Source organism: Rhinoderma darwinii, chromosome 3, assembly GCF_050947455.1.
Source record: "Rhinoderma darwinii isolate aRhiDar2 chromosome 3, aRhiDar2.hap1, whole genome shotgun sequence".
Taxonomy (NCBI): Eukaryota; Metazoa; Chordata; class Amphibia; order Anura; family Rhinodermatidae; genus Rhinoderma; species Rhinoderma darwinii.
In genome coordinates this window covers 169,466,882-169,538,970 of record NC_134689.1, presented here as the reverse complement: position 1 = coordinate 169,538,970, position 72,089 = coordinate 169,466,882, and the positions used below count along the sequence as shown (strand labels likewise).

Below are 72,089 nucleotides of genomic sequence, written 5' to 3'. Positions count from 1 at the left end.
AGGCACATCATGTTAGCAAACTACACGTTTTTTTTAAATGTAAAAACGGAAACAACCAAAGCTTATTGGTTGTCAAAAGTGTGAAAAAGTATGCTAGAAATGTGTCTAAAAACTATACATTGCAAACATATCCAAAATATGGGCTATGTAAGTCCTCGTTCACAGCTTTCCGTCAGAACGGGACCCTGAACAGACACAAACTGACAGGTTTCCGTTTTCATCACCATTGATTTCAATGGTGACGGATCCGGTGCCCATGGATTCTGTTTGTCTATGTTGTGCACCGGATCCGTCGTTTTGCCTGAAGCAATAGTGTAGTCGACTACGCTACTGTTTCCGGCAAAATGACGGGTCCAGTGCACAACATAGACAAATGGAATTACAGCGTGATCTCGCGAGATTACACTTGCTACCTTAAAGAAGGGAAACAGTCTTTTAGTTGATTTGATTTATAACTGCATAAAATAATTTGGGATTTCTGCAAAAGCTGTTGTTGTTTTAGATTGTACACAAACGTTTCTTGTCCAAACTTATCAAACACAAGAGGTTCCCCCATAAACTTAAATGGGTCCAGGGTTAGAAAACATGGCTTCTTTCTTCCAGAAACACCAATCCATGGGTTGTGTCTGGGATTGCAGCTAAGATCCGTTTAAAGGGGTTTTCCCATCAGACACATTTATGTAATATCCACAGGATATGTCATAAATGTCAGATAGATGCGGGTCCCACCTATGCAGAAAGCAACAGAGGGTGAGTCTTATTTATTCCGAAAACACTTAAAGGGGTTTTCCCATGAGAAACATTTATGACCTATCCACAGTATAGGTCATAAATGTCAGATATACGTGTGTCTAACCTCTGGGACACGCACCTATCTCTAGAACGGGGCCCCCTAAACCCTGTTCTAGCTTTGTCTGATCTCGCTGACTCCTGGCCACTTCCTGGTTTTATGGTCGGGCGTTACGAAGAAAACACTGTTTTGGTATCTCTTTTTCATGGTCGGAATTCACCTCATTCGGCCACAACACAGAACGGCTGAACAGGGTTTAGGGGCCCCGTTCTAGAGATAGGTGCGTGTCCCAGAGGTTAGACACACGTATATCTGACATTTATGACCTATACTGTGGATAGGTCATAAATGTTTCTCATGGGAAAACCCCTTTAAGTGTTTTCGGAATAAATAAGACTCACCCTCTGTTGCTTTCTAATAATGCAATAAAAAGCAAAAGAATCCTGGACAATCCCTTTAGGGCATGCCCACACGTGGCGGATTTCCTCCGCAACTGTCCGCATCAATGCCGCACAGAATCTGCGTTGCAGATTCTGCGGCGGATCTGCCCTAAATGTGCAGTAAATTGATGCGGACTAGCTGCTGCGGACTGCGGTAAAAGTGCTTCCCTTCTCTCTCTCAGTGCAGGATAGAGAGAAGGGACAGCACTTTCCCTAGTGAAAGTAAAAGAATTTCATACTTACCGGCCATTGTCATGGTGACGCGTCCCTCTTTCGGCATCCAGCCCGACCTCCCTGGATGACGCGGCAGTCCATGTGACCGCTGCAGCCTGTGATTGGCTGCAGCCGTCACTTAGACTGAAACGTCATCCTGGGAAGCCGGACTGGAGACAGAAGCAGGGAGTTCTCGGTAAGTATGAACTTCTATTTTTTTACAGGTTGCTGTATATTGGGATCGGTAGTCACTGTCCATGGTGCAGAAACAGTTACTGCCGATCGCTTAACTCTTTCAGCACCCTGGACAGTGACTATTTACTGACGTCTCCTAGCAACGCTCCCGTAATTACGGGAGCCCCATTGACTTCCTCAGTCTGGCTATAGACCTAGAAATACATAGGTCCAGCCAGAATGAAGAAATGTCATGTCAAAAAAGCAAGACGCATCCGCAGCACACATAACATGTGCATGACAGCTGCGGACTTCATTGCGGAAATTAGAATCTCCATTGAAGTCAATGGAGAAATTCCGCCATGAGTCCGCAACCAGTCCGCCACAACTCCGCAACATCCATTGCATGCTGCGGACACCAAATTCCGCACCGCAGCCTATGCTCCCCAGCGGAATTTTCCGCTTCGTCTAAACGAACCCTACTAAATAGAAGTGGAAGTCAATGGAGAAACGGCTCCGCTGCGGATTAACGCTGCGGAGTGTCCGCAGCGGAATTCAAGAGCAATTCCGCCACGTGTGGCTTTGCCCTTAAGGGGAAGGCTACACTGGGACTTTTAATATCTCTACTTCAAATATCGCTGTCCATCAAGTCATTTGAAAATCAATGCAGTCAAATAAATTGTTATGTTTTTTTTATCACTACTTGCGGGAACTTCTAAAGATTGGTTTCCACTGTGTGTTTTTGTTGCATTTTTCAGGATTTTTCTTGCAGTTTTGCAGTTCTTATGTGCTTTTAATTGCTTTGAAAATGCATTTTTGAAAGCCGCATGTGAAATGCTTTTTTTTCAAAGCAATTAAGAAGCACATAAAAACCACAACAAAACCGCAATAAAAATACTTAAAAAGCACAAGAAAAACGCTCTGTGTAAACTCAACCCAAGGCTGTGTTCGCATGCGTCATTTTTTTTTGCCATGAACCGCATAAAAGTCACACCATTTTAACATGATTTTGTAAAAATCGCTGAAAAATTGCGCGGTTTTGGCTTAGTTCGGGGTAAAAAGTGCAAAGTGTAAAAGATTTTAAAAAGTCACAACTTTTTTCCTCTTAATATGAAAATCACTTAAAAACTTCTTTCACAAACCCCCAACAATCGGAACATTTCCTGGTATGTACTATAGATTGGGAAAATTGTCTATAATGGGTAAACCCCGTTGGGTGAGAACACATGGAGGAGTAGACTCACGCAGACAAAACCACTCCCACATGTGGGGGCGAATTTGCACACCATTTTGCTGTAATACCACGGTTTTACCGGAAAAATCATGCAGCTATTTGCCAGCGCATATGAGAGTGGTTTCAGCCGCGTGCAGTGAACTAACAATAAATCTAAATAAATGCTCTTTCCATAAAGACATTTATTACTTCAAACATGTTTTGTTCGGTGTATATGTAGAAATCATAATATTATGTCGACTGTGGAAGCACAACTTTGAACCTAACTTTTTTGTCAGTGAAATTGTTTTGACTTCTCAGTTGAAATATTCATTGAGAAACTACAGTAACTTCCTATTTCCATGGAAAATATAATGTAAACACAGGGTGTGGATTCCTTACACTCCCCGCACGTCACAACTGTGTGCAGAATCAGGCATTGTACATGCAGCATGGAAAAAATAAATATTTGCAAAAGCAGCATACATATTCGACTGCATGCAAATAACTACATGGACCTTTGGCCAGGAGCCTTTCTTTGCACTTGAGAAGCACTGAAGCTGCTTTTGTTCAGATCAGGGGCATTTCTGGGGTCTTTAAAGATCAGGGGCACAAGCCCCAAGACATATGCCCCCCCCAAAAAAACATTTGGACGTATACTGTATGCACAGACGACTCACATTATTATGACCACCAGCTAACATCCAGAGTAACCGCCGTGTGCAGCACAGACAGCAGCTAGACGGGCTGGGAATGACTCAATAAGGTGCTGGTGGGTTGTCTCAGGTATCTGGAGCCATGCTGGCTGCAGTTCATCCCACATTTGCGGCCGGTGCGTAGGGGAGGATCCATAGAGCGAACAAGACGATCGAGGTGGTCCGACAACTGCTCAATTGGGTGTAAGTCTGGAGATTTACGGGGCCAGGAAAGTATTTGGAAGTCTATATCCCGCTCTTCCAACCACTTTCTAGCTGAGTTGCATTGCCTTGCTGGAAGATTCCATCTGCCCCAGGGAATACAAACAGCATGTATGAGTGGACATGATCTGCATCGATGGATTCATACGCAAATCGGTTCAGAGTGCCTTCCACATGGATAAGTGGGCCCAGAGAATGCCATGAAAAAATTCCCCAGACCATAACACTGCAGCCACCAGCTTGTGTTATGCCAGCAATGGTTGCAGCGTGTTTGTTCTCTGATGTTTTTCGCCCGACATGCCAACGTCCATCGTTTGATGAAGCTGAAAACATGACTCAACGGAGAACTTTTGCCAATCATCGGTGATCCAATTCCAATAATACCGTGCAAATTTAAGCAGTTTTTTCCGATGCACTTTTGTTAACATAGGAGCAGTGACCATCCATCTGCTTCAGAGCCCCATACGCAGTATGGTTCACTGAACTTCTGATTTAGACACATGTCTGTTAGCCCCCTGGTGGATGTTCACGGTGACCTGCTTCACTGTAGCGTGCCGTTCGGCCCTCGCGCACCTTCGTTGTCGACGTTTACTTCTCACAACAATGGCACGTGGTGTTCCGCAGTTTCCACGTCGGTTATTCCAAATGGTGCCATTTGTCCACTCATGATACACTTTCACCACAGCAGCATGTGAACAGTTCACAAACTGGGCTGTTTAAGAAATACTGCCACCCTTGGCACGAAAGCCAATAATCATTCCTTTTTAAAACTCTGATAAATCGCCCCTTTTACCCATGGCAACAACGAGTGATATGTGTTTATACAGCCTATCGCACACCTCATATACCCACCAAGCCAACCCAGGACACATCAATTCCTTCATAGGCTAGGCACTGCTGACTTCGACAGCTAATATGATTAAATACCTGTGGTAGACATGATGGCAGATGGAGATGTTAGTACACCTGTGGAAACATCTCAACACGCATTTCGCAGCCTTCGTCAATGTAATGCGGAGCTGTTAGTGTAACTGAAATAAAAAGTAGAGGGGTCCGGCTACCATACAATATGCAACCCCACACCATAACCCCGGGAGTAGGACCGGTGTGACATTCCCTTGTGAAGGCCTCTTCATGGCGTTGCCCACGTGGCTCCAGACCAATCTTCGGCTATTATTGAGTCCTAGGCAAAAGTGGGACTCATCGCTGAAGAGGATAGACCTCCATTCCAGCCTCCAATGCTGTCTTGTTGTGCACCATGATAGCCTTTGAGAGCGGTGGGATTTGTTCAATGGAACACCTGTTGCTGGATGACTGGCTCGTAGAGCAATGTTGTGCAAATGCCTTTTGATGGTTTGTGTCAACACTGGTTGCCGCCCTAAGCTAAGGATGTGATGTCCAATTTCACTTGCAGTACAGAATGGATCAAAATGTGCCATTATTCCAATCAGACGATCTCTCCGTGCAGAGGTTCGCCTCCGCGCACCTCTTGCTGTCATTCCCATTCGTCGTTGTTCTCCCAACCTCCGGGACATGCAACGTTGAACAGTGCTGACATCTCGGCCGAGGCGCGTAGCGATCTGCCGAAGTGATATACCAAGGTCTCTGAGTTCAAGGATCCTGTCCCTCTCAGTATGCGATAACTTGCGATAACTGGCACAGTAGCAAACAGGAGGCATCTCACAATCATCCCATATCACTTGATCTGATTTTTGAGGTTTCATGTGTCTAATCTGGCTTTTATGCCCCTCCCACTTGCCACAGATTGAAAATGTGATAATTTGCAGATCTTAGTGACACCTGCTACGTTTTCGATTTGCATAACCTTACAGCTTGCCCTATTTGGTGCTGCAATTTCAATGTTGAAGAGTATATATATATATATATATATATATATATATATATATATATATATATATATATATATATTGGTCCTTCTCAATGAATTATAATATCATCAAAGAGTTAATTTATTTCAGTAATTCAATTCAAAAAGTGAAACTCATATATTATATAGATTCATTACACACAGAGTGATCTTTATCCAGCATTTTTTTCTTCTAATGTTGATGAGTATAGCGAACAGTTAATGACAACCCAAAATTTTGTGTCTCAGAAAATTAGTATATTATATAAGCCCAATTTCAAAAATTATTTTTAATACCAAAATGTAGGCCTACTGAAAAGTATGTACAGTATGCACTCAATACTTGATCGGGGCTCCTTTTGCATGAATTACTGCATAAATGCGGCGTGGCATGGAGGTGATCAGCCTGTGGCACTGCTAAGGTGTTATGGAAGCCCAGGTTGCTTTGATAGCGGCCTTTAGCTCATCTGCATTGTTAGGTCTGGTGTCTCTCATCTTCCTCTTGACATAGATTCTCTATGGGGTTTTAGGTCAGGTTTGCTGGCCAAACAAGCACAGTGATACTGTGGTTATTAAACCAGGTATTGGTACATTTGGCAGTGTGGGCATGTGCCAAGTCCTGCAGGAAAATGAAATCAGCATCTCCATGAAGCTTGTCAGCAGAGGGAAGCATGAAGTGCTCTAAAATTTCCTGGTAGACGGCTGCGTTGACTTTGCACTTGATATAACAAGTAGTCGAATGCGGTATTGATTCCGTCATAACGACGGAACACTTGCACAACTGAAACAAACGGAAACCATTGGCACTGGATCCAGGGCCGGCTCCAGGTTTATGTGGGCCCTTGGGCGACACAGACTTAGTAGGCCCCTTCGAGGTGGAACTCACGGTGGCAGTAAAATGGCAGAAAACTTCACTTTGTGCCCCCATATAGACGTTAGGCCCTGTTTATGCCCCCATATAGAAGTTAGGCCCCCAGTTTGTACCCCCATAAATTTAGTGCCCTCTGTAAATAGTGCCACAAAGCCACCCTCCCATGTAGTGCCACACAGCACCCTCCCAGGAATTGCCATACTGCCCCCCTCCCTGGTAGCGCCACACAGCCCACTCCCTGGCAGTGCCAGACAGTCACCCTCCCTAGTAGTGCCACACAGCCCACCTCCCTGTAGGCAGCGACTTTGGGGTTGCCTCTAGGAGTGGAATCCCCAGCCAGGGCATTGTCGACGCTCTGGCTGGGGATTCTGCTTCAGGAGAAGTCCCTGACGTCACTGTCCACATATGGACAGCGTTGTCAGGGGCAACCCCAGAGCCATAGTCCCGGGCAGCCCACTGCTAGCACACTGCCTGGGGCGAGGGGCGTAGCTAAAGTCTCATGGGCCCTGGTGCAAGAATTCAGCTTGAGCCCCCCTACCCGTCCCCAACACCACCAGACCCCTGCGCACGCCTATGCCCAGCTGCCTTGCCCGACAGACCCCATGAATGCCCCCACAGTATAATGCCATTCATAGCTGTCCCCACAGTATAATGCCACCACACAATATAATGCCCCCCATAGCTGACCACCACAGTTATAAATACTTAACTACCCTGATTCCCACGACGGGTGCAGGAGATCCTTCTCCTCCTCTGCACTGTGCTGTTAGTGACTCGGCGCAGACACTTCACTGCATCGCTCCTGCCTGCGCCGAGCTGACCGCAGCACAGTGAATGCTGAAGCAAGGCTCCAGCATTGAACCCAACTGAATGTGCGTTCTGCGGACCTCCCAGGCTTAGGGGCCCGGTTTCAGTTGCGACCCCTATACCTACGCCACTGGGACACTGCTCTGCTCCTGACAACACCGCTAGTGCTCTGCCTGGGACTCCTTCTCTCCTCCTTACATCACTGTCCATATATGGACAGTGATGCCGTGACGACTGCAGCGTTAGCGCCCGGCGGCCGAGTGGGCCCCCCCAAGTGTAGTGGGCCCCGGGTGCTGACGCCGGCCCTGACCGGATCCGTCACCTTTGAAATCAATGGTTTCCGTTTGTTTCAGTCAGGGCTCCATTCTGACGGAAAGCTCAGACGGAACGTCAGAATAGAGCCCTAACGGATAGCCGAACGAAGCCTTAGCTATACTCATCAACATTAAAAGAAAAAAAATGCTGGAAATAGATCACTCTATGTGTAATGAATCTATATAATATATGAGTTTAATTTTTGGAATTGAATTACTGAAATAAATTAACTTTTTGATGATATTCTAATTCATTGAGAAGGACTAGTGTGTGTGTATATATATATATATATATATATATATATATATCGGAGACAGCATATCTATAAGACTAAGCCCTCTATAGCTACACCGCTGGATAGAATTGAATACATTGTCTCAGCAGACGGTATCAGACATGATAGTCTCAGATACATCAGCTTTGCAGACAGTATCATACATGATAGGCTTAGATACATGGCCCCAGCAGACAGTATTACACATGATAGGCTTAGGTACGGGGTCCCAGCAGTAAGTATCCTTGTACTTACCCTTAAAGGAAAATTGGGCATTTCTGGGGCCCCTGGCAAAGTTACGTCTGAGGGCTTTAATCAAAGAGAGTGCCCCACACAGTCCACACAGTACTTCCTGCATATAGTGTCACACCCCCTGTATGGTTCAACACAGTCCCCCTGTAGATAGTGCCACATATTCCCTTTATAGATAGTTACACCTCCCCTTATATAGTGCCACTCCCTTGTAGATGGTGCCCCACCCCTCCCTTGTAGATAGTGCCACACACAGCCCTCTGTAGATAGTGCCACACCCCCTCTTTTAGATAGTGCCGAACACACACCCATGTACATAGTGCCACACCCCCTTGTAGATAGTGCCACACCCCCTTGTAGATAGTGCAACACCCCCCCCTTTTAGATAGTCCCGAACACACCCTTGTGCATAGTGCCACACATCCATTGTAGATAGTGCCACATACCCTCCTGTAGATAGTGCCAAACACACCCTCCTTGTAGATAGAGCCACACACCGCCTCTTGTAGATCGTGCCACACAGTCCCCTGTTGATAGTGCTACACAGCTTCCTGTAGATAGTGCCACACATCCCACTTGTAGATAGTGCCACACAGCCCCCCTTTAAGATAGTGCTAAACAGCCCCCCTTTGTAGATAGTGCCAAACACACCCCTCCTTGTAGATAGTGCCAAACCCACCCCCTTGCAGATAGTGCCAAACACACCTCCCTTGTAGAGTCCTCAGTCCTTCAGCCTGTGAGATGTTGAGATGGGACCCTTGCGTAGGCCGGCACGATCTAGTTACGTAATTGCGCTGGCATACCCAGGGATCCCGTCCCACTGGCTGCAAGCCTAAAATGGCCTGTAGCCTAGTGAGTGGCATGTCAGGGAGCTCAGCTGATGGCTTCCTGCTCCACCATAGTATTAAATTGTATCTGCATCCTGAGGACGCAGATACAGTTAGATGTGGCAGTCGCCTGGGGATCCGGGGTAAGGAGTCAAAAATGTCAGGGCTTGGGCCTGGATGCTCGGTGCTAGCGACACCACTTTTTCAGATATGAACAATTAGAAAAATTAATAATAATATATGCCATATATAAATCATCAGAATAAGCAATGGTGAACAATAAAAATGTGGTTCATCCTTGATGAAATTGATAATAAAAAAAGTTACTCCGTGCATGCATGAAAGTCTATTATTTCCAAAATGTTTTTTTTCCAAAATCATGTATTTTGACCTATCAATAGTTCATAAAACGTTAATCTCTCCCTTTTGAAGTAAAAAAGAGTTAAAGCGGTTGTACAGTATAACAAAAACATGGCTGCTTTCCTCCAAAAACAGTTCTGCACATGTACACAGGGTGTATTTGGTATTGCATTCTCTTTAATGGAAATAAGCCTCAACCCATTGACAGGAGTGACACTGTTTCTGGAAGACAGCGGCCATGTTTTTCTAATCCTGTACAACCCCTTTAGGCTCCATTTCCACAGCAAAACTGTGTACAGAGACCCTGTATGATAGCATATGGATTCCCAACGAGTCCATGATATGGACTGGTAGATATATCATGTGCTGCCACATGGTGCCATGGTAAGGCACCTTATTCCACTCTGCAATCATTGCTCTGTAATACTGCATACTTTGGAACATTCCACAATTTTTTTTCTTAGGGATTTTATTTTTGTATATAGGTATATCGAAGGTACAAGGAGGATACAGTACGTGGGTGCCATTTATTACGGAATGTGTATAGAACATATTTATAATATAGCTGTGTTCATGCGCCGTTAGGAACACCAACTTTTCAACAAATTAGTATAAATCAATAGTACAAGCGAATATAAGAAATATAGAGAAAATTGCCTTTTTTCCCCACGTATAAGGCTCCCTCCTCCTAAATGTTCACACACTCTGAATTTACTACTTTTTCTCAGCTCACTGAGGGATCAGTTTACATCTGCCCATAGAAGTCTATGAAGAGTGTAAAGGAAGGATTGGGACATCGATGCTGTAGCAGCTTCTAATAAGTGTTATAACTTACCCCAGTGCTGAATTTACAGCTACTCTGTTCATTACTGCTGTATATACTGTGTATATGCTGTCCTCCATACCCTATATATGTGATAAATATAGCTAGGAGAGCAGGATTCTCCTATTCTATGTATGCAGTGTAAAGAAGTCATGATAGCAGTTAGGCTCCACCCACTAGCTCAGAGAAAAATGAGAATTAGAGAAAGAGCCTGCAGAGGAGATAACTGCTAAAAAAAAATGTAGCATTCAAATCATATAACAGCCATAAATAGTGTTATTCCACATGTGCACAAATACGACGGCTTATTCAGAAAAGTCATATATGGCAGCTTATCCTGGCTGTCATCTGAAAGGTTAGGTACATGTGTGTGAACATGTGTCTGTTCATACAGCGCTGGTCCTTGAAATCTTAACTCGGGGACCACCTGGACATAGACTCTAAATTGCAAGGTTTTACTTAGATATATGAGCACAACATGCGGTAACTGAAATTTTACCTTTAAAAAATTAGAAACTAAAAGCCATAAATATAATTTCAAGTATACAATCACATTCAGTTAATAGAGAACAAACATTTTACTTTCATTCCGTCAGCTGTAGTGCACTGCATTAAATAACTACACTTACAGTAAAGCTGTACATACCACACCACTTTTGCGGGAAACGTCTATATTTATACAATGAATTTCCTGTGTTGTGTAATTTAAACCATACATTTGAGCTTTTGTTATCACTGCCTGCTTTAGAAACCTGAAGCAAGCGTGTAAAATATTCATTCTCTGTGCAAGTAGTGTCAGGAGCAGCTTCTGTATGTGGTAGGTTCTTTTATCTGCCTGTATTAGGTGCCAAGGATTGTTTTCAAAGCTTTCCACCAAGAGCATTTACTACCAGTGGGCACTGTGCATGATTGGACCATTTCTCATAGTCGGACCTTTTCCTCCTTTGGGAGCAGTACTGTAACAGTGTAGGTGAGAATAACAACCTCTCTCAGAGTAAATTGAAGAGTATACTCCAGGGGGTGTCAGTCTTTCCTTTATTACATTTATCATTTATTTGGCATCTGTCTTTGACAACTAGAATCTCCAAGAAAAACAGAATAGCATAGACAATAATTCCCAGAAACTGGCATTCCATACCTGCGCACAGTATAGTGCATCCACTGGCGGAAGTACCACTTTAGCAGGGGCTGCTACAGTACCCACGCTTTCAGGGGGGCCTGGGCTACATGGCCTAGCACACAACCCAATGTACATTAGGTATGTTAGGTCCTGATTGATGCATGGGGTCCTGCACCTCCGGCTGTGATCGGCGCTTCTTGTTAAACTGAAGATGGCTCATACTGAACGATTTCAGCTTAACAGGGAGTGGCGATCACAGCCAAAGACACAGGGTGCTAAGTTGAGTATTTATGCACCCTCGTTTAAGCAACGGTGGGGATCTCAACACCTGGACCCCCACTGATCAAAACTTCTGATATGTCTCTATGACATACTCACTTGCTCATTATGTGGAAGAGCAGGGAGCTAATGGCTCTGCCATAATAAGTGGACTGAGTCCCCTTCTCCACCTTTCACGGTCCCACCCCCATGCACCTTCGTTTTAGCGATGGTAAAGATCGTGGCACCCAGACCCCCACCGATTAAAACTTTGACATGTCAAAAGTTTTTTTTACTCTTTAACTCACTAAGTCACTGGTTGTTTTAGGCCTGTGGCATACTAGATGCCGGGACGACACTGAAAAAGGGGGAAAGGCCCATGCTTGATAGTGCAATAGTTTATGCAATTAGCCAGATATAAATCCCATATGGGAAAACAGCTCGTTGTAACGTCCATGGTCGCTGACCACAAACGCCTTCCATCCAGTCAACGCCCTTCTCTCCAGAGATGTTTGCACATACGGCCGTCCTGTTCCACAGTGACGACCTGGGTGCGCTCGCTAGCTCAGTCCAGACTAGAGAAACCAGAGCGCACGCATGTGGGAGATTGAGCTGATTGCTCCCTGAGCACCCTGGGCAATAGGAAGGTCTCAGCCCCTTCCTTCCATGCCTGAGCGTTGTTCTCGTATCCTAAGTTTGTCTTGCAAATGGTCCCCTAGTGTTTCCTGCGTCCAGTGTTCTCTGTTCCTGTAACCCGTATCCTGATCTAGTGCCGTGCTGTGCTGTATACCACGCCTGTCCTGCTACTCCACGCCTGACGTCACCTGCTGCCTAGTCCCAGCCAAGCCTGCCTTGCTACTGTCCGAGCTGCCACAGGTTCCCTACATGAACTATAGACTCTGACCTGCGCCCTGTTGGCCAGCTGCCATACCACCAAGGCGGTACGGCCCTGTGGGTCCATGAACCCTACGTGACACTCGTTCAGTTCACATGTATTTTGCTGGCTCATCTTCTCCTCTGTGTGCAGTGGAGATCTTACAGTGCATTTACCAGACAATAATATGCAAACATGGAGCTTGTTTACTTCACAAATCTCATCTTTTATCTCCTACCTGAGAGACCAAGCACATATATTGAATGGGACTTAAAGGGTGCAAAAAAAGCCAAATTATTTGCACTTCCATTAGAGAAGCCCACACATTACAACAATCTGTTATCCCCCCCACTAAACAGCTCCCTCAGAAGCCCACCAAATGTATATAATGGGGTACCAAGTGGAAAATAGGACACTGCTCTGTCACCATATTATCAAATCCCTATCTCCTATTGCATGTGATCGGCGCTGCAATGTAGATAACAGTAACGTGTTTTGTTTTTTTTAAAAACAATAATTTTTGGCCAAGTTATGAGCAATTTTATATTTATGCAAATGAGCCTTTCTAATGGACAACTGGGAGTGTTTTCTCTTATTTCCAACTGGGCGTGTATTGTGTTTGTAACATCTGGGCGTGTTTACTTGTTTTACTAGCTGGGCATTGTGAATAGAAGTGTTTGTCAGCATCATATGTCAGCATCATCCACTTCTATTCACAACGCCCAGCTAGTAAAACAAGTAAACACGCCCAGATGTTACAAACACAAGACACGCCCAGTTGGAAATAAGAGAAAACACGCCCAGTTGTCCATTAGAAAGGCACATTTGCATACATATATTTGCTCATAACTTGGCCAAAAATGATCGTTTTTAAAAATAAAAAAAAACGTTACTGTTATCTACATTGCAGCGCCAATCACATGCAATAGGAGACAGGGATTTGATAATCTGGTGACAGAGCCTCTAACACAATAGGTCTCTGACCATCTGATAGTATGAGTTCCAGATATTTCGAATGAAGACTCTGGTCTAGTAGATTCCTTACATGTCCCTTAAAGGCATTGTGTTGCCAGAAAAACATGTTGTTTTTTTTTTAATTAAACATTTAGTGTGTGGGTGATTATAAATTAATTCTAAATTTATAATACTACCCATTTTTGGTCACTAGATGGAGCTATTCCCAAAATTGCAGCAGTGCAACATTGGGTTAAAAGCCCTCGCTCTAGTGAGCTCTCAGCATCCCCCCCTCCTTTATCCTGGCTAGTGCCGGGATAAACGAGGGGTTTGAACGGTGTAACCTCCTACACTGTGTGTCGCCATTTTTTGAGCTAACACACAGTGTAGTAGGTTTACATACAGTAGTAGACAATAGGAGGAATGCCTGCAGGCAAACAAAACCCTTTTTCCTGACCACCCAAATATTCATAGAAATAAACTAGCAATTTTTATTAGGCTACGTATAGCAATTAACAGACCACATATATGTTAGTTTAAAATTATCACTGTCATAAGCCGAAGTGAATGTATAAGTAGCCAGCTGGAAGAGCTCGGCACAACATTCAAACAGTCAGAGTAAGTACTGACTGATAACAGCAAGTCAGTTTGCGAGGCAAAGAAAGCCACACTTCAATGAGTCAGACAATAAATTCGGCTAAGACAGGTATTAAAAACAGTTAAAGCCCCCCCGACATGTTTCGCTACTTAGTAGCGTCCTCAGGGGTACACGGGGCTAATGGCGACGCGGCAAAAAAACCGATCCTCATATGGAGACATGGAGTGACGTGGATGGAGGTGTGTAGAAAGATCACCAATGAGACAGGGCAAGACGTAACCCCCATCGGAGGAAACAATCCAGCCAATGGGGATAGCAGTAACAAGAGACCAAGGGGAAGCGTCGGGCAACGCAGGCGCACTGTCAGTATGGCCCGATTCGTTCATAGGGGATGCGCATGCGCAATGACAGACAACAGGGACTTAGAAAAAGAATAAGAGAAACAGAAATGTGACAGGTCGGCGCAAGCGCCGTACCTGTCAGTTCGGACTTAGTGCCGAAGCACTATCAACATTGACATATTAGTCCAGGGTAGAGACGCGCATGCGCAATAAGGCATGACACGGACTTAAAAGAATAATGGAACAGACAAAAACAAAAGTATGACAGATAGTGCATGTCAGTGCAGAGGGGACGCGCATGAGCAATGACGAATACCGGGAACTTAGAGAAGAGATATATAAAACACAACGTATAAGACAGGTCGGCGGTCGCTCCGTAACTATCAGTTGTGACTCAATGCAGGGACCAGAAGTGTTTCCCCTGTCATGGAGCAGCAATAGGTGCACGGTTATGACTGGACTAACGGTCCAAATCGGCACAGCTTCATAGTACATCAAGACAGGTCCAGTGGAGTATACTGTCAGGCAGAATATTAAAGAAGGCATCTGAGATGCCAGTCCGATCAGATACACTAGGGATAGCTATCCCCCATCATCAAGGGAACCCAACACATGTCTATAGAAATGCAGTTATCCGTAATAGGCACACTCAAATCCCCATCAGAACAAATGTAGTTCCAAGAAATTAATAGATCCTAAATACATGAATGGATTTTAGATAAAGCAGTGCCTACATAATAATACCGGTCGCACATTAAAAACACATATAAGGTCATAAATGATAATTAAATAATTAAATTAGACCATGATATGTAGAAATAGAGCCGCTCCATTAAGAGAGGCCGTATCCCACAAAAAAATGAGGCGATTTACAAGGTCAAAAGCCAACTAATCGTACAAAAGTACGGCAATACAGACAATACAGAAAATCGAGACACCCATACAGAACCCAGAGGGAAATGCCGGACACATCAAAGAAAGGCACTATAGGTGAAACCCTCATTCAGTCCCTGAGGGGTCATGGTGCCAAGACGGTGAATCCAACGCGCTTCTTCCTGTAGGAGTTTGCGGTCCAAATTGCCAGCCCTAGGTCCCAATTTTAGTTGTACAATGCCCCAAAATTGGAGCACCTTGGGGTTATCGGGATGAAACCTGTGCATGTGTCTAGAGAGAGTGGTATCCTCCTTGAGGTTGATGGTACTCAGATGTCTAGATACTCTCCTCCTCAGTTCCTGCAGAGTCTTACCGACATATAGTTTCGGACAGGGGCATTTGGCTAGATAGATAATCCCGCTACTTTGGCAGTTAAGAAACTGTTTAATGTGATATAGTCTATTATCTAAAGGGTTAGTGAAACTTCTAACCCTAGGCATCAGAGGACAGAAAGAACACCTGCCACAGGGATGGAAGCCAGTGACAGGTGATTTCAGCCAAGTGGATGATGTATTAAGAGAAGTAGGGGAATAATGACTATGCACCAAAAAATCACGAAGATTTTTGCCCCTACGATAAGTAATGGCAGGGTTGGCAGGGATGACCTCTATTAGATCGGGGTCAGCAGTGAGAATAGACCAATGTTTCTTTAGAACACCAACTACCTGGGAGGAGCATACGTCGAAAGTGCCAATGCAGCGGATGGCATTGGACGATGATGGCACTGCTGATACAGCACTTCTATCAGAAAGAAGATCAGATCTATGCGAAGCCCTAGCCCTGGCATAAGCCCTATGAAGCCACTTTTTGGGGTACCCCCGTGCCAAGAATTTGTAGTAAAGACCATCGCACTCTCTCTGAAAAGAGGACTCATCAGAACAGTTGCGTTTGGCTCGTAGATATTGGCCGATGGGTATCCCTCTCTTAAGGGCAGGGGGGTGATGGCTATTCCAGTGCAGGAAACTGTTGGTGGCCGTAGCTTTACGGAATATATCCGTTTGGACACCGCCAACAGGGTCCAGAGAGATCTTAAGGTCAAGAAAATCGATCACTCGATCATTTATATCGAAGGTAAATTTCATACCAATAGAATTGTTGTTGAGCATAGACATGAAGTCAGTGAAGGTGTTGACATCCCCATCCCACAGGATGAGAATGTCATCAATATATCTTCCCCAGAAGGAGATATGTGAGGTAAAGGAAAGTAGATCGTCGGAAAAAACAATGGTGTCTTCCCACCAACCCAAGAAAAGGTTGGCGTACGAAGGTGCACAAACAGTGCCCATGGCCGTGCCTTTTATCTGATGATAATATTTGGCATCAAAAGTGAAAAAATTATGAGTGAGCAAAAAGCGTAATAGTGACAAAACAAAATTATTATGACGATGAAATTGAGTGCCTTTAGTGCTCAAAAAATGTTTTACTGCAGTGAGACCTAGGTCGTGCTGAATGTTAGTATATAATGACTCCACGTCTATGCTCGCCAACAGAGTAGTAGAGGTAACATTGATCTCCTGGATCCTGGTGACGGTGTCCTTGGTGTCCCTAAGATGGGAGGACAGAGCGGAAACAAAAGGGGACAGAATCTCGTCCACATAAAGACTTATGCCCTGTGTAAGATTGTCATTTCCCGACACTATAGGTCTGCCAGGGATAGGGCTCTTGTTTTTATGAACCTTTGGTAGGGCATAAAAGGTTGCAAGCGTGGGAGTAGGATTGTATAGACGTTTAAATTCATCTAAGGTGATAAGGTTATTCCTCTTGGCATCGGTGAGAAGATCAAAGAGTTCGGACAAGTAGCCAGTGGTAGGGTTGTTTTTTAAGATAACATAAGTTGTATGGTCATCTAGCAGCCTATAGACCATATCTGTATAGTCCACACGGTCCATCACTACAATATTACCTCCTTTGTCGGAGGGTTTAAATACCAAGTCCGCATTACCACATAAATCATCCAATGCCACCCTCTCATCACTGCTAAGGTTACCAAAGGACATAGATCTATCACCTCTCAGTTTCTTAAGGTCTTTACAGACCATTTTAACAAAAACATCAATATGTCCATACTGGGAGAAAGGAGGAGTGAGCTTGGACTTGGGGCGTAACGAAGAGAAAGGACCAACCGCTTCAGTGGCTCCAAATTGATTCTCGTGAAGGAGACTCTCAAGAGCCTTCATGGTATTTTGTTCCTGCCGATCCTGACGAATTCCGTCCTGTATAGAGCCCTTAAAATGCTTGTGTAGGGCCAATTTTCTGGCGAAAAGGTTAATATCCTTTGCCCATGTGAATTCGTCAAAAGAGGGTGCAGGGGTATATGAGAGTCCCTTTTGTAAAAGGGTCAACTGATGTGGATTCAAACCATGTGAAGATAAATTGAATATCTGCATATTGTCACCATTGGTAGCTGGTATGCTAGGGGTTATGACTTGAGTCCCCAGTGCATATTGAGTGGTCCTAAAAAAGGAAATGTGGTAGAGGGGCCCATGGTGGTATTGGTGCCGCTGCCACCATTCAGGACCGTCTATACAATCCTACTCCCACGCTTGCAACCTTTTATGCCCTACCAAAGGTTCATAAAAACAAGAGCCCTATCCCTGGCAGACCTATAGTGTCGGGAAATGACAATCTTACACAGGGCATAAGTCTTTATGTGGACGAGATTCTGTCCCCTTTTGTTTCCGCTCTGTCCTCCCATCTTAGGGACACCAAGGACACCGTCACCAGGATCCAGGAGATCAATGTTACCTCTACTACTCTGTTGGCGAGCATAGACGTGGAGTCATTATATACTAACATTCAGCACGACCTAGGTCTCACTGCAGTAAAACATTTTTTGAGCACTAAAGGCACTCAATTTCATCGTCATAATAATTTTGTTTTGTCACTATTACGCTTTTTGCTCACTCATAATTTTTTCACTTTTGATGCCAAATATTATCATCAGATAAAAGGCACGGCCATGGGCACTGTTTGTGCACCTTCGTACGCCAACCTTTTCTTGGGTTGGTGGGAAGACACCATTGTTTTTTCCGACGATCTACTTTCCTTTACCTCACATATCTCCTTCTGGGGAAGATATATTGATGACATTCTCATCCTGTGGGATGGGGATGTCAACACCTTCACTGACTTCATGTCTATGCTCAACAACAATTCTATTGGTATGAAATTTACCTTCGATATAAATGATCGAGTGATCGATTTTCTTGACCTTAAGATCTCTCTGGACCCTGTTGGCGGTGTCCAAACGGATATATTCCGTAAAGCTACGGCCACCAACAGTTTCCTGCACTGGAATAGCCATCACCCCCCTGCCCTTAAGAGAGGGATACCCATCGGCCAATATCTACGAGCCAAACGCAACTGTTCTGATGAGTCCTCTTTTCAGAGAGAGTGCGATGGTCTTTACTACAAATTCTTGGCACGGGGGTACCCCAAAAAGTGGCTTCATAGGGCTTATGCCAGGGCTAGGGCTTCGCATAGATCTGATCTTCTTTCTGATAGAAGTGCTGTATCAGCAGTGCCATCATCGTCCAATGCCATCCGCTGCATTGGCACTTTCGACGTATGCTCCTCCCAGGTAGTTGGTGTTCTAAAGAAACATTGGTCTATTCTCACTGCTGACCCCGATCTAATAGAGGTCATCCCTGCCAACCCTGCCATTACTTATCGTAGGGGCAAAAATCTTCGTGATTTTTTGGTGCATAGTCATTATTCCCCTACTTCTCTTAATACATCATCCACTTGGCTGAAATCACCTGTCACTGGCTTCCATCCCTGTGGCAGGTGTTCTTTCTGTCCTCTGATGCCTAGGGTTAGAAGTTTCACTAACCCTTTAGATAATAGACTATATCACATTAAACAGTTTCTTAACTGCCAAAGTAGCGGGATTATCTATCTAGCCAAATGCCCCTGTCCGAAACTATATGTCGGTAAGACTCTGCAGGAACTGAGGAGGAGAGTATCTAGACATCTGAGTACCATCAACCTCAAGGAGGATACCACTCTCTCTAGACACATGCACAGGTTTCATCCCGATAACCCCAAGGTGCTCCAATTTTGGGGCATTGTACAACTAAAATTGGGACCTAGGGCTGGCAATTTGGACCGCAAACTCCTACAGGAAGAAGCGCGTTGGATTCACCGTCTTGGCACCATGACCCCTCAGGGACTGAATGAGGGTTTCACCTATAGTGCCTTTCTTTGATGTGTCCGGCATTTCCCTCTGGGTTCTGTATGGGTGTCTCGATTTTCTGTATTGTCTGTATTGCCGTACTTTTGTACGATTAGTTGGCTTTTGACCTTGTAAATCGCCTCATTTTTTTGTGGGATACGGCCTCTCTTAATGGAGCGGCTCTATTTCTACATATCATGGTCTAATTTAATTATTTAATTATCATTTATGACCTTATATGTGTTTTTAATGTGCGACCGGTATTATTATGTAGGCACTGCTTTATCTAAAATCCATTCATGTATTTAGGATCTATTAATTTCTTGGAACTACATTTGTTCTGATGGGGATTTGAGTGTGCCTATTACGGATAACTGCATTTCTATAGACATGTGTTGGGTTCCCTTGATGATGGGGGATAGCTATCCCTAGTGTATCTGATCGGACTGGCATCTCAGATGCCTTCTTTAATATTCTGCCTGACAGTATACTCCACTGGACCTGTCTTGATGTACTATGAAGCTGTGCCGATTTGGACCGTTAGTCCAGTCATAACCGTGCACCTATTGCTGCTCCATGACAGGGGAAACACTTCTGGTCCCTGCATTGAGTCACAACTGATAGTTACGGAGCGACCGCCGACCTGTCTTATACGTTGTGTTTTATATATCTCTTCTCTAAGTTCCCGGTATTCGTCATTGCTCATGCGCGTCCCCTCTGCACTGACATGCACTATCTGTCATACTTTTGTTTTTGTCTGTTCCATTATTCTTTTAAGTCCGTGTCATGCCTTATTGCGCATGCGCGTCTCTACCCTGGACTAATATGTCAATGTTGATAGTGCTTCGGCACTAAGTCCGAACTGACAGGTACGGCGCTTGCGCCGACCTGTCACATTTCTGTTTCTCTTATTCTTTTTCTAAGTCCCTGTTGTCTGTCATTGCGCATGCGCATCCCCTATGAACGAATCGGGCCATACTGACAGTGCGCCTGCGTTGCCCGACGCTTCCCCTTGGTCTCTTGTTACTGCTATCCCCATTGGCTGGATTGTTTCCTCCGATGGGGGTTACGTCTTGCCCTGTCTCATTGGTGATCTTTCTACACACCTCCATCCACGTCACTCCATGTCTCCATATGAGGATCGGTTTTTTTGCCGCGTCGCCATTAGCCCCGTGTACCCCTGAGGACGCTACTAAGTAGCGAAACATGTCGGGGGGGCTTTAACTGTTTTTAATACCTGTCTTAGCCGAATTTATTGTCTGACTCATTGAAGTGTGGCTTTCTTTGCCTCGCAAACTGACTTGCTGTTATCAGTCAGTACTTACTCTGACTGTTTGAATGTTGTGCCGAGCTCTTCCAGCTGGCTACTTATACATTCACTTCGGCTTATGACAGTGATAATTTTAAACTAACATATATGTGGTCTGTTAATTGCTATACGTAGCCTAATAAAAATTGCTAGTTTATTTCTATGAATATTTGGGTGGTCAGGAAAAAGGGTTTTGTTTGCCTGCAGGCATTCCTCCTATTGTCTATATATATTGTACCTGCTGACTGCCCAGGGTCATAATCGTTTTTTGTCTACATACAGTAGTAAACACACACAAACACGAACATACATTGAAATCGCTTACCTGCTCCTGCCGCCGCGGCTCCCTCCGGCCCGTCCGCTCCGTTTGCTGCCGCTGGTCCAAGTGCACAAATCCGGAAGCCGCGACCGGAAGTAGTAATATTACTGTCCGGCCGCGACTTCCGGTCCACAGGAAAATGGCGCCGGACGGCGCCAATTTCGAATTGGACTGTGTGGGAGCGGCGCATGCGCAGTTCCCACACAGACGCCGTACACGGAAGTCAATGGGACGGGAGCCGTTCGCAGTCCCTATGGGACTGTGGCTGCCGTATTCCATGTCTGTGTGTGTCGTTAATCGACACAGACAGAAATGGAAAAAAAATGGCAGCCCCCATAGGGAAGAAAAAGTGTAAAAATAAGAAAAAGTAAAACACAAACACACAAATGAATATAAACGTTTTTAATAAAGCACTAACATCTTTAACATATAAAAAAATAATTTGTGATGACACTGTAACAGCTATATGAACTTTTCATCAAATTTTCTGAACAAGCAGCTAAATTAAAGGGTTTAAAGTTATGTTACTTGAGCTACCTCGGATCCTGGCAGAAATGCAGAGCTTTAGCCAGACATTTCTTTCTGGCTTCATCTGATCAGAAGGGACCTTTCTTCTTTTATAAGTTTAATGTTTGGAGGGAAGAACTGGCAGTTCGTCCCAGGATCGGTCATTTGAGAGTGTTCTGCAACTGGTAAAACTCACCTGACCTTTTGTTCAGTTCCTGGCTTTCGCTCTATCAATTTTGTTACTGGTTTCAGGATTTCATAAGTGTTTGTCTTATGTAATCACTGCTTAAATCATAATGTAATGAATAATTTATAGGTTTCTTCTGACAAAATGAAATAATTCAAATGCACAGTCACTGTGACATTTTTGTTTTGACTCCACAGGTGCACAGAGTGACAGTTGAAACTCAGCTTCCCGGACCCCTGTGAGAATAACAGGGCTGGAGTGGAATACTAGGATTAAGCATACTGAAAAGCTGAATTCTCATATTTAAAGTGGTTATGCTCTATGCTGATTTGGCTTGCACTAGGTTTTATCTATAGGTCTCTTGGGTAAAAGGCTAGATAACATGCACCCCTATGCAGAAGCATTTCATAAATTATTTTTCCACTTTGCCCAGTGCCTATAGCAGTGTTTCCCAATAAGTAACCTGGTCAGGTGTTCCCCAAAAGACAGCAGCATATAGCTAACTCTTTTACAGTAGGATAACCTAAATTCAACCTGTTTATAGATGCTAGGCAGGTAAGTCCACAAATCTGGGCTAGAACATAGCACTGACTAAGAAATATAGAATGGTTTACTGTTCCCTACAGCAAGTATATCTGATCTATGACACAAATAACAAGAGCCTAAACAAACCTTAAAGGAAGGGTGTCGCAAAAAAAATCTCTCATTTCAACTTGCTTTTAGTGTTTTATTAAAAAATGTTTTATTTATTTGTGTATTACTTTTTTTTATTTTTGAACTTTTTCTTGTCCATGGGGGCTGCCATTTTTTTTTTCATCTCTGTATGTGTCGATTAACAACGCATACAGACATGGAATACGGCACATACAGCCCCATAGTGAATGCGAACGGGACCCGTTCCATTCACTATGCTGTACGCTGTCTGTGTGGGAACGGCGCATGCGCCGCTCCCACACAGTCCAAACGGAAGGTCTTCGGCCGAGCGACGTCCGGCACCATGTTCTTGTGGACCGGAAGCCGCGACCGGACAGTAAGATTACTACTTCCGGTCGCGGCTTCCGGACTTGTGTTCTAATGCAAGCACTTGGAGCGGAGGGAGCAGACGGAGCGGCGGCGGCAGGAGCAGGTAAGTTATTTCTGTGTATGTACGTGTTTTAGTGTGTGATTACTACTGTATGTAAACCTACTACACTGTGTGTTAGCTCAAAAAATGGCGACACACAGTGTACGAGGTTTGAGCGTTCAATCCCCTCCTTTCTCCTGGCACTAGCCAGGATAAAGGAGGGGGGATTCTGTGAGCTCACTAGAGCGAGTGTGTCTTCTCAAATTTTGCAGCATAAAGCAATGTGGTTGCTTTACCACATGCCAATGCTGCAATTTTTGGAATTGCTCCATCTAGTGACCAGCACTGGAAAATGTTATAAATTAGAATCTAATTTATATTTCCTGACTTGTGAAAAAATTTAAAAAATTAGAACAATGTTTAATCATTTATACACTGTTTAACTAAAAAAAAATTCTAGCGACACGTTCCCTTTAAAGGATTGCGTGTCATTGTGACATTTCAGAAGTTTTGGTTGTTGGGTGTCGGTGTCCTGAGACCCCCACCTATCGCTAAAACAAAGGGGCCTAAGCGCTCAGCTGAGTGCTGTGCCACTTTGGTTGTGATCATCTTTGCTCAGCTCTCTTCTGAGATGTGAGCAGCTTGGTGTATGCGCTCATAAAAAGTATATGATTCTGTACAACGATCTCTCGTTTTCGAGGAGAGTCGATCACAGCCGACCTGGCACAGTGTTCAGCTGTGTTTCTTCCCCTTGATTTCAGTGATTGTTGGGGGCTCCAGGACCCGGACCCTACCCGATCAAGACTTCTCAAAAGGCTAAAGTTTTTGTTACACTTTGATACTGTAGGACAATGACTATTATAAGAAGTCAGGGTCAATATAATGCCAAGGTCTATGATTCCCATGTAACAATGGTCTAAAAACCAAGAATCTACTGCTATGTCAATGTATATTTTTGCTTTTTTAACAGGTCAAATAATGCAACACAGACAAGACACTTCATATTATGGGTTTATTTAAGGTCAATTAAAAGCATACAATGTTTCATTGAAACTCAGACTTGACCAACAGCTCTAACTGAGTTGTTGGCTTTAACAAAAGTCATATTTTACATTTATACAGAAGATGCTAAAACATGTATTGGATGGATCCCTATGTTACACAGCACAACAGTAGGATAAACAAAAATCAGACACTATCTCTAAACCGGCAAAAAAACGAAAACAAGAAACAGTTAATGTAAATGATATCCTGGGTTTATTTACATCAATGGACCCTTAATTGTTAAATGTTTTTAGACCAAGGTTTGACTTGCCAGACGCTGTGAAGTCATGACCTTTATTATAACAATCCTTTCATCCATTAATGAATGAAACATTGCTAAGGAAGCCTAAGGACATAATTTCATGAAAACATGAATGTCATAAACATGAAGTAGTATGCGTTGTAAATTCACTACCCAAAGTTTAATAAGCAGCTACTATTTTCTCCAGTTAGAATATTCTATATACAGTAACATGTAGGAGGGGGTCAATTCTTTTGTTTGTCCCATTAACCACCCTTTCAGTGTCCAAGACAGAAACATGTTTAGTTGGCATAAATTAAAATGTAATTACACCTATGAGTGTAGCATTAGGCTTAATTCAGACGACCGGGTGTCAAATCGGCCGTAAAAAACAGCCGTTTTTTTCACAGCCGATTTGCACCCGTGTGTACGAATCCCTCGTAGACTTGAGTCTATTGAAGGACACGGCAAAATGGGCAAAAATAGAACGTGTCCAATTTTTTTTCCCGGGCCGTTCACACAGTCCGTTAAAAGAACAGCAGTGTAAATAGCCCCATAAACATGCAGTAATTTTAATGCAGCCGTTAACATAAAACAGCCGTCACACGGTCGACAATCCCGGTCGTCTGAATAGGGCCTTACTGTATACATGGATGTTATTTTCAAAAGATATCTGGTAGAAATTAAATTATTAGGAGAATGTATATCAGCAGGTAGTGTGGACTCACACATTGTTCCAATTGGAAAAAAAGGTTACAACAATTAAATCCTTTTATAAATGATGTCAAGACAGAAACTACAATTTAATTACAAAGTAAAAAAGTTCCTGCATGATAAAATACAATTCCACATTTTAATTTTTTGGAACAATGCAGGGGTGTGTTTTCTAATAACACATAATACAGATTTTGGAAGAACAAGGTACACAGATATCTAATGAAAATGAAACAGCCCACTGTGAAAAAGACACAGCCTCTAGTTTTATTGATGTTATTAGATTTTGCTACTTATTTTAATTAAGGTTACATTTCCCTTGAATATTCTGAGTAAACCTTGTAGAGACAAGGAATATAATAAAAACATACATGGCAAATAAAAAGGGTTTGTATCTACAAAGATATTTTACAGATTATTTATATATATGTACATTTCTACTATACAAACATCATAAATATTGAAAAATAGGTTGCCTTTCGATGAGTCAATGTTGTATAAATAGGACATACGAGTTCATATTCATCTATGGAAGACAATGAGGTGAAAAAAAAACTGAAATGCTCATTTTGAGGCAGGGGGGCTGTCTGGACTATCACAGCATAGCAAAGATCATATACCTGTATTGTTAGCAATAAGCGATGTAGTGTACATATATCATGTGTTTCTAGTTCTAAGAATAAGGGTATGTTCACACACTTAGCAAAAAACTTCTGAAAATACGGAGCTGTTTCAAGGGAAAACAGCTGCTGATTTTCAGACGTTTTTTATTCAAACTCGCGTTTTTCACGGCCGTTTTTTGAGCTGTTTTTCTATACAGTTAATGAAAAACGGCTCATGAATTGACATGCACTTCTTTTTCACAGGCTTTTTTTTTTACGTGGCCGTTTTTCAAAACGTCTGCGTAAAAAGATGCCCCGTTGGAATAGAGCACCGTTTCTCCATTGAAATCAATGGGCGGATGTTTGGAGGCATACGGCTTCCCATTTTTCGTCCGCTTACGGTCCAAAAATAAGCCGTGTGAACATACCCTAAAGGTAGATCATGTAATTTATATTAGAACAGATATGTGTGTTAAACAAATTGACCTGTATACCAAAAGATTGGATGTACACGGGATGGAAATGTTGCAGATTTTCCATGCGGAAAACACACAGCGGATAACATTCCCAGCCATGTGGATGAGATTTGAACAAATATTATCCACATGCTGCTGAATATCTTCCAGATGAAAATCAGAGCATGCTCATTCTGTTCTTTATGTTCACTGCGGTTTTCACCCTTTTTAATGTAGAAGGGGTCGAATCTGTAGCAAAATCCACAGAAAGTCTGTAGCATTCCTGTCCCGTGTGAATCCAGCCTATGAGTGACCTTACAAAATATGCCTGTATCAGGCATATTTAGGATAAGGGTTACAAGTCAAACTGTGAAGCATTCTTCTTGAGAACATTGGTGGTTTGGTGATGTTGCTACAGCAGGATGGCCGCCCACAGTTTACATGACAGTAATAAAGCTTTGCCCTCATCAGATAGTATCACGGATGTTGCTTTGCTGTTAAAGTCTGCAGTGTAGCCTGCCTGGTGGGCTAATATGGCATACATAAATACTGCTGCATGAATGTCATCAGTGTAGCCCAAATGTCCTCTTTGCAAATGCACTATTTTCTAGATGGAATTAATATTCAGTATTTTCATTTAACAGTACGGACATCACTAAAATAGGGGGAGAAAAATCATAATCTTAACATTGCTTCAGTCTACAAAATGGTTGGTTCCAATGCTAACATTTGATGGGAACACTTCAGCCAATAGGAATACTAAAAAAACCTTGACTGAGACTTCAACCTTATGTCCCCACCTCCTGCAAGAGGCAGCTACAACCAACTCTAGCTTTTATGATCCCTTCAAATGCAATGGCAGTGAAAATCAGTGTAGCCTAGAGAACTGTAACAAAGACTTTGTAAAACATACATAGTAAACATTTTATGAGTGAAACAATGTAGGCCTTGTGGTTTGTAATTAAAAACCGAGAAAAAAAAGGGTTCCTCAAGTAATTCAGTATTTTATAAATAAAGATTTAAATATTTGAAATAATATACATGATGTAAACTGCTACGGGCTTTAATAAGTTAGCCATTTAAATATCTCACTTCTGTACCATGCTAGGACTATACCCGCAGTAATATAATACAGGCTTGGATGACAATGAGCATTGTAGGTCTGTTATGATTTCAATTAATGTACTTCCCGTATTGTCTAGGTAAAAAGATCTTATACAAGGCTTTTATGTCAGTGCTAGTCGTTATTTAATCTTGCTCACAAAAGCCGATAATGAATTGCCATTAACCTGCACTTTACAAACAAGTTCATTAGTTACTGTCAAGTACAAATCTTGAGAAGTCTGCCAATCAGACTTTCTGCATTACCGTTTTGTGCCACGTGACAAAATGAATATTTCGTAAAATACTGATTATGTTTAAAGATACTAAAGGAAACCAACAAGGATTTCTTAAGCACAGTTTTTGCATCCCTCCCCTTAGAAGCGCTTGACTTTGCTGAGCATTTTTGGTACATAGAAAGGGGATTGTGTCCATCAGCCATGTTAACACTATTGCAGTGTAACATTTACTCACATCAAATGGTTCCTGTAGGCACATTCAAGTATTAACAAACAAGTACAAGTAACAGTATTTGACAACAGCCATCCATGTGGCTTCAGTAAAGTTTAGATATTTTGACCATTCTCCAGAATGGAATAAAATTACTTCCTCCTGTTAGAACCTTAGGATTAAGGATGGTATTGTCCTTTGAGGTGTAGAACTAACTTATCAACAGTTCTCTAGTTCTACAAATAATGGTGTCTTGAAGGAAGTTAAACTGCAAGCAAATGGTTTTCATTCTCAGTAGAAAGCTTGGAAGGGAACAATTCCACTTTAAGCAAAGTGCTAGGTTCCTCACCAAGTCACTTAGTGCCCATCAGAAGATTTACTGTGCACCCAGTCAAGGATAATGAGGGTCATGCTGCCAATCATCACCACAAATCCACTGATAAGAAACATGGTGGCCTAGGAAAAAAAAAAACAGACGTTCTGTTATTTCATATAAAAGGTGATATAAAATTCCAAAGTGACCTGACTATGGATGGGGTGGAAAACAAAGCTACAGTATGTTACAAGATCTATATAAGTACAGGGGACTGGCCGTTAGTGGGATTTACATTGCTAACAGCTCATTACAACCAGTCCTATGGAAACCTCTTTGGTCAAGGTCATCCTACTGCTGCATGATTGCAAGCTGAATAAACTTCAGTAGCATTGACATATACAGCATGTGGTGCTCCCGATTTTCAACACTGGAATGTTTGTTAATAGGAACACTACTTTGGATAAAAGTATAAAATAATAACATTTATGCACTTCATTTAAACGTAAAAAGTGCTAATGGAAAAGTACTACTTTTACAAACAAGTATTCCATAATAAATTAGTTTACAAGAACCAGTGCTCTTCTTGATTTTATATAATGAATATGAAACACCCCACATATATGCTTCAGAAATAAATCGGTATATGGATCTATGGTCAGAAAAGGCCTGTCTGTTTGGTTTAGAGTTAGATTTATATACTAAAGAAAATAACACACTTACCCCAATTTTTTGAACGGATTTCATGGATTCCTTTTTCACTAACTTTATATAAAAAGCAGACGGTAGGATAAAAATCAACATAGCTGCAGCAGAGGCACCTGTGTTACAAACCATAATTGTACATTAGACATTAATGAGCCAAAACAATAGCGAATTTTATGTAATGGGGCTAAATGCAAAGATGCTAATGAAAGCACGTTATGTAAGGTCGTAATATAACCACATTTTAGCCCTATGATGATCTAAGCTAAGTTCAGAATAACCGCAGGGTATTGCAGTCATAACAGACACTGAAATGCAGCTCTATTAGGGGGGATTCACACGAGCGTGTATTCGGTCCGTGCGGGCCGCGTGGTTTTCACGCGGCACGCATGGACCAATACAAGTCTATGGGGCAGTACAGACAGTCCGTGCTTTTTGCGCAGCGTTTGTCTGCTGCGCAAAAAGCGCGACAGGTTCAATAACTCTGCGTATTTCGCGCATCACGCACCCATTGAAGTCAATGGGTGCGTGAAAATCACGCGCACCACACGGAAGCACTTCCGAGGGACGAGCGTGATTCGCGCAACAGCAGTGAAAAGGATGAATGAAAACCGAAAAGCACCACGTGCTTTTCTGTTTCCGAACATCCAAACGGAGTGTCTTTGCGATTAGCGAAGCCGGACAAGCGTACCGAACTTCACCGGGTTCGGCCAAAGTCGTTTTGGCCGATCCCGGCAAAAAAATTATCGGTACGCGACGTCAGGAGATAGTCACTGTCCATGGTGCTGAAAGAGTTAAACTGTTTCAGCACCATGGACAGTGACTTGCGATCCCAAAATACATTAACCTGTAAAAAAAAACGAAGTTCTAACTTACCGATTACTCCTGTCTCCTTCCTGCAGTCCGACCTTAGGAACTTTATCTTTTTTTTTTACAGGTTTTTCGCTGTTGTGTTCGGCATTCACTGTCGAGGGTGCTGAAAGATTTAGCTCTTTCAGCACCTTGGACAGTGACGGGCGTTGACAAGCCTCATCTCTATGATGCCGGCTGCGCGAAAATCACGCAGCCGCGCATCAGACACGCATGACACACGCAGCTGTCAAATGGTTTTTGCGCTCGCAAAACGCTGCGTTGTTTGCGCGCGCAAAAACGCAACGTTCGTGTGAATCTCCCCTTACAGTTGTGTGAAACCAGCCTCATGGTAACAATGAACTTCAAATGTTATCAGCTCACCAATGAATCCAAAGATGTCTCTTATGGTGGGAACAAAGATGACAAGACCGTTGGTGAATGCGAGAATCAGAAGTGTGATCAGAATGTGACGCCACCATGCAAAGTCCTTTCCTGCAAACAATAGCTGTGTAATGGAGCTGCGGATCTAACAAAAAAAAAAACAAGAATCAAATGAAAAAAAATTACAAATTGCATACAAAAAAGACAATCTGACACGTCAATACCGTAACTGCACACTGAATTTGAAAGAGATCACTTTGATATAATTTGTGCTGCACATACGGTTTCCATTTACTCACTAGTAGGCACATATAGATATAGTAATTTGGCAATGTACAGATGACATCATTTTTGCTCATTACGCCTAGTCTCCTGTACATACAAGCCAATAAAAGTCTGCTGATGCTTTGCTCATTACTAATATCTTTTATGCCATATAAAACATCACAGTGTAGTCTATAGTAGCCAGTCCAAATACTGTGTATTAATATTATATATTAGAATTTTCCCAATAAGAAACACAGTAAGGGTATGTGCACACGGTAGCAGGCTTTTACGTCTGAAAAGACAGACTGTTTTCAGGAGAAAACAGATGCCTCGTTTCAGCCGTAAATGCTCCTCCTCGCATTCTGACAGCCGTAAATTTTGAGCTGTGCTTCATTGAGTTCAATGAAGAACGGCTCAAATTACGTTTGAAAGAAGTGTCCTGCACTTCTTTTGACGAGGCTGTATTTTTACGCGTCGTCGTTTGACAGCTGTAAAATGACGACGCGCGTAAATGACAGGTTGTCTGCACAGTACGTCGGCAAACCCATTCAAATGAATGGGCAGATGTTTGCCGACGTATTGTAGCCCTATTTTCAGACGTAAAACGAGGCATAATACGCCTCGTTTACGTCTGAAAATAGGTCGTGTGAACACAGCCTAAATATATTTTAGATGAGAATCGATTTCTATGAAATCATATTCAATTTGAAGGGGTTGTCCAGGAGGCACGTGATGTCTGCAATGACAACACATCCATGTTCACAACTTACCGCAGGCACAATGTCACCATTCAGACAGTAATTTGCTGCAGACTTTTTTTTACATAAATAAAGGGCCAGCCCGAATGTAAAAGTAGGGGAACAACAAGTAAATGCAATAGTAAAATACTGTTTTGTGTTTTAATTTTTTAACTATTGAGACATCTGAGATTTTAACTTCCCTGGAAAACTCCTTTAAATTTTAGAAAAATCAAATGCTATATAAGTATATAAATCATATTACACTTACTGGAAAAATAACAATGGGCACAGTTAAGGTGACAGCCACAAGTACTGCCAGACGCACAATTACAAAAATGATACCAGCTGCTTCAATTTTTGAGTATGTGTGGAGCAGCTCTGGTTCAACATTACCTGCAGAAAACAAAATAAACATATTAAAAAAAAGCTGGAACATACACAAAAATACAATTTACAATTAGAATAAATGAATAATCTATTACCTTTTAACATTTTAGTCTAGAAGTTATAGTTAACACCTTTTTTTATTTTTTTTATTCCATGATCCAGTCACACTGATAGATGGTAAGCCCATGCGGGCAGGACCCACTCTCCTTCAGTTTCAGACTATCACTCAGCAAGCTCACGATTATTGTACTTTCTTGTTTTTATTGTTTATTCATGTTATGTTTTTAAACTCCTCTAAATTTTATATGTACAGCGCCCTGGAGGTTAAGGGCACATTAAAAATAAATAACTACTCTTAACATGCAAGCAATGAATCATGACATGTCTAACTATTAGGCCGAACTCAGACGAATGTGGGGAAACTCTCACGTGAAAAGCGGCCGTTTTTTCACGTCCGGGTTGCCCCTGTGCTGGTCCTTTTTTCACAGATCACCATAGACTTGAGTTTAATCGAGGGATCCGTGAAAACAGAACAAAATAGGATATGTTCTATTTTCCATGGACCCTCCACATGGTCCGTTGAAACAACTGCCTTGTTAACGACCCCATTAAAATACATGCGTCCGTGTGACGGACGTTGTTTTAATGGCCGTCACACGGATGTATGCCACGGTCGTCTTTATTTGGCCTTGGAGTAAATAAAATACCATGAACATTAAGCAAATGAAAACTATATTGTTGCAGTTGTGTATATCGTTACCTTCTGGTAATCTCTATTGAGTTGATTTTTATATTTGATGCTTAAATCACATATATTTAATCTAGTATATGACTTATTTAAACTAACATACTGTATAAATAGTACACAAAAAAGTAATGTATACTAGTAAAATAATTACCATAAAAAGTCAAATATCCAAAGAGTGCAGCAAACAGATACATAAGGAACATGGCAAAGAATGACACATTAGAAACATTCATCATTCTTTTACGGCTGCGTCTGTGGAAAAAGAATAGTGTTTAGAACACGTTCATTGGCAGCAGTCAGAGTTACTTTGCTATCTTAATATAGAATAGAACATACTCTTTAAGTTCCTGGTAGATGGGAAGGACAGCTGGATGACAGACAAAGGAGAAAGTCATGATGGGTACAGCATACACTGTCTGGAGATAGAAAAAAAAATGTATAAAGATTATTATTACATGTGTATTTATATCAGAAGAAACAAACAAACAGTCTTCTTTTACGTATTTATCATTTTTCAAGAGAACTATCTGGCTGAGGGATAGAAGTTTACCTGTGAGTTAAATACTAAGTATTTTGGCTGGCACATCTCATCATCGTGAGTCTGATTGAGTTCTGGACTGTGCATCTGGCTAAGTGTGGTCAGATGGGATATTGAGTTGTTCAAAGTCATGTTAATGGCATCATGTTCAATCCATGCAGGACATGTAAGCTCAAATTTCTTGTAGATCACCTAAACGAATAACATAATGATTATTAGAACAGTGTAATGCACGTTTCACAGAATATTTTAGTAGATTTCGGCAATCAATTTTATTAACACATGTTCAATAGTATGAATTTTTTTTAATTCACTTACAACAATCAGGAAAAAGACCATACACATCAGGGAAAAGCCACTAGTGTAGCCCAGGTATCCTGTAAAAGAAACAAAATAGGATTAAAAACAAAAATAGATTCCTACACACTGACCATAAAAAGATTGTTCTAATTTATAGGCATGCACGGCCACTTAAATAAGTGCCAGGTACCATATATTCAGTGTAGGGCCCTAGCCCCCAATGATATGAACTTCAGATATGTCTGAATAACATAGTAAATACTATCAGGGCACATTCAGACGTGGCAGAATTGCTGTTGAATTCCGCTGCGGACAGTCCACAGTGGAATTCTGCAGCAGCCGGTTTTTACATTTCTTTCTATACATCTTTAGGAAACTTAGTTCAGACATTGCGGAAAATAACTGTGCGGAATTTAGGCTGCGGTGGAGAAATTTTGTTGCGGAGAGAGAAGAAGCGTAATTTCAGCCTTTGCAATGAAAAATCGGAAATCTGTGGCAAGTCCGCTGTGAGATCTGAAATACCTGTCAAATATGCAAATGTTGGTGCAGATTCGTTGCGTAATTGTCCTGAATCTGCACCAACATTTGCAGCGGAAAAATTCTGCCACGTCTGAATATGGCCTCAGTCCAGGATCACACACACAGTTTTGATGCAGTTCTTTGAGCCAGAAGCAGAAGGAAAGGTATAAAGCAAGGTATAAAGCAAAGACTGATGCATCTGCTTTCTTTTGTGTCCACCTCTGCGTATGGCTCAAAAAACTGAGCCAAAAACTGTATCAAAACTGTGTGTAATCCAGGCCTTAATGCGAAATAAAGCTCATCACTGTGAAGTATAGAATTAATTAAATGGGTTCTGGTCATTGGAGTCTGACTAGTAATCATTCTTTATCTTAAAAAAAGGTAGAGATGTATTAATGTTGAATTTGCAATTTGGCACAATTCATGGCGATACCACAATGCCACAAAAAACTTACCCAAGTTTCTTAATAGTGACAAAGGAAGAATGAGGAACACAGAGACCATCACAACCAAGTAATCCCCATTTAAGTACCATGCACTAGAAAAAGAAAAATATCTTTGTTAGAAAAATTAAGAGGATGAGAGACAGAAAATACATAAAACTGTTAAAAAAAAAAAAATGAACATGTCGTTTTCAGAAAAACTAGGTTATTTAGCGTACCTGTTGTCTCAGGTGACTTTTCATAATAAGCTGTCATCTGTGTGTACATGAGGAATAACACTATTTCTGGTCATTATGGGACTTGTATTCTGCATTTTTTTTTAGCAGTTTTCCCCTCTGCAGGTTTTATATCTAATACGAAGTCTTCTCTGAGATAGTGATTAGAGCCTAACTGCTATGTCTTCTATACATTGCACACATAGAAAAGAGAACATCATGCTCCCCAATTTATATCAAACACACATATATAAGAAGAGCAGCAACATGGAGATTATACAGCAGAAATGAGCAGTAATTTTGTGGATCCAGCACTGGGCGAGATATAACGCTTTCTAGGAAGCTGCAGCAGCGTCTGTGTCTCTCTCTCACACTCTGCTCCTACTCCCTCCCCACGCCATACACTTCTACGGGCAGCTGTAACCTGATCCCTCAGTGAGCTGATAAATTCCTTAAATTTAGAGTAAGTGGGAGGAATGAAGCATTTTTCTCTATTAAAGAGGCTCTGTCACCACATTATAAGTGCCGTATCTCCTATATAAGGAGATCGGCGCTGTAATGTAGGTGACAGCAGTGCTTTTTATTTAGAAAAACGATCTATTTTACCTCTTTGAGCGATTTTTAGCTTTATGCTAATTGGTTTCTTAATGCCCAAGTGGGCGTGTTTTTACTTTAGACCAAGTGGGCGTTGTACAGGCGTTGACCAATCAGCTTCATACACTTCTCTCCATTCATTTACACTGCACTAGCAATATAGCTGTATCGTTATGTGCAGCTACATACACACACTATAACATTACTGCAGTGTCCTGATAAATGAATACACATGACCTCCAGCCAGGATGTGATGTGTATCCAGAATCCTGACACGTCTGAATCTTTTCTGTGAGATTTCCAACAAGGCAAACGTAATCTCGCTAGTTTACGATGTAAACGATGTTGATTTAACAGTCAATCAACTGAATAGAAAAAGGGGGTGGGGGGTTGGAGTGCTAGATGCCGGATTCTGCCAGCTCCGGTTTTTTTTCACGAAAGTAAAAGTGCTGCAGACTGCACTTTTACTTCCGTCAAAAAGAACAGAAACAAATGGAAAGCATCTGAAACAAAAGAATTACCATTGAAATGGTAATTCTAACTAAAGCGATGCTTTCCGTTGTGACGCTTGTTCATCTCTTCCTCTGACGGAAAGGAGCTAAACGTACTATAACTGTAGTGTGAATTTAGCCTAATCTGTTACCCGATAGCTACCTAGCGGTGTCAGTTGTTTGATAGCGTAAAATCTACTGTGTCAAGTGGGTAATTATGTTACTTCTTGTGTACGTTATATAAGCCTGGGGTGTGTGAATCAAGCTTAATGAGTAACAAGTTTTTGAAGCAAACAGTCATGCTTAAATCCTTTTTAAAGGAACAGTGTCATGGCAAATAATTTTTTTTATATGTTAAAGATGTTAGTGCTTTAATAAAAACGTTTTTATTCATTTGTGTGTTTGTGTTTTACTTTTTCTTATTTTTTCACTTTTTCTTCCCTATGGGGGCTGCCATTTTTTGTTCCATTTCTGTGTGTGTCGATTAACGACACACACAGACATGGAGTACGGCAGCCACAGTCCCATAGGGACTGTGAACGGCTCCCGTCCCATTCACGTCCGTGTACGGCGTCTGTGTGGGAACTGCGCATGCGCCGCTCCCACACAGTCCTATTCGAAATTGGCGCCGTCCGGCGCCATTTTCCTGTGGACCGGAAGTCGCGGCCGGACTGTAATATTACTACTTCCGGTCGCGGCTTCCGGACTTGTGCACATGGAACAGCGACAGCAAAGGGAGCGGACGGGCCGGAGGGAGCCGCGGCGGCAGGAGCAGGTAAGCGATTTCAATGTATGTTAGTGTTTGTGTGTGTTTACTACTGTATGTAAACCTACTACACTGTGGGTTACCTCAAAAAATGGCGACACACAGTGTAGGAGGTTTAACCTTTCAAACCCCTCGTTTATCCCGGCACTAGCTAGGATAAAGGAGGGGGGATGCAGAGAGCTCACTAGAGCGAGAGCTTTTAACCCAATGTTGCAATGCTGCAATTTTGGGAACTAGCTCCAACTAGCTCCATCTAGTGACCAAAAATGGGTAGTATTATAAATTTTGAAAAATTTGAAAAAATTTATAATATTTCCTGACTCGCGAAAAAAATAAAAAAAATTTGAACAATGTTTAATCACCCACACACTAAATGTTTAAATTTAAAAAAAAAAACATGTTTTTGGGGCGACACCATGCCTTTAAGTAGTACAAAATGAAATCTCTAGGAGTTGACTGATTTCTGTATCTTGTATGAACCAATGCATTGGTTATTATAATATAACATTGGGTTGAAGCTAAAAGAAAAAAAACAAAAACTTCACAATATTCTGAAACGGCCTACTCAAAAGAGTACTGTACTCCCCCACAGACATAGCTTGTGGAATGCTCTTGGCAGGATTTGCGGTGCATGAAGTCACCACATAAACATGCTTTTACCATGAAGAATCTCTGTGAAATCGATCTAAAGCGGGGTGGCCTGCAGATTAATTCAGAACATTCTACAGAGGTAAACTTGTTGCAAGAATTCATGTCTACAGACACTCTGCTCCAGGTATGATTTGTGTTCTAATTTGAATGACGTAAGTAAAATCCAATATTAAGGTCATATGATAACAGCATATTTATGAGTGGATAGTTTGCTTACAGCAAGTCAACAGCAGTTCGCACAAAGAAACTTTAAAATGTACTTATTTGCTAGGGGGTGGTACTTTTAAAATAAGTCCAGTAAGAGATCGGTATTTTGCTTAAAGCAACAGCAGATTTTTTTTCTTAACTTGTACTAGTATGAGATTTATATAGATTATGACTCAAGTATGTCTATTTATAATAGAAAATGGTACAAATATTCTTGTACATGTTATATTCTTTAATGTAAAAAGGGAGCGGCTAGGCAGTTACAACACTGCAGCATATCTTGTAGTATTCCAGCAGAACAAAATAGTGTCCATATAAAGTGTTCACATTGTAGTATCTTATAAACATATCATAGATAAGGCAGCATTGCACAAAAAACAAATGTATTCCGTTTGTTTCATCTTCTGAAAAGATCCACTTTGAAGGGTATATTCCCATGGGCCCGACACTGGGAATCTGACTGGATCGTCTGTGCAGAAATTCTGCAGCATTTACAAAAGCAGCAAAGTGGATGAGATTTTATCAAATTTCATGCACATGCTGCAGAAAAATTCCACACAGAACACGTGCATAAATTGACCTGTGATGCAGATTATAAGTCTGCTGCGTGTCAATTTATGTTGCGGAAAGGCTGCGCATCTCTTGAAGAATTTCCCCATTGAGTTCAATGGGAAAGTAAAATTCCGCAACAAGTTAACCTCCATTGTGGGTAAAATATTTGAGGATTTTCTAAGAGATGCTATCCTCGAGTATCTCAATTAAAATAAACTTATAAACACAGCATCAGCATGGGTTTATGAGGGATCGGTCCAGTCGAAACAATGATTAGCTTCTATGAGGAGGTAAGTTCTAGACTGTAAGGATGTGGTGTATCTTGACTTTTCAAAGGCGTTTGATACTGTGCCGCATAAAAGGTTGCTATATAAAATGAAATGATGGGACTGGGGGAAAATACTTGTAATTGGGTCAACAACTGGCTCAGTGATAGAAAACAGAGGGTAATTATTAATGGTACATCCTCAGAGTGGGTGACAGTTAATAGTGGGGTTCCACAGGGGTCAGAATTGTGCACTCTTTTTAATAATGACCTTGTAGGGGGTTTACAAATTATAAATTTAGTATTTGCAGATACTAAGCTCTGTAAAGTAGTCAACACAGAGGAGGTTAATGTAATACTACAAAGGGATTTCGGGAAGCTGAAGGTTTGGGCAGAGAAATGTCAAATGAAGTTTAATGTGGATAAATGTACGGTTCTGCACTTGGACCAAGAAAAACTAAATTTTACAATTATGCATTAAATGAATAAAACTGCTACTGAAAAAGATTTGGGGATATTGGTGGACAGTACATTTACCTTTAGCAACCAGTGCCAGGCAGCTGATGCCAAGGCAAATAAAATCAAGGAATGAATCAAAAGTGGCATAGATGCTCATAATAAGAACATAGGTTTTGCCTCTTTACAAATCACTAGTCAGACCACATATGGAATATTGTGTACAACTTCGGGCATCTGCATATAAGAAGGACATGTTTGAACTACGGCAGAATGGGTGTAATGAAGCGTGACCAAGGTAATGGGTAGCTTTAAGTACTAAGAAAGGTTAGCTTTCTAATGATCTCTTTACACCTAGGCCTGTAACCAGGACAAAGGGGCATTCTCTACGTTTAGAGGAAAAAAGATTTCACCGTCATCACAGATGGGGATTCTTTACTGTGAGACTATGGAACTCTCTGCCAGAAGATGTTGTGATGGTTGATTCTTTAAACAAGTTCAGAAGGGCCTTGATGCCTTTTTTGAAATATATAATATTACAAGTTATGGGTACTAGATTCTGGAGATGGGACGTTGATCCAGGGATTTATTGTAATGCCATATTTGGAGTCGGGGAGGAATTTTTCCCCTAATGGTGACAATTGGCGTCAACCTTATCAACTATGTAACACTGCAGACTTTTCCACAGTGTATCTGACCCGTGGGTACATGCCCTAAAAGTTTTTACTTACAAAGGAGAAGACGACAACACAGAACACTATACAAGCAAATAAAAATAGTATCAACTAAGGCAATATACATACTTAGGATCAACATTTGGGCCAACTAACTCTTTGATCACAAGCGGCAATTCATATTTCACTATGTAGAGGTAGCTTGACATAGCTGCAAAAAAAAAAAAAAAAAAAAAAAAACAGTATAAGAACAGATCTCTCATACAAGAATGATCTCTCATATCATGTCATCCCAGTACTGTAAAAACAACCATACCTCCAATATTCTGCATTGTGATAGATCCAGAAGCTGCAAGTTTTCCACAAATGCCAAATGCTTTAAAGCCCAGTTGCTCATATAATAAAGAACCTGTAAAAGAGAACAAATAAATATTATGCAAAATAATCAAATTGGAAACTATTTTTTTGTGTTGTTTTTTTCAATACGAACAAAAAGATTACCTCCTTCATTTGCTGTCTTCAATAATAAGTGAATGGAATAAAGAGAGAATATTGACACAAATATCAACAGGATCCTGTGGATTAAAACAGAGATGATACATTCAGATAATGCGCACTCAGTCATATGGTTATCAGTTTTACCAAGTTCTGAAATGTCATGATCTTACACAGGAATTGTAGATATTATACTGTACATAATTTATCACAAAACCTTTGTGATAAGAAAACAAAAGGAAAGAAAATCGGGGCATGGACTTTGTATACTTTATAACCCAATGATTGTTGCTTACTATACCTAAATTTCTACTATGCTAAGTTCCCACTACCGTTGTCTCCCATTTAGTTCCGTCAGAGCAAGAGATGAGCGAAAATCCAAAAGGAAAGCGTCGCTTCCGTTTGAATTACCATTGACTTCAATGGTAATTCTTTTGTTTCAGTTGGATTCCATTTGGCAGACTGCACTTTTGCTTCCATGAAAAACGAAAACCTAGCGGAACAGAGGCAAACGGAATGCATTTGAAACAAAAGAATTACAATTGAAATCAATGTTAATTCAAACGGAAGCGATGCTTTCCGTTTGGATTTTCGGTCATCTCTTCTGACGGAAAAGACCTGAACGGGAGACAACGGTAGTTTGAACTTAGCCTTAGGCCTCGTTTACGCGAGCGTGATATACGTCCGTGCGACGCGTGTGCTTTTCACGCATGTCGTACGGACCTATGTAAGTCTATGGGGGCATGCAGACAGTCCGTGAGTTTTGCTCAGCGTGAGTCCGCTGAAAAAAAACTCACGACATGTCCTATATTTGTGCGCTGTTCGCGCATCACGCACCCATTGAAGTCAATGGGTGCATGAAAATCCCGCAGGTCACACGGAAGCACTTCCGTGCGAACAGCGTGATTTGCGCAACAGCTGTCAAACTCTGAATGTACACAGAAAAGCACCACATCCAAACGGAGTGTCATAATGATGGCGGCTGCGCGAAAATCTCGCAGCCGCGCATCATACGCTGATGACACACGGAGCTGTTAAGTGCGTTTGCGCACGCAAAACGCCGCGTTTTTTTGCGTGCGCAAAACGCACACGCTCGTGTAAACCAGGCCTTAAGGTAACATTAGCTATAAATAGAGAACTGAATGCAAATTTCTAGCTTTGGTAATAGAATAAATTGCCATTCAGTGGGATCTGGACACTTTAGACTGTTCCATACGACAAAGTTCAAGCTCATAAGAAAACGAGACAAACCCTTTTGACCTGTCACATAAAACACATTTATGAATTTTACCACTCAGGAAAGGTTGTAATCAATAGTTGCTGTATACATAGGTCATGTGTGGTTTTGCCACCGCAACGAACAGGAAATAAAAATGTAACTCATAAGTAGCAAACAAAAGGAAGCGTTGTGGTTGAACCTTTTTTTTTTTTACAATAAAACATAAGTATACCATGGTTCCTGTTTATCTTCAATTAAGAACTTACATGACAGTGGCAAAAGAATATGAGCCTTTACTAATTCAAACAATGTGCATTATTGTTCTTAACCCGCCCCTCCCCCCACCCCCCAAAAAAAAACAAAAAAAAAAACCCTGCCTCTTATGGTGATTTTAAGGAAAGTTGAAAGCCCAAAAAATGAAATATTATAAAATAATAAATTGAATAAAAATAACACAATAAGACACTTACATAAAAAGTGCTATCCCAGTATTAGCCATGGCATACGAAAGACCTAGAATTCCACTTCCAACGATGGCGTTACTGAGGTTAAATACTGACATGCCAAATGACGTTGTGCCTCGGAGCTAAAAGAAGAGTATCCATTAATCCCATTTCATATCTACAGATAACATAAGTAACATCTACCTATTATATATGCTAAATGTTTCTATTCAACTTACATATTCTGTCTCACATTTCTTCTTTACCATAGTAGGTTCGAGTAGAAAATTCTGATTTTCTGTATCCATATCATAATGACTGTAATAAAAAATAGTACATCGTCAAAGACCTATTCAGTTTTATGTTAAAATCCTTCATCCAATTGCAAAGGCGTTACTTCTCAGCGACGACCAAGTCCCTTGTTGCATTCTGACCACAAGGTTGCGATTACAATTGGTATACATAACACAATGTGAATATTATGACTATTAAAGATCTTCAATGTTAAATTATCGACTCATATTTAAGGATATACACCGAGACATGAATATAAATGAGCTAACCCTTTAATGGAGAGCTTCTTGGCTGGATATTCTGGATAATTAAAATCATCGTTGCTGTTGGAGCTCATACTGTCTTCATCCGGAGAAACATTAAACCTTCCTATCTCTTGTTTGCTCATGGTGGCGATTTGCTTCAATAAAAGGGAATCACACCAGATGTTCGAATATCGAGTCCACGAGTTTCGCAGATGTAGACGGTGTGGCTACTGCTGATCCTGCCGCTGCGCTTGGCCCTTTGCCTGCAAGGATGGTAAACGTCAATACTGCAGTGTGCAACATGAACCACGTGATGCTTTATGATCATGGGTTGGCTAGAATGGGAGGGGGGAGAGGGAGAGTGGAAAAGTACTAGCTATTCTCATCTAACACAGTGCCAAATCTAAGTACCGCCTCACCCCCCCCCCCTCCTTCTCCCGCTCCACCCTCACTTGTCAATCAAATACATTCCAAGGCCATGAGCAGATATTTAAGCCCACCAAGTGCAGGACATTGTTTTCAGTGTTTCCAATCTAAATAAATATGATACAATCCCTACACTTACATGCCATTTTAGAATTTACCACTTAATACTCAGGTAAAGGAACACTGCCATGCTATAAAAGATAGTTACTTGGCCATGCCGCATTGTGCAAGCAACATTTCCAGATCAAGTACTCGATTGCAAAATTACAGAAAATGGTCAAATGTAGCCGTGGGCTAAGAAATAAATGCACATTCAATTTGTAAATTCAGCAATGAAAGGATTTTATTTAATAACTGTATTGATGATATTATTCTATAATGGCCTAATGTTTAAAAATGGTTGATTTGGTTTTTAAATGGGTCATTTTATGTAAACATTCATTTGTGATATAAATATAATGGCCACGTATGATTTAGTAATGCCTCCAAAGCCCCCCAAAAAAATCATACAGGATCTTCTCTGAGAAATACGGGTGTCTAGAATATTCTGTAAAGGGGTTGAGTTACCAGTAAAAGAAATACAATTAGTATGCAGCCAGCGAGGCAGTGCATAGACACAGGCAAGGTACATGGCCACTCCTTGAGCCTCCTCCTCACCATTACCTCTGCTCTGTCTAGAGGAAGGAAAAATCTGATGCAACAGCCACATGCTATTGAGGCAGATCCCATGAGAAGCGGTCCTCCAATCCGCACTACATCACCTCAAATATACACAACTACAAAAGACGCCTTCATAGGCCGGAATAGCCCAGAAATATAGTGGTAATAGATTTGACTTGCCCCCCTTGTCAGCTTTCACACAATTGCAATATAAATGTGTATTCTATGGTGGCCTAATCACTGTCTGCAATCCAACTTACTATACGAATAGGATAGAGATTAGATAGATAGATAGATGACATTTTCTTGCTGTCCCTTTAACATTTAGCCCTTTAATAGTATATAAACAGATATTATGTAGGTTATAGAATTCTGTACAAGAGCCGTCCATTCCTTCCCTCCACATGATACAATGTAGCAGACTCCCCCGCACAATGACAGCTCCACATAGACACAAGTCACATTGGAAGCCTTGTGAGACAATGTCACCAACACACACACAGCCGCCCGTATGTCTGCCACTTACCTAACCGCTGGGCTCCTCACAGGGTATTTATACAAATGCCGGTGTATTAATAATAGTCCAGTCTTGATAAATAAATAACACTAACCAAAAATAAAATATATAAGATATAATAATAGAAGAAGAGAGGACGCAGCCGGCAGATACCGCTGCAACTGTATTGTCTAGAGGTCTAATAACGCAGCGCTGGAGGCGACAGTCCTCTCTGGGTGGCGGCGGTTCGATGACTGGAGATCACCCGGGATACTCTCACTTATTATGGAATGTTACTAGGGCGGAGTCGCCGGTACGAGTGAGGTGGGGCCGGCGTGCGTCATGTAATCGTATATACACACGGCATGGAGTTGCCGCCGCATTTCTTTGTGTACCAACAGTCACAGCCACGCCCTCTTCAGCCTGTTCCCGCCTTCTCCCCTGAGGAGGGCGGCCGGGTCATGGTCTGCATTATGTACTGCTGCTGAGTTTGTTGTGTGGTATCAAGGCCACTTTTTGTCCCCAGTGCTGGCGTGTGTCACCTTTAGTTCTCTCAAGTATTATCTTTACGTGAAGCTCAATGTGTGAGGGACTAGTAATGAAAGTCACTTCAGTTCACTTATACATGTGTCCCTGCTGAATTCTCCTCAACAATGAAGTTATGAGTAGAAATGGTGTGAAAAGTTCCATGTCAGTTCTCCTTATTTCCATACCTTCCACATGATATTCTTTTGGAGGAACAGTTCCTACTTTGGGCTCAGATAGCGGAGATACCAATATCCTTTGCTTGAAAATGTCCATATTTGGGAACTAATAAATTATTACAGCAGAAAAAGTCAGTCTGGTCCCTAAAGCTGGTCAGTATCCAAAATTTTCGCTGGTCTAATAATTTTTGTGTGCTGAACAGGAATGGGACGCAAAGGCTGGATTCACACATGCACTTTTGATGTGGTTTTATCAGCCAAAGCCAGGAGTGGATACAAAAGGCATTAAAAGTATAGAATAAATACAAAATGGGAATTTATTACTTGTTCTACGCCAGTTTTCGGCCATAGAAAAGGTGCAAACGGCTCAATAGTAAGAATTTGCACAAAAAATGTTGTACCGATTGTACCGCGAAGGTGCGGGGCCACTCACGGTCCTTAAAAATGTACTATATTTCATGCCAGAAAGTGGTTGTAGTTACCACTAAGAAAATTATTAAGTCATGAAGTATAAGTGTTACGACCGTTGGTGACGATTGTCCTCAACAATCATAAAATGGTCCAATTATTAATGATAATTATTGCGGTGTATTCACATGCGATACATTTGTTCCAGGAGTTTATATAACGGATTCATAGATCTGAATGGAGGTTGTAAAAATCCATGTAAATGTAGCAGAAAGAACCCCTTTCACATGTATGGAACAGATTTTTAGTCACAGAAATTTGTGCAGCAAATCTGTAGCGTGCGAAAATGCAGCTTAACGGCACTTTAGCCCCGACACTATATATTATGTCATTATATATTGCTGACTATATAAATGAATGACACCGGAACAAGATGGACGTGCAAGAAACATGTCCCTCTAGGACTATTAACATTTTGAGGGTTGTGCTCACATGAAGAATGTTCTATGAAGAACTAGCAGACCTACAGTATATACCACCTCTATGTTGGAAACAAACTGTCTGAGAAGGAAGAGAGTTCATTTTGTTCACACTAAAACCCTTCGAGCGCAAAGTTTATACCAGGACCAACTTCACTACTGTCACACGCCATTGTGTGCAATGACTTGACACATTCTAGATATAGGATCTATATACATGATAAAAGTGAGGTATTCCTTTGTATAGTATCTAGCTCTGTCTACAGTTATTAACTAGTAATGCAGTTATGACGTCATCACACCTCTGCACTGCCCTTTATAATACTGCTGTTCTGCTATGTGACAGCCTGGAAGAGGGGTCGCCTCAGGAACACCATAACCTAGGACCCCAAACGAACAATTAAAGAACAAAATTCCATAGTGAATAATGCCAAATGACAAGATGCAAGGTCCATTTCAGCAGTGCAGTCTTTAAGGCTTGGATCCCACGTAGCGTAAACGCTGCGGAATTCTGTTCGGAAACTCCACAGCATTTATAGTAGCTCCAAAGTGGATGAGATTTAGAAATTCTCATGCCCACGCTGTGGAAAAAAATCGCAGCGTAAACGTTAATAAATTGACCTGTGCTGCGTTTTCGTTGATTTTCTGTTGAGGCTTTTCCACATTGAATTCAATGGGGATGAAAAACCCGCAACAGAAAGCCAAGTTATGCAGTGGAATCGCAGCAATTCCGCGGCAAAAATCGCAACTCAGAAAAAAAAAACACTGACCCAGAACTCTCTCCTTCTTTCTGCAGGCCAGCCTCTTGGGATGACATCTCATCCTATATGACGACTGCAGCCAATCACAGACTGCAGCGTCACATGGCCTGCAACATCATCTTAGAAGGCCGGACTACGCGCAGAAGAAAGGGGGTAAGTATAAACGTTTTTTTTCCAGCGCTGCTTTCCGCAGCGGAAATTCCGTCCTCGGACAGAAGGTGCCTCGAGTTCCAGGTCAGATACTCTGTGCAGTTTTTACGCAGCGTATTCGTCCTGTGGAAACCCGGCCTTAAGGTGGATTCAGACGCTACAGATTTTGTTGCAGAAATTTCTGTGACTGAAAATCATCTCCATTCATCTGACTAGAACTTGCAGAAATCCATGCACTTGCTGCAGAAACAACCCCGTTCAGAGGAATGTAACAGATTTTTCAGTCGCAAAAATTTCTGCAGAAATATCCGCCGGTAATGCTAGGTGTTTGTTATATGACCCGGGAGGTAGTGGTATGATTCTTATCTTTGAATCGATTACCATTCATATGGTGACAGGTTTCAGTAAAGCTAGGACACACCAGGTCTTAGGGCTCATTTACACGAGCATGTATTAAGTCCGTGTGACGGCCGTTAAAACAACGTCCGTCACACGGATTCATGTATTTCAATGGGGCCCTTCACACGACCATTGTTTCATAATGTGTTGCTGAGCTGTCACTACACGTATTGCCACGATCAGTGGCGTAACTACCGCCGTAGCAGCAGTAGCGGCTGCTACGGGGCCCGCGGCATGAGGGGGCCTGTGTCGCCCGCCGGCACGGGCCCCCACCATGGCCGCAGGCTCCGCTAGCAGCCGCTATGGCTGCTACAGCGGGACGCCACTGAACAGTACGGCAGAGCAGGGAGGTATCTCCCCGCTCTGCCATTAAACAAAAGACATGTATCCCCTATCCACAGGATAGGGGATACATGTGTGATCGCTGGCAGCGATAGGGAGAACGGGGGACTGAAAGTCCCCTGAAGTTCTCCATCACAAACCTCGGACTTCCGGGGTCTGTGTCGGCAGCTCCGGAGAAATGAATGGAGCGCCGGTCACGCTTGTGCGCATGCGTGACCAGCGCTCCTTTCATTTTTAGTGAGCTGCCGACACAGACGCCAGAAGTCAGAGGTTAGTCATGGAGAACTTGGGGGACTTTCAGTCCCCCGTTCTCCCTATCAATGCCAGCCATCACACATGTATCCCCTATCCTGTGGATAGGGGATACATGTCTTTTATTAGGTCTGTGAAGTCTTTATCACACTGTAGGTCACATTTTTTTGGGAGGGGGGACGCTGTATGGCGTTCCCTACAGGGGGGGCGACTGTATGGCGTTCCCTACAGGGGGGGCGACTGTATGGCGTTCCCTACAGGGGGGGGGCTGTATGGCGTTCCCTACAGGGGGGGACACTGTATGGCGTTCCCTACAGGGGGGGCGCTGTGTGGCGTTCCCTACAGGGGGGGGGCGCTGTATGGCGCTCCCTACAGGGGGACGACGCTGTATGGCGTTCCCTACAGGGGACAACGCTGTATGGCGTTCCCTACAGGGGGGGGGGGCTGTATGGCGTTCCCTACAGGGGGGGGCTTTATGGCGTTCCCTACAGGGGGGCTGTATGGCGTTCCCTACAGACCCCCCCTGTAGGGAACGCCATACAGACTCCCTGTAGGTAGCGCCATACAGTCCCCCTGTAGATAACGCCAGACAGCCCCCTCTGTAGGGAACGCCATACAGCCCCCCGTAGATAACGCCATACAGTCCCCCCTCTAGATAACGCCATACAGCCCCCTCTGTAGATAGCGCCATACAGTCACCCCTGTAGATAGCGCCATACAGTCACCCTGTAGATAACGGCATACAGCCCCCTGTAGATAGTGCCATACAGCCCCCCTGTAGATAGCGCCATACAGCCCCCCCTGTAGATAGCGCCATACAGCCCCCCCTGTAGATAGCGCCATACAGCCCCCCTGTAGATAGCGCCATACAGCCCCCCTGTAGATAACGCCATACAGCCCCCTGTAGATAGCGCCATACAGTCTCCCTGTAGATAACGCCATACAGCCCCCTGTAGATAGTGCCATACAGCCCCCCTGTAGATAGCGCCATACAGCCCCCCTGTAGATAGCGCCATACAGCCCCCCTGTAGATAGCGCCATACAGCCCCCCTGTAGGTAGTGCCATACAGCCCCCCCCTGTAGGGAACGCGATACAGTCCCCCCTGTAGGGAACGCCATACAGTCCCCCCCTGTAGGGAACGCCATACAGTCCCCCCTGTAGGGAACGCCATACACCCCCCGTAGGGAACGCCATACAGTCCCCCCGTAGATAACGCCATACAGCCCCCCGTAGATAACGCCATACAGCCCCCTCTGTAGATACCGCCATACAGCCCCCTCTGTAGATATCTACAGGGGGGCTGTATGGCGTTATCAAAAGGGGGGTTTGTAAAAAAGGCGCTATCTACAAGGGGGGGGGGTTGTGTGACACCCGGGGGAGGGGGGGCCCCAGTCAAAAGTTTGCTATGGGGCCCAGTCTATCCTAGTTACGCCCCTGGCCACTATATGTTATACAATTTATAAGGGGGAGTAATTCTAGATGCCACAGTTCCTCTTGTATCTGTGACATTTTAAAGGAGGGACTATGGAGGAGCAGGAAAACGAAAGCACATATGCTGTGGCCTAAGATGAAAAGGATTGTGTTGATGGCATGACTGTGTGGGTGGCAGATAATTCTGTTTAATAACCTCGTTTTGACATTGTACTTTGCCCTTTCTCTATCTTTCACCTACGTCCAACAAGCCGACTGGACGAAACAGGTTTTGTGAAGATGGGTTCACATGCGCTGATTTTCTCCCCCATCCAGACAAACATCCAGATAAGTATTGGGATGGAGGTCAGTGCTCTGTATTGACATGTAGAGATATTTTGCTGGGATGGGAACAGGGAATTGATTTCTAACCTAGCAAAATAGACCCCTGCTTTAGCACTTTAGTGACCAGCCTATTTTAGATCTTAATGACGAAGCAGTTTTTTAATCGTCCCATTTCCAAAGTCATAACTTTTTATCCGTGCGAAGGCTTTTTTTTTTTTGCAAGGCTTGTCGTTTTTTCCTAAAGCACCATTTTGGGGTACATAGCTGTATAAGGACTTTATTTCTCTTTGTGGAACACGTTATATTTTTTAATTACATCATTTTAGGGTACGCCTTTTGTTTTTTTTTTGCATCCCAAATTTACACCATTTACCATGAGGCATGAATAACATAATAACTTTATTCTACGGGTCGTTACGATTACAGCAATACCAAATTATTGTCGTTTTTCTATGTTTTACTACTTTTGAACAATAAAAACGTTTTTGTTTTTTTTTAAGTATTTGTATTAAGTGCCATAACTTTTTTTTTTCTTCCAACATAGCTGTTTGATGGTTTATTTTTTTGTACCATTTTGGGGTACATACGACTTTTTGATAGATTTTCATTGCATTTTTTGGAAGGCAGGATGAACAGAAAACAGCAATTATGGCATTGTGTTTTATTTTTCTACAGCATTTAATAATGTAATAGCTTTATAGTTCGGTTCGTTATGGACGCATGTTCGTTCATCTTAATGGAGCTTGCAAAAATCCATGCACCGGCTGTCGAAACCCCATTCAGATGAATGGAACTCATTTTAAGTTGCAGAAATTTCTGCAATAAAATCTGCCGCGTGTGAATCCACCCTAAGAAATTAGGGTATGTTCACACAGGCTATTTTCGGCCGCTTATCGGGCCGTAAACTGGTGTGAAATGGCCGAAAAATCTAAAGCAAACCGCCTCCAAACATCTGCCCATTGATTGCAATGGGAAAAACGGCGTTCTGTTTCGACGGGCCGTTTTTGAAAACGGCCACGAAAAAGGAGTGCATGTCACTTCTTGGGAAGTTTTTGGAGGCGTTTTTCATTGACTCTATAGAAAACAACTCCAAAAACAGCCGTAAAAAACGCAGCGAAAATCGCGAGTGGCTTAAAAAACATCTGACAATCAGGAGCTGTTTTCCCTTGAAAATAGCTCCATATTTTCAGACGTTTTTGAGTTTGCGTGTGAAAATACCCTTAAACTTCAGCCCTGCAGGAGTATTTTCAAAATGACTACTATTTCTAATGGGAGGAGTTCTGATAAGAACTGTATTTTAGGGTAAGGGTATGTTCACACGGCTTAGCAAAATACGTCTGAAAATACGGATCTCTTTTCAGGCGAAAACAGCTCCTGACTTTCAGATGTTTTTGTAGCAACTCGTGTTTTTCGCGGCATATTTTACGGACGTTATTGGAGCTGTTTTTCAATGGAGTCAATGGAAAATGGCTCCAAAACGTCCCAAGAAGTGACATAACTTCTTTTTTAGGGGCGTCTTTTTACGTGACATATTTTGACAGCGACGCGTAAAATTACACCTCATGGGAGCAAAACACCGTAAAACCCATTGCAAGCAATGGGCAGATGTTTGTAGGCGTCTGAAAACAGTGCGTGTGAACATACCCTAAGGCTGGGTTCATACATACTATTTACGGACGTAATTCGGGCGTTTTAGCCCCGAATTACGTCCGAAAATGCAGCTCAAAAGCGTCGTCAAACATCTGCCCCTTGATTTGAATGGGTCTTACGATGTTCTGTGCCGACGGTCATTTTTTTTACACACTGCTGTCAAAAGGCAGCGCGTAAAAAAGACGCCCGCGTCAAAGAAGTACCTATCACTTCTTCAGACGTAAATGGAGCCGTTTCCCATGGACTCCATGGAAAAACAGCTCCAATTACGTCCGTAATGGACGCAGCGAAAGACGCCTGCACATGACATTACGGCTGAAATTACGATGCTGTTTTCTCCTGAAAACAGCACCGTAATTTCAGCCGTAGCGGACGCTGCCGTGTGAACATGCCCTAACTGTTTATAATGCAATTCCTCATAATATTTAATGTAGTTATAAACCAGAGCTTAACTCTGGTACAAAGCACCAAAAAATAAAATACAAATTGGAGAATGTATATACATATCTAAAAAACACATTAAAAATAATTTAAATACTACCTCCAAAATCAGAAGTTTACTGGATGCAATAAGTTTTGACTTTTCAACCTAAATATTTAATCATACAATAGCAAGCATTTATAATATATTGTAAAGGCAGTTCTAGCTCATTGAGTTGTAAAATACTATTATGCCACAAATTAATCATATCCGTAATCAATTAAACAAAAAACATCTATGATCAAATTTTTTTTTTTTAAATTTTGCCAAATTATACCCATTTGAAGACATCTTAAAATATTACGTTTTTTTAAAAAAAAATCCTCGACCCCGTTCCAGAGATATGGCCCACAGTTCTGTTGGCTCCCTATAGGCTAATTTGCTGTAGTTATCCAACAGGATGGAGCTAGCTTTCCTGCCTCTGAAACTGACCAATCAGCACGAGCCAGCTTGAGGATAGTTCACACTGTAACGTCTATGGCCGCGGTCCGTCGTTCTAACTTACCCCTCGACAACCGCGGCCATGGACATCCTGCTGCTGTGCGGCGTCTTCCCCCTGTGGGGCGCCGGCACTCACTTCTGGGTACCGAAACTGTCGCGCTCGTGCCCGCTCTTAAAGGGCCAGCGCGCGCATGAAAATCATCATCATCAACTCACATGATGTCCTGGACTATAAGAAGGCCACCGCCCGTCTGATCCTCGACTGAGCGTTGTTGTTGTTTCCCAAAGTCTGTCTTGTAAATGGTCTCCTAAGTGTCTTCCAGCTTCCCAGTGTTCCCCGTCCCTGTATCCTGTTTCCCGTGCTATCCAGTACTATCCTGATCTACTGCCGTGCTGAGCTGTTGTCGTGCTGTGCTGCATTTCCACGACTGCTCTGCTACTCCATGACTTACGTCTACCTGCCGCCTGGTCCCAGTCGAGCCTGCCTTGCTACTGTCTGCATTGCCTCAGGTAAACTTTCTGGAGTATAGACTCTGTACCATACCTGTTTGGCCAGCTGCCATCCCGCTACGCGGCACGGCCCAATGGGTTCACACCCCGCATCGTGACACACACCCTGTTTCCAAACGACAGTAAATTAGCATAGAGGGTTAGCATAGAGGGAGCCAATACAACAGGGGGCTATGGCTATGTAAATCTCTAGAATGGGGGATCTAGGAAAAAAAACAGCGCTGGAATCAGGGAGACAGCGCTATTCAGGTTAGTTAACCAGTTCAACTTATTTGACCTAGTGACAGATTTTCTTTAAGCTGCAAATAGGGGACATTGGTTTCAGTCATGCCGGATTTCAACATGCCCGATCCTTTGTTTCCAAGCAGATAAGTGAGAAGTCACCTCTGGCAGTGGAATAGCAGAATGTTTTGTTCACTTCAAATCATCACATCCAATCTTTTCAGTTTTTTTAAAGAGAACCTGTCATATGCCCACAAAACTGCAGTTGACAGCTTAGTTAGATTGCAGGTGCCTTACAGATTCTGACGCTTTTATTTTATTCTTCTAGCCCTTACCGTTCCTGAGATATCGGGGCCCTTATTTTTGGTGCCCAATATGCAATTTAGGCTTTTGACTGTCAAGTGGGCGGGTAACGCCTGTCACTTGATAAGGGGTAACCGCCCACTTGACAGTCAAAGGCATCATTTGCATAAAGGCACCAAAAGTAACGGCCCCGATATCTCAGAAATGGTGGAGGCTAGAATAAAAAACTAAAAAGCATCAGAATCTGTGAGGCGCCTGCAATCTAGCTGAGATTTTTCAACTGCAGTTTTTTGGGCAGGTGACAGGTCTTCTTTAAGGTGGTTATACATGGCCCAATATTGGCCGAAAAACAACCGCTGATCAGCAATTCAGTACTGCGATCGGCACTCGTTAGCTCCATTTCCCAGGAGCAGTGGCGTAACTACCACCGTAGCAGCCGTAGCGGCTGCTACAGGGCCCGTGGCATGAGGGGGCCCGTGTCGCCCGCCGGCACGAGCCCCCACCATGGCCGGAGGCTCCGCTAGCAGCTGCTATGGCTGCTACAGCGCGACACCACTGAACACTACGGCAGAGCAGGGAGGTATCTCCCCGCTCTGCCATTAAACAAAAGGCATGTATCCCCTATCCACAGGATAGGGGATACATGCGTGATCGCTGGCATTGATAGGGAGAACGGGGGACTGAAAGTCCCCTGAAGTTCTCCATCACAAACCTCGGACTTCCGGGGTCTGTGTCGGCAGCTCCGTAGAAATGAATGGAGCGCCAGTCGCGCTTGTGCGCATGCGTGACCAGCGCTCCTTTCATTTTTATTGAGCTGCGCAGACGCCAGAAGTCAGAGGTTAGTCATGGAGAACTTCGGGGGACTTTCGTTCTCCATATCGCTGCCAGCGATCACACATGCATCCCCTATCCTGTGGATAGCGGATACATGTCTTTTGTAGGACACACTGTAGGTCGGATTTTTTTGGGGGGTTGGGGCTGCATGGCGTTACCTACAGGGGGCTGTATAGCGTTACCTACAGGGGGGGCTGTATAGCGTTATCTACAGAGGGGGCTGTATGGCGTTATCTACAGGGGGGACTGTATGGCGTTATCTACAGAGGGGGCTGTATAGCGTTACCTACAGGGGGCTGTATAGCGTTACCTACAGGGGGCTGTATAGCGTTACCTACAGGGGGCTGTATGGCGTTATCTAGAGAGGGGGCTGTATAGAGTTATCTACAGAACAGCAATGAAACTAGAAGCATTTTTTACCAGTAACTTAATTATCTCAGTTAGAATAAAGGATAGCATCAAAACTATTAAAAAGAATAAACACAATTATCAAAGAAACTAAGAGTACTAACACTGTCTGTCAGCGGCGAGAATACGCGGACGATGATGATTTTTTTGAAATATACGGTCACCTGCATATAAACATATATATATATATATATATATATATATACATATATATATATATATATATATATATATAAAATTAATCTTCTTCTATAATAAAGCTAAGAATATCTATCATTTGGTAGAAAATAGTTGGTTAAAAGGTAGAAAAGAGGAAAAATAGCAATTAAGAGAAAATCAGTATGAGAAAAAGAAAAAAACATACACACACCTGTGCTGAAACGCCCATGATGAACCTTCACCTTGCCAGTTTAACCTGGAAGTGAAGCATATTATACAAGTATATAAGATGATGTATTGTAACCAAATTTATATGCCTGATGAAGACCACAGTGCGTGGTTGAAACGCGTTGCAGCAATCGAATTTTATATTGTTCTTTTAATAATAAAATCTTTGAAAATACACCCTGACGATTTTGTGAAGATACCAGCACAATCCACACCTGAGCGCCGTTCAGAGGAGCAGCTTTTTCTTTCTAATCTGCATTACTACAGAGGGGGCTGTATGGCGTTATCTACAGGGGGGCTGTATGGCGTTATCTACAGAGGGGGCTGTATGGCGTTATCTACAGAGGGGGCTGTATGAAGTTATCTACAGTGGGGGCTGTATGGCGTTATCTACAGAGGGGGCTGTATGGAGTTATCTACAGTGGGGGCTGTATGGCGTTATCTACAGAGGGGGCTGTATAGCGTTACCTACAGGGGGCTGTATAGCGTTACCTACAGGGGGCTGTATAACGTTACCTACAGGGGGCTGTATGGCGTTATCTAGAGAGGGGGCTGTATGGAGTTATCTACAGAACAGCAATGAAACTAGAAGCATTTTTTACCAGTAACTTAATTATCTCAGTTAGAATAAAGGATAGCATCAAAACTATTAAAAAGAATAAACACAATTATCAAAGAAACTAAGAGTACTAACACTGTCTGTCAGCGGCGAGAATACGCGGACGATGATGATTTTTTTGAAATATACGGTCACCTGCATATAAACATATATATATATATATATATATATATATATATATATATATATATATATATAAAATTAATCTTCTTCTATAATAAAGCTAAGAATATCTATCATTTGGTAGAAAATAGTTGGTTAAAAGGTAGAAAAGAGGAAAAATAGCAATTAAGAGAAAATCAGTCTGAGAAAAAGAAAAAAACATACACACACCTGTGCTGAAACGCCCATGATGAACCTTCACCTTGCCAGTTTAACCTGGAAGTGAAGCATATTATACAAGTATATAAGATGATGTATTGTAACCAAATTTATATGCCTGATGAAGACCACAGTGCGTGGTTGAAACGCGTTGCAGCAATCGAATTTTATATTGTTCTTTTAATAATAAAATCTTTGAAAATACACCCTGACGATTTTGTGAAGATACCAGCACAATCCACACCTGAGCGCCGTTCAGAGGAGCAGCTTTTTCTTTCTAATCTGCATTACTACAGAGGGGGCTGTATGGCGTTATCTACAGGGGGGCTGTATGGCGTTATCTACAGAGGGGGCTGTATGGCGTTATCTACAGAGGGGGCTGTATGGAGTTATCTACAGTGGGGGCTGTATGGCGTTATCTACAGAGGGGGCTGTATGGAGTTATCTACAGTGGGGGCTGTATGGCGTTATCTACAGAGGGGGCTGTATAGCGTTACCTACAGGGGGCTGTATAGCGTTACCTACAGGGGGGCTGTATAGCGTTACCTACAGGGGGCTGTATGGCGTTATCTAGAGAGGGGGCTGTATGGAGTTATCTACAGAACAGCAATGAAACTAGAAGCATTTTTTACCAGTAACTTAATTATCTCAGTTAGAATAAAGGATAGCATCAAAACTATTAAAAAGAATAAACACAATTATCAAAGAAACTAAGAGTACTAACACTGTCTGTCAGCGGCGAGAATACGCGGACGATGATGATTTTTTTTAAATATACGGTCACCTGCATATAAACATATATATATATATATATATATATATATATACATATATATATATATATATATATATATATATATATATATATATATATATATATATATATATATATATATATATAAAATTAATCTTCTTCTATAATAAAGCTAAGAATATCTATCATTTGGTAGAAAATAGTTGGTTAAAAGGTAGAAAAGAGGAAAAATAGCAATTAAGAGAAAATCAGTCTGAGAAAAAGAAAAAAACATACACACACCTGTGCTGAAACGCCCATGATGAACCTTCACCTTGCCAGTTTAACCTGGAAGTGAAGCATATTATACAAGTATATAAGATGATGTATTGTAACCAAATTTATATGCCTGATGAAGACCACAGTGCGTGGTTGAAACGCGTTGCAGCAATCGAATTTTATATTGTTCTTTTAATAATAAAATCTTTGAAAATACACCCTGACGATTTTGTGAAGATACCAGCACAATCCACACCTGAGCGCCGTTCAGAGGAGCAACTTTTTCTTTCTAATCTGCATTACTACAGAGGGGTCTGTATGGCGTTATCTACAGGGGGGCTGTATGGCGTTATCTACAGAGGGGGCTGTATGGCGTTATCTACAGAGGGGGCTGTATGGAGTTATCTACAGTGGGGGCTGTATGGCGTTATCTACAGAGGGGGCTGTATGGAGTTATCTACAGTGGAGGCTGTATGGCGTTATCTACAGAGGGGGCTGTATGGAGTTATCTACAGGGGGGGCTGTATGGCGTTATCTACAGGGGGGCTGTATGGTGTTATCTACAGAGGGGGCTGTATGGCGTTCTCTACAGTGGGGGCTGTATGGCGTTATCTACAGGGGGGGCTGTAAAAAAGGCACATCTACACGGGGGGGTTGTGTGACACCCAGGGGAGGGGGGCCCCAGTCAAAAGTTTGCTATGGGGCCCAGTCTTTCCTAGTTACGTCCCTGTCCAGGAGCAATGGTCGATAAAGTGTGGAGACAAACGATTGTTAACCCCCACACTCCCTGTTTACATAGGGAATTGTGTGGCTGACTAACGACCATTTTTTCGAGCTGCATAAAAGATCTCATCAGCCAATGAACGAGGGTTTGCTCGTTCATTAGCTGAGCATTTCCCTATTTACACAGGTCAATGATCGGGAACGTGCGTTTGTCGGAATGCTCTTTTGCCCGATCATTGGCTTTTGTAGGGGCCTCTAGATAGCATATACTGAAGACATTAAGGCCCTATTACACCGGCCAATCTTGGCCTGTGCAACGAGCGCCGATCAATGAGACAGCTTGTTGGTCAGCGCTCGTTTGCTCCTGTCACACAGAGCTATGTACGGGGACGAGCGGTCGTTACTCCGATCGCTCGTCCCAATACATTATTATCATGTCGACAGGGAGATGTGCTGCAGATAACGATAATATTTCCGTTTTTTTAAAACGATAAGACCAGCAGATGATCGAGCTCGTTCATCTGCTGATTGCTGCCCTGTTTACACAGGGCAATTATCGGCAACGAGCATTATATGAATGTTTGTCTGCCCGATAATTGCCCTGTGTAAAAGGGCCTTTACTTTCTTAAAGAGGCTCTGTCACCAGATTTTGCAACCCCTATCTGCTATTGCAGCAGATAGGCGCTGCAATGTAGATTACAGTAACGTTTTTATTTTTAAAAAACGAGCATTTTTGGCCAAGTTATGACCATTTTTGTATTTATGCAAATGAGGCTTGCTAAAGTCCAACTGGGCGTGTTTAAAGTAAAAGTCCAACTGGGCGTGTATTATGTGTGTTACATCTGGGCGTGTTTACTCCTTTTACTAGCTGGGCGTTCTGACGAGAAGTATCATTCACTTCTCTTCAGAACGCCCAGCTTCTGGCAGTGCAGACACAGCGTGTTCTCGAGAGATCACGCTGTGACGTCACTTCCCCAGGTCCTGCATCGTGTGGGACGAGCGAGGACACATCGGCACCAAAGGCTACAGTTGATTCTGCAGCAGCATCGGCGTTTGCAGGTAAGTCGATGTAGCTACTTACCTGCAAGCGCTGATGCTGCTGCAGAATCAACTGTAGCCTCTGGTGCCGATGTGGCCGACACGATGCAGGACCTGGGGCAGGAAGTGAGTGACGTCACAGCGTGATCTCTCGAGAACACGCTGTGTGTCTGCACTGCCAGAAGCTGGGCGTTCTGAAGAGAAGTGGATGATACTTCTATACACAACGCCCAGCTAGTAAAAGAAGTAAACACGCCCGATGTAACACACATAATACACGCCCAGTTGTACTTTTACTGTAAACACGCCCAGTTGTACTTTAGAAAGCCTCATTTGCATAAATACAAAAATGGTCATAACTTGGCCAAAAATGCTCGTTTTTTAAAAATAAAAACGTTACTGTAATCTACATTGCAGCGCCGATCTGCTGCAATAGCAGATAGGGGTTGCAAAATCTGGTGACAGAGCCTCTTTAAATGGCATGTTTTGTCTTTTATCTTTTTAAAGACTAATCTACTCACAGTAGCCATTGTCTGTTTATTGGGTTAAGGCAGGAGACTGAAGTTTTTGTTATCTTTATGATAGAACTTGTAGCTTGTAGAAGGGAATGTGTAAACCTCCATGTCTCTGATTTAATCATCTGTCAGACGCTTTTATAATGCTGGTTTACACACTATTCAATTAATTGAATATCAATCTATAAGTGTTTGAACAGATAATTTGTTTGGAATCTGTCTAATTTACCAGGATATCATTCATTTGGTTAAGATAGGTCTCTGCACACAGGGGGAATACACAGTATCATAATTTTATTGAACAACAGGATTGTGTAAAAAACAAACCAAAGGATTACTCCCACTAAGGCCTCATGCACACTTCCGTCGGCTGTTGAACGGCCGTTATTAACGGTCCCGTTGCACACGGATGGCTTCCCGGTGCAGCCCGTTGTTTCATGGACCAAATTTAATGAGAAGGCCGAGACCTGTCCGTAAAAAACGGGTAGGAGTAGGACCTGCCCTACTTTTGACGGAACAGCCGCACGGTTCCATTAAAACAACGGAAGTGTGCATGGCCGCATTGAAATTAATGGGTTCAGGGTGCTATCCGTGACAACAACGGATAGCACCCTGAAGGAAAAAACTGAAGTGGGCATGAGGCCTAACTGTGTGATGAATATGGTTTCTTAAAACAAAAAAACTTTATTAACATAAATAATTACAAATATTTAGTTACTGTATAAACCACATATAGGACATACAAATGTTAGTTGAAAAGTTTCCATGGACTGCCACTTTCTATATTTTTTTCAATATTGCCATTTTATATTTTTATTTATCAATATTGTTATTTTAATTGATATTATCATTTAGACCAGTATAAGGGTGTGTTCACACAGAGTTTTTTGCAGGCAGAAAATTCTGCCTCAAAATTCCGTCTGGAAATTCCGCGAAAAAGGCGATGTCAATGGGAGGTCAGAGACGTAAACGGCCGAAGATAAGGCATGTCGCTTCTTTTTCCCGTGAGACGGATTTTCCGCACGCGGGAAAAAAACGCCTCCGCCTCCCATTGAAATCAATGGGAGGCATTTTCGTCCTTTTTTGGCACATTTTCCGACGCGGTTGCCGCGTCAAAAAACGTGACAAAAAACTCTGTGTGAACTGGCTCTAAATAGTCAAAGAGACAGAAGAACAAATATTCCAAGCATTCCCTTATAAATACAGAGCTTGAGTATACCCAGGGGTTAATAAGTACTAACTTGAGAATGGAGGCATTCCTCCAATTCATTCAGCGAGCTGAGCTCAAAGCTCTCTCTCTGTACCCTACTAAATAACTTCTGATATTTTCTGTCTAGTCTACATGGAGTGTGCAATTAAAAAAACACTGAATCCCTAATCAGCCTCCCTTTTTTTCTTTTTTTTTTTTAACACTGAATTCCTAATCAGCCTCCCTACATGTTTCGCCACCTAAAGTGGCGTCTTCAGGGGAGACTGGCTGTTTTGTTATGCCCACAGATGAGATCCGTCCCATTAGATTAGTCTAGCCTGCGGCCAATCAGAGAGATCCTAACAAATACCAGAGATGTCTCCGGTTTCACTACTGGCTAGCATTTAATGGTGTCTCTCGAGAAAGGCCTCGACACTATTGGCGGAAGGCGTGACTGCCAGAAGGAGAGGGGATTGGAGGAAGTAGCATCTCGTCACTGCACGTGACATGTCGTTATGCCAGGAAGGAGAGCAGCGACGCCTCACTAAGGCTAAGTCCACATATTGTTTTGTGCATACGTTTGTGGTATACAATGCCGTATACATTTTTAAACTTATAAAAACGTATGAATTTGTAACATATGCGTTTTTTGTGGTATACGTCGCATATGTTTTTATACGTTTGTGTCCGTACTAACTTATAAAAACGTATACTTTTTTTTTGCTCTTTAGCAAAATCAAACTTTGTAAAGTCAAGCTTTCCCATATAAGGTTACAAAAACGTATACGTTTTACGTATGCAAACGTAGGCTTTAATATTGCATACGTCGTCCAAACGTCGCCATTGACTTCAATACAAATAAGAACGTATACGTTTTTGAAAAGTACTGAAAGCGTAGTAGACTATGCTTTTCAGGACATGGAAAGAAAAGGGATACAATGTAAGCAAACAAAACATATGCACAAACTACACAATTAGGGCATCCGTCCTGACCATACAAATCAATGTGCACGCTGTGGTGCACGTTATGACACTGTTTTCTCATGTCAAAACGTGCACGTCAGACGTAGAGTAAAAACGAGTACTTAGTCTTACATACAGGACGCGTCGCTATGTTTAACAAGCTAAGAGCCTAGCTATGCGTCACTTGACCACAGGGCGTATAGCTAGCTGCTAGCCTCTACGGCTGCATAATAGAATACAGAGAAAATGAAACAAAAATATTTGCACCTATAACAGAAACCCATAATACAAAAAGCACCAATATGAGTATAGAGATATTTTATATATATTTATAATGCAAGTGACTCATTATTGCGTTTCAATTATATCATGGATCATTGATGTAGTCATACAGACAATACTTTTACATAATTTCTATCTTGTTGCTCGTCCCAACCCTTAGCCTCAAAAACGCCTTTCAAAAGTTATATCAATGTTAGTTCAACTTAAAGAGGCTCTGTCACCACATTATAAGTGGCCTCTCTTCTACATGATGTGATCGGCGCTGTAATGTAGATTACAGCAGTGTTTTTTATTTAGAAAAACTATCATTTTTGACGGAGTTATGACCTATATTAGCTTTATGCTAATGAGTTTCTTAACCCCTTTCTGCCGCAGCCCTTTTTCAGATTTTCGTTTTTTCCTCCCCACCTTCCAAAAGCCATAACGTCTTTATTTTTCCGTCGATATAGTACTATGAGGGCTTGACTTTTGCGGGACGAGTTGTAGTTTTTCGTAGCATCATTTATTTTGCCATATAATGTATTAGGAAACGGGAAAAAAATTATTTGTGGGGTAGAAAATGAAAAAAACAGCGATTCTTCCATGGTTTTTTTGCGCGTCGTTTTTACGGAATTCACTGTGCAATTAAAACAACATGTTAACTTTATTCTCTGGGTCAATACAACTACGGTGATACCAAATATATATAGTTTTTTCTATATTTTACTACTTTTACAAGTAAAAACCTAAGTGTAAAAAAGAAAATGTATTTTGTGTCGCCAAATTCTGAGAGCCATAACTTTTTTATTTTTCCATCGATTAAGTGGTGTGAGGGCTTATTTTTTGTGGGATAAGCTGTAGTTTTTAATAATACCATTTTGGTGTACATGCGACGGTTTGATTACTTTTTATTTCATTTTTTGTGGGAGATTAGGTGACCAAAAAATAGAGATTCTGGCGTTTACAATTTTTTTTTTTACGGTGTTCAAGGTGCGGGTTAAATAATGATATATTGTAATAGTTCAGACTTTTACGAACACGGCGATACCAATTTTGTTTATTTATTTCTTTTTTTACTATGCTCTAGGGGGAAAATGGGAAAAGTTTTTTTTTTAACTTTTAATATATATATATTTTTTTTACACAAAAAAAAACAGTTATTTAACTCATTTTTACTTTTTTTACTAGTCCCCCTAGGGGACTTCAACCAGCGATCGTTAGATCGCTTGCACAATATACTGGAATACTAATGTATTGCAGTATATCGTGATTCTGACAGTCATCTGCCGGAGGCAGGGCTTAATAGGTGTACAAAGATGGCGGACCTGGGGGCCTTCATTAGGCCCCCAGGCAGCCGTAGCAACCATCGCCCCCCGTGATTGCATTGCGGGGGGGGGGCGCGATGAGCTGTTAGAGGTGGTCGCCCCCCCTCTTTCTAACGATTTAAATGCTGCAGTCTCTGTTGACCGCGGCATTTAACTATTTAAAATAGCGGGATCGCGCTCAAGCGCGATGCCGCTAGTTACTCTGAGGTGTCGGTTGTAACAAACAGCCCACACCGGCATCGTATGAAGCGGGTTCACTCCGTGAGCCCGCTCCATACTTCCCCTACCCGACTTTGGCGTATGGATACGTCAAATGTCGGGAAGGGTTTAATGAACAACTGGGCGTGTTTTACTTTTTGGCCAAGTGGGTGTTGTACAGAGGAGTGCTTTCACTTACTCCCGTAGTTTCTTCACACAAGCGACGGGAGAATGACGGGACATCGCCTCCAGCCTTTGAATTCAATGGTGATGGATCCGGTGCCAATGGTTTGCGTTTGTCTCTGTTGTGCAAGAGTTCCGTCGTTTTGACAGAATCAATAGCGTAGTCGACTACGGAAAGCTCAGACGGAACGTCGGAACGGAGCCCAAGCACAGATGTGAACGAAGCCTAAGGCCATGTTCAGACGTGGCGGAATCTTTCCGCTGCAAATGTTGGTGCAGATTCGGGGCAATTACGCAACGAATCTGCAGCAACATTTTAATATTTGACAGATAATTCAGACGTTGCAGATATCACAGTGGGCTTGCCACAGATTTCAGTTTTTGCATTGCAAAGGCTGAAATCCACAGTGAAATTCTGCTGCTTCTCCACAACATAATGAGCATGCCGCTGAGGGGAAATTCTGCACCGCAGCCTAAATTCCGCACAGTTAGGGCTCATTTACACGAGCGTGTTATACGTCCGTGCAGCGCGCGTGATTTTCACACGCGTCGCACAGACCTATAATAGTCTATGGGGCCGTGCAGACAGGTGCGTGATTTTCACGCAGCATGAGTCCGCTGCGAAAAACTCACGACCTGTTCTATATTTGTGCGTTGTTCGAGCATCACGCACCCATTGAAGTCAATGGGTGTGTGAAAACCACGCATGTCACACGGAAGCACTTCCGTGGGACGCGCGTGATTCGAGCAACAACAGTGAAAGGATGAATGAAAACAGAAAAGCACCACGTGGTTTTCTGTTTACAAACATCCAAATGGAGTGTCATAATGATGGCGGCTGCGCGAAAATCACGCAGCCGCGAATCATACGCTGATGACACACGGAGCTGTTAAATGCCTTTTGCGCACGCAAAACGTCGCGTTTTTTTTGCGTGCGCAAAACGCACACGCTTGTGTAGACCCGGCCTTATTTTCCACAACGTCTGAACTAAGTATCCTGAAAATGTATAGAAACAAATGTAAAGAACGGCTGCTGCAGAATACCACTGTGGACTGTCCACAGCGGAATTCAACAGCAATTCTGCCACGTCTGAATGTGCCCTAATACAGCTGTTTTCTCATTCTCTTCCAAGAGGGCAATATTCTTACTCTTTTGCTTATGCAGTTTATGTAAAGCTAATTTTCTAGTGAACAGATTTATATCTTTAATCCACATAAACTTGTCTAGAGCTGGTGTAGGTATGAAAGACAATTCTTTTTTAAGCAAATTTATTTGTAGAGGCCTCAAAATAATAGTTGAAAGTTTAATTATTTGTAAATCTCTATTATCTGTCTTCACTCTGCTTGAAATTATTTTGTTGTTGTTTGGTAACCTCATTTGTTTCTGTTTCTCAATTGAACTGGACCATTCCCTAAAAAAGGTTGCTGGTGGGGTGCTACAGAATTTGCCATATTTAGATGTATATTCCCTTACGGGGGATCCCCAGATTGTGAGGAGTCTGCATTCATTTTTAACGGACATGAGCCAGCAAAGGTTGCTAAAAATCCAGTTGATGATATTAATGATGGTACTGCTTGAGATTTTTGGACGAAGCATCATTCTCCTTGAGGAACTGATTTGCTTCAGGGATTATTTTTTTGAATTAAAGTAGCCCTGTGCCTTTTTTTGGCCTGTTGTATTTTTTTGTTGAATATGCTCTGTTATAATCGCTTCTAAACTGAGATTTAGTTGTTCTAAGATTATTTCATTGTTCAGTATTGGACAAGATATGCTCTGAAACTGACATATCTACTTCGGAACTTTTGTTCTGTCCAGTTTTAAATTTGTATATCTGACCTGTTTCAATGGTCTATGTTTTCATTCTTTTATGTTCTTCCCATGTCTCTGATTTAATCATCTGTCAGACGCTTTTATAATGGTGGTTTACACACAATTCAATTAGTTCAATATCAATCTGAGGCTGGGTTCACACGAGCATGTTACATCCGTAATGGACGGAACGTATTTCGGCCGCAAGTCCCGGACCGAACACACTGCAGGAAGCCGGGCTCCTAGCATCATAGTTATGTACGATGCTAGGAGCCCTGCCTGGCTGCAGGACAACTGTCCCGTACTGTAATCATGTTTTCAGTACGGGACAGTAGTTCCACGGAGAGGCAGGGACTCCTAGCGTCGTACATAACTATGATGCTAGGAGCCCGGTTCCCTGCAGTGTGTTCGGTCCGGGACTTGCGGCCGAAATACGTTCCTTCCATTACGGACGTAACATGCTCGTGTGAATCCAGCCTAAGGGCATGACCAGACGTGGCAGAATTGCTCTGGATTTCCGCTGCGTTAGTCCGCTGCGGAAATCCGCAGCATACACATTTCTCCATTGCTTTCCACAGCTTTTTAGTGAGGTTCATTTACACGTTGCGGAAAACTCCGCTGCAGACCATAGGCTGCGGTGCGGAATTTGGTGTCTGCAGCACACACTGGTTGTTGCGGACGTGTAGCGGACTTGTTGCGGACTCATTGCGGAATTTCTCCATTGACTTCAATGTAGAGTCAAAATTCCGCAATGAAGTCTGCAGATGTTATGTGTGCTGCATAGCGTATTTGTTTTACGAACATGACATTTCTTCATTCTGGCTGGACCTATGTATTTCTAGGTCTACAGCCAGACTGGGGCCCCATGCACACTAACGTAAAAACGCCCGTAATACGGGCCGTTATTACGGCACGGGCAGGCCCATAGAAGTCAATGGGGCTCCCGTAATTACGGGTGACTACGTGTGTGCAACCATAATTACGGGAGCGTTGCTAGGCGACTTCAGTAAATAGTCACTGTCCAGAGAGAAAGAGTTAAACTGCTGAAAGAGTTAAACGATTGGCAGTAACTGTTTCAGCACCCTGGACAGTGACTTCCGATCACAATATACATCAACCTGTCAAAAAAATAGAAGTTCCTACTTACCGAGAACTCCCTGCTTCTTCCTCCAGTCCGGCCTCCCGGGATGACGTTTCAGTCCAAGTGACGGCTGCATCCAATCACAGGCTGCAGCGGTCACATGGACTGCCGCGTCATCCAGGGAGGTCGGGCTGGATGTCAAGAGAGGGACGCTTCACCAAGGCAACGGCCGGGTAAGTATGAATTTATTTTACTTTTACTATGGAAAGGGCTGTCCCTTCTCTCTATCCTGCACTGATAGAGGGAAGCAAACTTTCACCTCAATACGCAACGGCTAGTCGGCATCAATTTAATGCCCATTTTAGGCAGAGCCGCCACAGAATCTGCAACGCAGATTATGTGCGGCATTGATTCGGACAGTGACGGAAAAAATACGCCACGTCTGGTCATGCCCTAAAAGTCTGATTTAGAAAATAAATGTTTTAATACTTTATTAGGTAATTCTGATAGGTGAGTCCGCAGAGTAAAGAGCAGCTACAAAGAGCATTTCTCAGCATTCTTGTTGATTAAGGGTATGTTCACACGGCAGCGTCCATTACGGTTGAAATTACTGAGCTGTTTTCAGGAGAAAACAGCTCCTGAATTTCAGAAGCAATTGCTCGTACTCACGTTTTTCGCGGCGGCAATTACGGACATAATTGGAGCTGTTTTTCAATGGAGCCAATGAAAAACGGCTCCATTTACGTCTCAAGAAGTGACATGCACTTCTTTGACGCGGGCGTCTTTTTAAGCGCCGTCTTTTGACAGCGTCGCGTAAAAAAATACCCGTGTGCACAGAACATTGTAACCCCATTGATTTCAATGGGCAGATGTTTGCCGACGGTTTGGAGCCGTATTTACTGACATAATTCGAGGCGTAAAACGCCCGAATTACGTCCGTAAATAGGGTGTGTGAACATACCCTTAAATGGGAATCGTGTAATGCTTAGGGTATGTGAACACGACCTCTTTTCAGACATAATGGAGGCGTTTTACACCTCGAATTACCCCTGAAAAAACGCCCCTAATACGCCTACAAACATCTGCCCATTGCTTTCAATGGGAATTACGATGTTCTGTTCCCACAAAATGGTAAACTAAGCGTTTTACACCTCGAATTACGCCTGAAAACATGGCTCAAATACGTCGGCAAACATCTGCCCATTCATTTCAATGGGTTTGCAGACGACCTGTAATTTTACGCGTCGCTGTCAAAAGACGGCGCGTAAAATAACAGCGTCGTCAAAGAAGTGCAGGACACTTCCTGGGACGTAATTTGAGCCATTTTTCATTGACTTCAATGAAGAACAGCTCCAAATTACGGCCGTAATTGACGCCTCGCAAAACGCAAGTACGAGCAATTACATCTGAAATGCAGGAGCTGTTTTCTCCTGAAAACAGCTCCGTAATTTCAGCCGTAATTGTCGTTATCGTGTGCACATACCCTTAGGTATACGTTGGGTGAGAGAGGTGACCAAGAACCTAATGGTCACTCTGGTTAAGCTCCAGAGATCCTGTGTGCAGATGGGAGAAACGTCCAGAAGGTCAACCATCACGGCAGAACTCCACCAATCTGGGCTTTATGGCAGAGTGGCCAGAAAGAAGCCTCTCTTCAGTAAAAAAAAAACACCTAAAACCCCTCTGGAGAAACCTAAAAATGGCTGTCCACCGATGGTCCCCATCTAATCTGACAGGGCTTAAGATGATCGCAAGAGAAGAATGGCAGAAAATCCCCAAATGTAGGTGTCCAAACCCTTGTAGCATCATACCCAAGAAGACTGGTGGTTGTTATCGCTGCCAAAGGTGCTTCAACTGAGTAAAGGGTCTGAATACTTATGTCAATGCAATATTTTCGTTTTTTCCTTTTCAATAAATTAGCAAAGATTACTAACATTCTGTTTTCACTTTGTCATTATGCTGTAATGAGTGCAGAATGATGGGAAAAAACTAGATTTTTTTACTTTAATTTAGCACAAGGCCTCAACGTAACAAAATGTTAAAAAATGTAAAGGGACTGAAGACTTTCTGAATGCATTGTACATTTGGATACTTTGCCTAAACTCCCCGGGCTACTTTAAGCACTGTGCCCAGGGAAGCCTCTGACATCACTGTCCATATATGAACAGTGACGTTAGGGGCTTTGTAACGCGAGAATCCCTGGCCAGAACGTCGGCAATGCTCTGGCCAGGGTTTCCACTCCTAAAAGGAGCCCCTGACGTCACTGTCCATATATGGGCAGTGATGTCAGAGGCCTTAAACTGTATACTCTTCAACCAGAGCATCAGAAGTGCTCTGGCTGGGGACTCCATAGTTAAAAGTTCCTGACATCATTGTCCATATAAGGGGCTTCTCCAGTCCCAGAGTTCCTGGGCCAGAGCACTGCCGATGCTCTGGCCAGGTACTCCCTAGTTGAAAGTCCCTTTATATGGACAGTGACGTCAGGGGCTTCTCCAGGGCCAGAATTCCCGGGCCGAGTGCTTCCTGATGCTTTTCTTGGGGATTCCAGCGCTAGGATTAGTGGCATCTGTCACACCGTGGCTCCCATGTAAAAAAAAAATTATATCGCACTGTATACACTTTTTTTGCGGGATCCCTCAGGATGGAACAGCATAGTATACTATGTTATTCCATCCTCCAAAAAAAAGGTTAACCAACGTATACCAACCAACGGAGGTCAAAAGGACACTCTTTTAGACTCCATCGGGTTAATGGAGACCTATGGACACGTTTAGCGTGTATGTAGGGAGCTTTCCCAATGTACACGCTAAACATAGAGCCGAAACGTGATGTGAACAGGGCCTTTTCCAGCTCTTTATACGGAATGCAGGTCATCTATCAGGTTACTTTGACTTATGATGGTAGCTCTGTTACAGTCAGTCACGTAATGTAGTGCTCTCTGATATTTCAGATTATCCCCTTGAGGGCCAAGCTCATTTTGGCCTTCAGGACCAGATCGATTTTTTCAAATCTGACATGTGTCACATTATGTGGTAATAACTTGGGAACGCTTTTACCTATCAAAGCGATTCAGAGATTGTTTTCTCGTGACATATTGTACTTTATGTTAGTGGAAAAACGTGGTCGATAAATTCATTGCTTATTTGTGAAAAACACCAACATTTTGAAAAAATTTGCAAAAATTATGATTTTTCTCATTTTAAATGTATCTGCTTGTAAAACTGATAGTAATAGCACACGAAAAAGTTACTATTTCACATATTCCATATTTCTACTTTATGTTGGCATCATTTTTTGCACGTTCTTTTATTTTTATAGGACGTTACAAGGCTTAGAACTTTAGCAGCAATTTCTCACATTTTCAAGAAAATTCCAAAAGGCTATTTTTTCAGGGACGAGTTCAGTTCTGAAGTGGCTTTGAGGAGCCCGTATATTAGAAACATCCATAAATCACCCCATTTTGAAAACGGCACCCCTTAAAGTATTCAAAACAGCATTTAGAAAGTGTTTTAACCCTTTAGGCGTTTCACATGAATCAAAGAATATTAAGTGAAATTTCCAAAATTTATTTTTTTTGCCAAAATTAATTTGTAAAACATTTTTTTCTGTAACAAAGAAGGTTTTACCCAAGAAATGCATCTCAATATTTATTGCCCAGATTCCGCAGGTTTTAGAAATATCCCACATGTGGCCCTAGTGTGGTTATGAACAGAAACACAGGCCTCAGAAGCAAAGGAGCACCTAGTGGATTTTGGTGGTCTTCTTTTTATTAGAATATATTTTAGGCATAATGTCAGGTTTGAAGAGGTCTTGTGGTGCCAAAACAGTGGAATCAGTCAGCCCATTTTGGAAACTACACCCCTCAGGGAATTTATCTAGGGCTATAGTTAGCATTTTGACCTCACATATTTTTTGCTAAATTTATTTGAATTAGTCTGTGAAAATGAAAATCTACTTTTTTTTCTGGAAAAATATAGAATTTTAAAATTTTTGCAAGGAATAAAGATGAAAAAGCAACCCAGAGTTTGTAAAGCAATTTTTCCCGATTACGGAAATACCCCATATGTGGTAATAAACTGCTGTTTGGACCCACGGCAGAGCTCAGAAGGGAAGGAGCGCCATTTGGATTTTGGAGCGCAGATTTTACTGGAATGGATTTTGGTGCCATGTCGCATTTGCAATGCACTGGCGGGACCTAAACAGTGGAAACATCACAAAAGTGACCCCATTTTGGAAACTACACCCCTCAAGGAATTTTTCTAGTGGTATTGTAAAGGATCTGCCAGGCACAGCTTCGGGGTTAACTCCCATAGGTAATCAGTCTACACCTGAATCTACGTCTCTGAGACTGACTCCTTCTTCCACCACTCAGGATGGCAGGCTTAGGAGTGGGAGAGCCTATCGCAGCCTGGCCAGACGGAGCTAGCTCCCACCCTCTGTCTATTTATACCTGCCTTTCCTGTTTCTCCCTTGCTTGTGATTCTTTCCGTGTGGTTTCCTGGCCCAGCTACAGCTCCTAACTATTTGATCCTGCTCCATACTGACCCTGGCTTACTGACTACTCTTCTGCTCTGCGTTTGGTACCTCGTGCTCTCCTGGTTTGACTTGGCTTGTTCACCACTCTGTTGTTCACGGTGTTGCCGTGGGCAACTGCCCCTTTCCCTTTGCTTTGTATTCCCTTGTATGTTTGTCTCGTGCACTTACTGAGCGTAGGGACCGCCGCCCAGTTGTACCCCGTCGCCTAGGGCGGGTCGTTGCAAGTAGGCAGAGACAGAGTGGCGGGTAGATTATGGCTCACTTGTTCGTTTCCCTACCCCCGTCGTTACATAATCACAAGCCCATACCTAGTCTACCCTGGTCCCTCACACCACCATGGACCCCCTTGAGACCCTGGCTCAGCAAATGCAGGGTCTCTCCCTACAGGTCCAGGCCCTGGCTCAGAGGGTCATTCAGCCTGATGCTACCTTGGTAGTTCCCCTCACCTCACCTCCTGAACCCCACCTCAAGTTGCCCGACCGGTAGTCAGGGGACCGGAGGGCTTTTCTCTCCTTTCGGGAGAGTTGTAGGCTTTACTTTCGCTTAAAGCCCCACTCCTCAGGTTCTGAGAGCCAGCGAGTGGGTATAATTATGTCCCGGCTCCAGGACGGGCCCCAAGAATTGGCCTTCTCCTTGGCTTCTGACGCCCCTGAACTTTCCTCCGTTGATCTTTTCTTTTCTGCTCTCGGACTCATTTATGACGAGACTGACAAGACTGCCTTTGCCGAGAGTCAGCTGGTGACCTTACGTCAGGGTAAGAGACCTGTTGAGGAGTATTGTTCTGACTTTAGGAAGTGGTGCGTAGCTTCTCGGTGGAATGACCCTGCCTTAAGGTGCCAGTTTAGGTTGGGTCTGTCGAATGCCCTGAAAGACCTGCTAGTTAGCTATCCCTCTTCTGACTCCCTAGACCAGGTTATGGCTTTAGCGGTACGACTTGACCGACGTCTCAGGGAACGACAACGTGAACGTTTATGTGTTTTCTCCTCCGACTCCCCCATGATGCCTCCCGAGGTTCCGTTGCTTCGTTCTTCCCCGGAAGACTCAGAGGTACCTATGCAACTCGGGGCCTTCGTGTCCCCCCAACAACGGAGAGATTTACGCAGGAAGAATGGTCTCTGCTTCTACTGTGGGGATGACAAGCATCAAGTGAACAACTGTCCTAAGTGTAAAAATGCAGCCGGAGAACTTCCGCGCCTAAGTGATCATCGGGGAGGTCACTTGGGCGCACAGGTATTTCCCGTAAATATGAAACGTAATAAGATCTTGCTTCCCTTTCAGGTCTCTTTTGGTGGTAGGTCTGCTACCGGCAGTGCCTTCGTGGATTCAGGGTCCTCTGCTAATATCATGTCTGTGGAATTTGCTATGTCTCTGGCTATGCCTTTGATTGATTTGCCTAAACCTGTCCCGGTAGTGGGTATCGACTCCACTCCTCTTGCTAATGGTTATTTTACACAGCATACCCCTGTTTTTGAACTCCTTGTTGGCTCCATGCATTTGGAGCAGTGCTCTGTACTGTTGATGCAGGGATTATCGTCCGATTTGGTTTTAGGCCTTCCCTGGTTGCAGTTGCATAATCCCACGTTTGACTGGAATACTGGGGAGCTTACCAAATGGGGTAATGAATGTTTGACGTCATGTTTTTCTGTTAATTCTATTTCTCCCCCTGAGGAGGTGAACACGCTACCTGAGTTTGTTCGGGACTTCGCTGATGTTTTCTCTAAGGAGGCCTCCGAAGTGTTACCTCCTCATAGAGAATACGATGCGCTATTGAATTGGTACCAGGAGCTAAGCTTCCTAAGGGTAGGATATTTAATCTTTCTTGTCCCGAACGTGAAGCCATGAGAGAGTATATCCAGGAATGCCTGGCCAAGGGTTACATTCGCCCCTCTACTTCTCCGGTAGGTGCTTGCTTCTTCTTCATAGGGAAGAAGGATGGTGGTCTTAGGCCATGCATTGACTACCATAACCTGAATAAGGTCACTGTAAGGAACCAGTATCCCCTTCCTTTGATTCCTGATCTCTTTAATCAGGTTCAGGGGGCCCAATGGTTCTCTAAGTTTGATCTACGGGGGGCGTATAACCTTATCCGCATCAAAGAGGGGGATGAGTGGAAGACTGCGTTTAACACGCCCAAAGGTCATTTCGAATACCTCGTCATGCCCTTTGGGTTGTGTAATGCTCCGGCGGTCTTCCAGAATTTCATAAATTAGATTTTGAGAGATTACCTGGGGATATTTCTTGTAGTGTACCTTGATGACATACTGGTGTTTTCCAAGGACTAGCCCTCCCACATTGAGCATGTCAGGAAGGTGCTCCAGGTCCTTCGGGAAAACAAACTGTTTGCGAAAAATGTGTGTTTGGGGTACAGGAGATACCATTTTTGGGTCAAATCCTCACTCCTCATGAATTCCGCATGGACCCTGCCAAGGTTCAGGCTGTGGCGGAATGGGTCCAACCTGCCTCCCTGAAGGCGTTACAGTGTTTTTTGGGGTTCACTAATTATTACAGGAGATTTATTGCTAACTTCTCGGTCATCGCTAAGCCTCTTACGGACCTCACTCGCAAAGGTGCTGATCTCCTCCACTGGTCTCCTGAGGCTGTCCAGGCTTTTGAGGTCCTTAAGAAGTGCTTTATCTCGGCCCCGGTGCTGGTTCAGCCCAACCAAATGGAGCCATTTATCGTGGAAGTTAATGCATCCGAGGTGGGAGTGGGGGCTGTCTTGTCCCAGGGTACCAGGTCCCTCACCCATCTCCGCCCCTGTGCCTACTTCTCCAGGAAGTTTTCGCCCACTGAGAGTAACTATGATATTGGCAACCGCGAACTCTTAGCCATTAAATGGGCATTTGAAGAGTGGCGCCACTTCCTGGAGGGGGCTAGGCACCAGGTAACGGTCCTTACCGACCACAAGAATCTGGTTTTCCTAGAATCTGCCCGGAGGCTAAACCCGAGACAAGCTCGATGGGCGCTATTTTTTACCAGATTCAACTTTTTGGTTACCTATAGGGCTGGGTCTAAAAATATTAAGGCCGATGCACTGTCGCGTAGCTTCATGGCCAGCCCTCCTTCGGAGGAAGATCCTGCTTGTATTTTGCCTCCAGGTAT

At 42.8% G+C, this 72,089-nt stretch overlaps 1 protein-coding gene across 1 annotated transcript; it reads right to left on the bottom strand.

Annotated features, from left to right (window-relative positions):
- Window positions 1-23,778: 23,778 nt before the first annotated feature.
- SLC38A2 (solute carrier family 38 member 2) lies at window positions 23,779-43,039 on the bottom strand. The gene is made up of 16 exons (XM_075857024.1): window positions 42,760-43,039; window positions 41,172-41,410; window positions 40,848-40,926; window positions 40,636-40,751; window positions 38,953-39,026; window positions 38,768-38,860; window positions 38,581-38,662; window positions 33,593-33,675; window positions 32,637-32,695; window positions 32,331-32,510; window positions 32,117-32,196; window positions 31,932-32,032; window positions 30,914-31,038; window positions 29,639-29,783; window positions 28,424-28,521; window positions 23,779-27,843 (listed from the first exon to the last, which is right to left on the bottom strand). The coding sequence occupies exons 2-16, from the start codon at window positions 41,288-41,290 to the stop codon at window positions 27,745-27,747; spliced, it is 1,533 nt and encodes a 510-aa protein (XP_075713139.1). The 5' UTR covers window positions 41,291-41,410; window positions 42,760-43,039; the 3' UTR covers window positions 23,779-27,744.
- Between the last annotated feature and the right edge of the window lie 29,050 nt (window positions 43,040-72,089).

Bases quoted from the DNA above. Each gene is read 5' to 3' on its own strand.
- SLC38A2 (XM_075857024.1), bottom strand. From the start codon at position 41,290: ATGAGCAAACAAGAGATAGGAAGGTTTAATGTTTCTCCGGATGAAGAC. The intron at 38,861-38,952 runs GTAATCTTTTTG...TCTCTTTTACAG, and splicing joins GAAGACAGCAAATGAAGGAG to GTTCTTTATTATATGAGCAA. The intron at 32,511-32,636 runs GTAAGTGAATTA...TTATTCGTTTAG, and splicing joins TGGTCTTTTTCCTGATTGTT to GTGATCTACAAGAAATTTGA.